The following is a 63,545-nucleotide window of genomic DNA, read 5'->3' as shown; positions in this document are numbered from 1 at the left end:
TGTTGATAACAGACAGTTGACATTTGCCATTGACTTCCATACTATGGACTATCCCTTTATTGTCAACAACTTGAAGGCTTTGAGATAAATTAGTAGGCACATATAACAAAGTTCGTAAGTTCAGGAAGGAGGAGGCGGAACCAGCAAACAATGAACATAACTTTAAAGTCCCTGTAAAGTCAATTCTGAGAATTCTTTCTAAACACTTTATAAATGTTACAAATGTATTGCTGAAACATACTACAAAGACTGTGAATTGTGTAATGCTTAATTGTGAAGTTAGAGCGTTAAACAGTTTTTCACCAAGTCTCTGTTCAGGATTTTTTGGGCGGAGCTAAAACGGGGGTCTGATGACGCACTTGGACCCCCGAGCATAGCCCCTCCCCTAAAACTATATAACTGTCGATGACGCACCGAACGTGGCGCCGCCTCTAACTCTACAGCGGTTCACTCGCTCAATCTCGAGTGTCATTACGGTTATACAGCCCTTTGCACATTTACATGGTTGTTATAATATACAATATGCTCGGTCTCCTTATTTAAATTTCCTAAAACGATGATATGAAGGATTCTAAAGTGATCGTTCTACACCAGATAATTTTACAAACTTTCATCAGACAGCTGGGATTCACAGATAATCCGCTGTTTTTGGTAATTGTGACTGAACAGACCTCGGCCCCCCTCGCGCCTCGGCCTTCCTACCGTCCCACCGATAACCGATGATATATGGGGCTGGACAGAGTCTCTCCCGTCCCGGCCTTCATCCTCCCGTCTCGCGGCACCGTCATTTGTCGACTCGACAACAGTGCCCACCAATGAGTGTAAGTTGCCGAGTTTGCTTATGTTATAATTAGTAGGTAGTCCACAGTAACTCTGCTAAAATTTGCAACCATCTAAATGATTCTTTTCATATGCATCAGTATGTTTGACTCATTAGACTCAAGTTAGTTGAGACTGCAGCTCTCGCGAGTGGGCGTGGCTTCAGCGCCGCCAGAGGACACGCCCCCAGCGTTTGAGAGCAGAGAGCACTGCCTATTTTTTCGAGATTTTGATAACTTATTTAATTTTTTTTTCAGATTTTTTTAATCATTCAAATTTGGCTGGGTGGTTAATAACACATTTTTCTGCAGAGTGAAAAACTCAGAACACATACTTTAAAATGACTTTACAGGGACTTTAATGACAAAATAAACATAAACAACAAAACGAAAGTAAGCAGCCACTCATGGAGCTCCTGAAGTCAACAACCATCTCTTTTCTTTTGTCCACATTGAGAAACAGGTTGTTTGCTTTACATCAGTCCTTTAGCCTCTGCACTTCCTGTCTGTAAGCTGACTCACTGTTCTTCCTGATGACCACGGTCATGTCATCGGCGAACTTAATGATGTGGTTGGTGCTGTGCATTGCTGCACAGTCGTAAGTCAGCAGGGTGAACAGCAGGGGACCGAGCACAGAGCCCTGGGGGGCACAGTGCTCAGTGTGGTGGTGCTGGAGGTGCTTTTCCCGATCTGGACTGACTGAAGTCTCCCAGTCAAAAAGTCCAAGATCCAGTTGCAGAAGAAGGTGTTCAGGCCCAGCAGTCTCAGCTTCCTGATCAGGTGCTGAGGGATGATGGTGCTGAATGCTGAGCTGAACAGCATTCAGACATAGGTGTCCTTATTGTCCAGGTGGGTGAGGGCCAGATGGAGTGATGGTGAGTGTGGTATCATCAGTGGAGCGGTTTGGAAGATACGCAAACTGCAACGGGTCCAGTCAGGGGTGCCAGGAGGGTCTTGATATGCCTCGTGATGAGCCGCTCAAAGCACTTCGCGACGTTGGGTGCGAGTGCCATGGTGTGACATGCTCAGAGAGATGTTGGTAAGAACATCCACCAGCTGGTCTGCAAAACCTTTGAGCACTCTACCAGGAATGTGTCTGGTCCAGCAGCTTTTCGTGTTCGTTGTTCGTTGGGAGAAGGGGTGGACTTCCTCACTGCCAAGTCATTCTGCTCTTCAAACCGAGCATAGAAGCTGTGTAGGGCATCTGGAAGGGAGCCATCACTGTCAGGCAGATGATGTTGTTCTGTAATTGGTGATAACTTGGATGCCCTGCCACATGCACTGTGTGTCACTGCTGTCTTTGAAGTGGTTTTGAATTTTCTGGCCGTGTACGTGCATTGCGATTATCGCTGTTTTGGATCACTCTGACTCTGACACTTCCTTGCAGTACAATAATCTGTGATTAGAATGGATCCTAAAAACATTTGTTTCAAGTCTGTATGCTGGCTTTATTTCTGACAAAGAACTGACCGTGTTGTCTGGCATTCTAGACCTCCTTGGTGTCATGATAGTTTTACAGATAGACATGACATGACAGGCTTTACCATCGAGAAGATGTTGAAGGATGTTGGAGCCTGATAATCTCATCTTTCAAATGATCAGTTTACTGACGATGATACTAGAGCTGTGGAATAGAATAATTTTCTTGACATATTATCATGGGAGTCTCCTTATGTTCCTAGGAACATTCAGAGTGAAATGATACCAAATATATCATGGTTTGCCCTACGGCCTGTCCGCCATGTTGATTTATAAGGTATGATACTTTGGTGAATATCTTAAAGATTGTTCGCCCGATCAGAACCACTGAAATACCTTGGATAGTCTAGTTATATTTTATGGGCACAGTCAACATTTTGTGTCATGCTAAAAAAAAGTGCCTTTAAAAAAGAATGGGGGCGGTTTGGTTTGGTGTCATTTTTACATGCATATTAGCATATGAGATATTTCCACCAAATTTGACATTTTTGTACAGGCTCAGTCTGAGAGAAAGAAAAAGTAGCAGGGCTGGGCCACTTGGTGGTGCTATTATACAGCAAAACATGAAGCCTTTGGACTGACTGATTCCAACTCAACATGCAGTGTGTCAGGTTGTTTGAGACAGAGTAGTAAATTTGCTTTAATCCAGCATTGCATCTTTACACATAATTTTGAGCAGGTACAGACCCGGCTTAACTCGGCTGTGTAATGATGCCTTTTGAGTTGCTAACATAGACCATAGCTCCAGCTGAAAGATGAAAAATGGCAACAAGGCACATCTGAATCCAATGATCGTGTCACACACTGTCTAATGAGATACCTTCAAATGATCGATTTTCAAAGGCAGCATAGATGTGTCCTTCACTGCCTTTGATATCCCACAATCCTTTAGTTCAGTGACAGCTGAACTAAAAAATCTCAGTTGTGATTTGTGGTCACTGTGTAAATCTATGTTTTTGACCAACCTTTTCCATTTTTGATGATATTTCTAGTGAGAAATTACTATAATTAAACTGTTACGCTGGCTCAGATGTCTGTGCAAAATCAGTTTCTTGAGGCACCTTTGTGAGCAAAGGCTGCCTGCAAAGTCATTGCCTGATAGGGCAGTGAGGCAACAAGTCAGCTGCCTAAGCGTTTGGACGGAGCCTATGATGGCATTCAAGTATCCACTCGTGTACTGCTCATGCTCACAGATAAAATGACGTTCGCTCAAATCGCACTCCAACATTACATTTCTCTGCGAAGGTATGTCAAACTTCGTTTTATCCATAAAAAAAAAATGGATTCCTGTTTCGGTTCCCTGAGTTACTGGCCATTGCCGACTTAGAGTGCGAGGTATGGGTGGAGCCATTCAGTATATACAGGTGCTGGTCATATAATTAGAATATCATCAAAAAGTTCATTTATTTCACTAATTCCATTCAAAAAGTGAAACTTGTTTATTATATTCATTCATTACACACAGACTGATATATTTCAAATGTTTATTTCTTTTAATTTTGATGATTATAACTGACAACTAAGGAAAATCCCAAATTCAGTATCTCAGAAAATTAGAATATTACTTAAGACCAATACAAAGAAAGGATTTTTAGAAATCTTGGCCAACTGAAAAGTATGAACATGAAAAGTATGAGCATGTACAGCACTCAATGCTTAGTTGGGGCTCCTTTTGCCTGAATTACTGCAGCAATGCGGCGTGGCATGGAGTCGATCAGTCTGTGGCACTGCTCAGGTGTTATGAGAGCCCAGGTTGCTCTGATAGTGGCCTTCAGCTCTTCTGCATTGTTGGGTCTGGCATATCGCATCTTCCTCTTCACAATATCCCATAGATTTTCTATGGGGTTAAGGTCAGGCGAGTTTGCTGGCCAATTAAGAACAGGGATACCATGGTCCTTAAACCAGGTACTGGTAGCTTTGGCACTGTGTGCAGGTGCCAAGTCCTGTTGGAAAATGAAATCTGCATCTCCATAAAGTTGGTCAGCAGCAGGAAGCATGAAGTGCTCTAAAACTTCCTGGTATACGGCAGCGTTGACCTTGGACTTCAGAAAACACAGTGGACCAACACCAGCAGATGACATGGCACCCCAAACCATCACTGACTGTGGAAACTTTACACTGGACCTCAAGCAACGTGGATTGTGTGCCTCTCCTCTCTTCCTCCAGACTCTGGGACCCTAATTTCCAAAGGAAATGCTAAATTTACTTTCATCAGAGAACATAACTTTGGACCACTCAGCAGCAGTCCAGTCCTTTTTGTCTTTAGCCCAGGCGAGACGCTTCTGATGCTGTCTGTTGTTCAAGAGTGGCTTGACACAAGGAATGCGACAGCTGAAACCCATGTCTTGCATACGTCTGTGCGTAGTGGTTCTTGAAGCACTGACTCCAGCTGCAGTCCACTCTTTGTGAATCTCCCCCACATTTTTGAATGGGTTTTGTTTCACAATCCTCTCCAGGGTGCAGTTATCCCTATTGCTTGTACACTTTTTTTCTACCACATCTTTTCCTTCCCTTCGCCTCTCTATTAATGTGCTTGGACACAGAGCTCTGTGAACAGCCAGCCTCTTTTGCAATGACCTTTTGTGTCTTGCCCTCCTTGTGCAAGGTGTCAGTGGTCGTCTTTTGGACAACTGTCAAGTCAGCAGTCTTCCCCATGATTGTGTAGCCTACAGAACTAGACTGAGAGACCATTTAAAGGCCTTTGCAGGTGTTTTGAGTTAATTAGCTGATTAGAGTGTGGCACCAGGTGTCTTCAATATTGAACATTTTCACAATATTCTAATTTTCTGAGATACTGAATTTGGGATTTTCCTTAGTTGTCAGTTATAATCATCAAAATTAAAAGAAATAAACATTTGAAATACACCAGTCTGTGTGTAATGAATGAATATAATATATAAGTTTATCTTTTTGAATGGAATTAGTGAAATAAATCAACTCTTTGATGATATTCTAATTATATGACCAGCACCTGTAGCTCGGCGCTCACTGATACATGAGTAACCAGAGATGTTCCCTTTTGGGTCGTTCTCTCGATGCTATGGGAATGGATAAATTCCTACTGTGTATAAAACTTAAGCATAGCGAAGAGAGTCGCCATAGATAGCCAGACACAACATAGAGCCAAGCCTGTTGACTGCCTTACATACCAACTAGCTGACCTAGGTGAAACCACTGACAGCCAAGCGAATGACACGCTGTCAACAGAGCAGGGAGAGGATTCAAGGGCATAGGTTATTTTACAACAAGCCCCCAGCGGTCTCTGGGGTACGGCAGCTTGGCAACCCTGCTACAGAAGCCACATGTCCATTCTGTTCCTCGCTGGTTGTTCTGGTGGTGCCCAGTCGAGGCCCAGGTCCTTAATGGGCTCTGAAAGTATCCTCAACTGTTCCTCATCCACCGCAACTGGAGGCTCGGTCACCTCACTGTGGGAAGCCTCAGACTCCTGACAGGACTAAACACCAGAGTCCGAGGCCCCAGTAGACATAACGTCATCATTGTCGTCCTCGCCTGTGGTGCCAAAAGAGATCAGGTCGTGGGCTTCATCAAATGGGTGAAAGCTGGCCTCAGTATAGGACACAGGAGACCCCGATCGATGCACACGCTGGAGCTGCATCGATGTGCAAATGGTTGCCGCAGCCTCTCTTTCCACGGCTCAACAGTGTTGGGTGGTGGAGGCGAGGGGGCAGCTGGCGCACAGTGAGGACTGTGGAAACTCTGGCACGGAGGGTCCTGACTGTCATTTCCTCGCAGAAAGGAAAGTCAGGCCTATCTAGCATAGCCTCTGCATGGGCACTGCCCAAACAGAAAACACCCATTATGGGAGTCGGGGAGCTCATCCAACATCCCTTCATGGACATCTTTTCTTCCTGCCGGAACGCAGATGGGGAGCAGCGAGAGAAAGTGCGAGATGCAGAACAAAAGATCCAGGGGGTGGGGTTGGATCTAACCCACTTTAAATATCCCTTAACCTACCCGACTCCGCCCCCTGGATTTCGAGTGCTCTGCAGTGAGGGGCTACTGGAAAGTGTCGTCCTGTTAAAAGGCAAGATAAACGGTGAGAAGAATTCGATGCTTGATTTGTGAAGGAGAAAGATTCTGATAATATATATAGTGAATGGTTCCACCCATAGCTTGCACTCTGTCTCCATTGGCCAGTAACTTTTACTGGTGCAATGCAATCAGGCTTCAGTATTTGAGGAAGGAGTGGGATACCCCATAGAGTTAGCACGCAATGTCGAGAGACAGACTCAAAAGGAAATGAAAACAACTTTGTCTTCTTCGTTCTGTCCTGCAGTTTATCTCCATCCCTGGAAAAAACCCTCACCTGCCAGTAGACTTAGTAATCCTGAAGACATTGATTAGCTTGTTCAGGTGTTTGATTAGGGTTGGAGCTGAACTCTCCAGGACCAATGTTGCCTAGCCCTGGTCTATTTATTTATAAGGTTTGAAACTTCATTAAAACATTTGAACTCCATAAACTTAGATATATTGCTTATTTATTCTCGAACCAGCATATCAGAGCATTCTGGGTTGAGCGAGCGAGCCCTGAGCCTTCAGAAAGGTGCTCCCCGCTCCGCTCATATGCTCCGATTTCAGCAACGTTTTGGCATATTGACATGAAACTTCATATGTGCAATCATCAACACCAACACCAGACTGACGTGTTCAACTGGCATTTTGCCATTAGTGTTCTTTGCCCCCAATAATTGCTTCTTGCAATTTTTAAATGCTTTGTACACTAGTTACAGAAACCTTTATAAGCTGTATTACTTTTCAGTTTGGGGGAAAACCTAAAAATGTCAATGGTGGAAATGCAATTAGACTGAGGAGTATAGTTATCAGTAATGTATTTACTGTTATTTGGTTATTTCGAATGCAACGTTAAACCGAGGTCCTGACTCTCTGTGGTCATTAAAAATCCCAGGATGTCCTTCGAAAAGAGTAGGGGTGTAACCCCGGCATCCTGGCCAAATTTGCCCATTGGTCTCTGTCCATCATGGCCTCCTTATCATCCTCATATACTGATTGGCTTTATCACTCGGTCTCCTCTCCAACAAAAAGCTGGTGGGTGTTCGGGCGCAATATGGCTGCCATTGTCATCCAGGTTGATGCTGCACATTGGTGGTGGTTGAGGAGATTCCCCCTTCCATATGTAAAGTGCTTATTATTTATTATTATAATTATTTTATGGTATATTGTGGCCAAACTGTGGTCTTCTGACCACGCTATTGAAGAAATGTAAATTAGCATACGACTCTGTGCCCTAAGAATACTATAAAAGTTTTGCTATACCACCACCTATAGACAAAACCTGTGCATAACCTTCAGTCTTTGGCAAGAAAAAATATATTTTACTGCCCTTTGTGCATAATGCAATATTGCATGTCTCATATCCTTTCAGGAATGCTGAAGATGGCAGTAAATCATGAATTCATTAAAAAAGAGAAACAACATAAGATCGTCTCAAACTGCTTTTATTACATCTTAAATAACAGTACATTTTAATATAGTTTCTATCTTGCATCCAGCTTTCTGTTGTACACTGACTTTAAAATTAAATACAAAAGATGGATAAGGGTACAGTGGGGGATGCAGAGCTGTAAGTTATTCGTATGGAGAGAGGGCGAGGAGAGGACAGGGAAGAGAGGGAGAAAGAAAAGCAAATTTAGTTATTTTTTTAGTCTTTTATTTTTCTTGCCAACTCCAGGCCTAACGCACAACGACAGCACTTTTTTGTTTTTGTACAGAATGTTGCAGAGAAATAACAGAATGGAAGAAATGCCACTACAGCTAAGGAAAGAGCGCTTTTCTTGATACATGTCGAGAGGGAATGACAGAAAAGTTCTGCCATTCAAATGCTGCGTTATTTTTTTTTTCCTTTTTTATTAAAGAACAGAAAACCTGTTTGTTACAAAATGTCTCTAGCACTGTCTTTGTATCTGAAATTTTTCTTTTGCTACAGAGAGAGAGAGATATTTCTTTGTTCTAGTTATTTGAGTGTGTGTTTGTGTTTGTACAGGGTCAGTGTGTGTGTGTGCAAGTGTGTGTGTTTGTGTGTGTGTGTGTGTTTGTGGGGATTCACAAACTCTCCAGGGACAGAACAACTCACCATTCATTTTTGTGATCAACATGTTTGCTTCTCTTAAGTGCATAGCTTTGAAAGTTAAACTAAATTGTGTATGCACAGAGTAGCAAAAGAAAAAAAAAAGAAAAAAGTAAAATAAATACTGTGGTGATCTATTTAACAGGTTATTTTTTAAAAAACAAAAAAAAGAAAACATCAAGGACTTAGTTCCATATGCACCTCTTTTAAGCAATTCTACAGCATGCGATTCTACGAGTTTCCCACCCATGGCAGACAACCAAAATAAGATTTTTTTTGTTGATTTTTTAACTTAAAAAGTTTTCAATATCATTATTTTCAAACATTGATTTATACAACATGTCATTCACAGAGTAGTAACTGTTTTCCAAGCACAAAACGGGCACCTCTGTCGAAACCCAAAAAAAATGAAGAACTGCCCACCCCTCCTTCAACATCCTCCACATCAAAGAGAGAAAAAATTGGATAAGAAAAATATAAAATAAAATTATTAAAATGATTGGTTAATCTTCATTGAATTACTCGACATTTTCCAAAAAAGCATGAGAGGAAGTATGGTTAAAATTGACATGGTTTCATCTTCGAAAATCGAGCATTCATCATCATGAACAGCACGTGCTTGGTTAGTTAACATATTTGCAAAACTGTATTACTTGTGCAAACAAAAAAAAATTGCAACTAGACCAAAAAAAAAAAAAAAAGAAGAAGTTAATAATCGAATTTCCCGGGACTAAATATACAGGCCTGATAGCAGCTAGTGGACCCCTGATCAAATCCTTTACGTAAAGAAGCTCTGAGAGATTTTGACAACATTGAGAATGTTTTAATTCTTAACAACAAATTTGATCCCAAAATATTTAAAAACTAGAAGACAAAAAACAAGCCTGCGATCCTGACTGGGGGGAGAGGTCCAAAAAAGGCCCATAAAGCTATCGAGCAAGTTTCTTTTAGAAAAAACGCCTGCTTTCGTGTTAAAGATAATGACGTTAGCATAATGACAATAGCAGTGGAATGAGTGTCTTTATGTTCTCAGAAAATGGTCCCAGAAGGATGCACAATTATCAACTTTCACCCCTTTACCAACTACAATCTAGCTGAGTGTAACAATTGTGCTCTTTTTTTCTTTTCCAAAAGGAGAAATTTTTGCTCTTTTGTCGTTTATAGATGTTGGGGTCAGTTCTGTTGTGTTTGAGAAGGAGAGAGGAGAATAAAATCGAACAATTTCATTTTGGAATGGTCTTCCAGTCAACCTTTAGAGTCCGGATGCGATCTGGGAAGAAAGGGAAAAAAACATTTTCTTAAAATCAAATTTACAAGACATTTTTTAAATTAAGTTCATTAAACAAGCTGGAGCAAAATTTATGACATATTAAATGCTTAAGACTTTTCTTATAATATTTAAGACTTTTTACATCTTTCAATTTGATCCAACTGATCCAAGTCTTTTTAAGGACCTGCAGGGACCTTGTATTTAGGTGACAAGAATGCTGTTCCATGATCAGCCGTGACCCAAAAATCTATTTGTAACAGCAGATGGCAGTAGAGATGCATTTGTGCAGCTGATGGAGACTTGATTCTGAGGCATCAGCTCATTACAACTATTTATTTGCAAATCTGAGTCGTAAAGAATGATACGGCTCCTCATCAGATGAAATCGACAACATTTCTGATGCATCTGGGGTCCAAAAATAAATGTGCTGCTTGTTGTCTGGAAAAGCATCAGGAACAGAACCCTGTAGCCTGTTAAATGACAAGTAGCCAAAACTGCTCCGTTTACCTTGCGGCTTTAATTCCAGATCTTAAGGAAACTATCCCAGGAGCCTGTAGCCACAGCCATCCCATCATCAGTGACGCCCAAGCAGCTGACGCGGTTATCATGACCTGCCAAAACTCCTGCAAACACAAAATATGTCATTTTATACCAAACTGACGTGCATCTAATGTTTTTCTCCCACCTGTTGACATTCATTTGAAATAAAACGATGTAACTCTCATAAGGATGTTTGGATAATAAAACAATATCATACATAAATACACTTCCGGCTAAACATTAAGCATAATTACGATTTTTAAATGTGGGATACCTCAGGGTTCCTTGCTGGGACCTATTTTATTTTGTCTATACTGTACATGCTCCTCTTGGGTTCTATAATGATGAAATATAATATTTCACATCATTGTTACACTGATGATACACAGATTTGCATTCCTCATAGCTCTGATTCATCTTATTCTGCTCCGTTTAAATGCTTTGAAGCATTGACATATGACATTGTCATAAAAACTTAAGTGTGACGTTTGACACAGATCTAAATTTTGAGAAACAGATAAGCACTGTGGTAAAGAGCAGCTTTTTATGAGGCAAATAGCCAAATTAAAATCTTTGCTCGCATTTAAGGATCTGGAGATAGTTACCCATGCCTTCATCTCCTCTAGACTTGATTATTGCAGCGCACTACACATGTGTCTCAATCGTTCGTCTTTATATCGCTTGCAGTTGGTTCAAAATGCAGCCGCAAGGTTGCTGACCGGTACTGGGAGGAGGGAAAGCATTTCGCCGGTCCTTCATTGGTTTAAACACACCTGCCTGATTAGTTTGTTTAGGTGTGTTTGATCACACAAACCATTGGCTTCATCATCATCATCATCATCACTTGTAATTCTGAAGTTTTAGATGTGTGTTTGTGAAATAAGTTATAAGTGCATCAACATCGCTGCAGAATATCTTTCACACTGACCTGCGCGGTCGGCTTTGAGAGCATCCCACACGTTGCAGTTGAAATCGTCGTAGCCGGCGAGCAGCAGGCGTCCGCTTTTGGAAAAGGCCACGGAGGTGATCCCACAGATGATGTTGTCGTGAGAATAAACCATCAGCTCCTGATCGGCACGCAGGTCAAACAGCCTGCAGGTGGCGTCATCTGAGCCCGTGGCAAATGCATTTCCGTTGGGGAAAAACTGAGAGGAGATAACAGGGTTACTAACTTCACGTGAAACATACGTGTGTATTTCTGTGAGTGCACGCGGCTGCTGCTTACACAGATAGCGTTGATGTCGGACTCGTGGCCGGTGAAGGTTTGTCTGCACATGCCTTCTCTGACGTCCCACAGCTTGGCAGAGGCGTCACATGCGCCTGACACAAACAGACGGGTGTCTGGGGCCAGAGACAGTGACATCACATCACCGGTGTGACCTGCGAACGTGGTTGTCTGCTGCCCGGTCTCAATATCCCACAGAGCACTGGAAGAAACAACAAACAAAACACGATGCAGGAAGTTCCAGTTATTAATATTAGTATTGTGAAATAGTAAGCTAATAATAATAATAAAGTACACCCTTCTAAGAAATGTTGATATGATTTCATTGTTATAATGGAAGCTTGTTTCTGACCCGGAATAAAAAAAAATAAATTAAAAAAAGTTATAAACTATTTGCGACTTGCCAGAATTGTGTCAGAATCTTAAGTTATAAACTCAGAATTACGAAGAAAAAAAAAGTCTGGATCGTGGGTTTTAAACTTGGAATTGCGAGGAAAAAAGAATTGCAAGTTATAAACTCGGAATTGCGAGGAAAAAAGTTGAAATCGTGAGTTATAAACTCGGAATTGCGAGGAAAAAAGTCAAAATCGTGAGTTATAAACTTGGAATTGCGAGGAAAAAAAGAATCGTGAGTTATAAACTTGGAATTGAGAGGAAAAAAGTCAAAATCGTGAGTTATAAACTCGGAATTGCGAGGAAAAAAAGAATCGTGAGTTATAAACTTGGAATTGAGAGGAAAAAAGAATCATGAGTTATAAACTTGGAATTGCGAGGGAAAAAAGAATCGTGAGTTATAAACTTGGAATTGCGAGGGAAAAAGTCAGAATCGTGAGTTATAAACTCGGAATTGCGAGGAAAAAAGTCAAAATCGTGAGTTATAAACTTGGAATTGCGAGGAAAAAAAGAATCGTGAGTTATAAACTTGGAATTGAGAGGAAAAAAGTCAAAATCGTGAGTTATAAACTCGGAATTGCGAGGAAAAAAAGAATCGTGAGTTATAAACTTGGAATTGAGAGGAAAAAAGAATCATGAGTTATAAACTCGGAATTGCGAGGAAAAAAGTCAGAATCTTGAGTTATAAACTCGGAATTGCGAGGAAAAAAGTCAGAATCTTGAGTTATAAACTCGGAATTGCGAGGAAAAAAGTCAGAATCGTGAGTTATAAACTCGGAATTGCAAGGAAAAAAGTCAGAATCATGAGTTATAAACTCGGAATTGTGAGGAAAATGCTCAGAATCGTGAGTTATAAACTTGGAATTGCGAGGAAAAAAGAATTGTGAGTTATAAACTCGGAATTGCGAGGAAAAAGGTCAGAATCGTGAGTTATAAACTTGGAATTACGAGGAAAATAGTCAGAATCGTGAGTTATAAACTTGGAATTGCGAGGAAAAAGAATCGTGAGTTATAAACTTGGAAGCAGTGTTGTCAAAAGTACCGGTACTTCGGTACCAAGTCGGTACTGAAATTTTGAAAATGTGACGATACCAGCATTTCTGTAGTACCGGTAGTACCGAGAATCCGGGTATTCGGTACCCACTGATAGGACTGTGGCAGTATTTACGTGAATATGATACGAGTGAAGCACAAAGCTTTGTTTACAGAAGAAATAATAGGTTAGAAATTAAATGTGACATCGCAGCCATGGAAACATTTTGGTTCATGCTGAATGAGAGAGAGAGACGTGAGTCCATTTAAGCTTTGTGTTCTGTTTTGCAAATCGCGATCTGGTCACCTGATTATCAGAGAATTAAACAATATTCCATTAGTTATTCCACTGAACATGGAATCTCTGTTTATTTTCCCAAATCTTCACTCACACAGGGGATTATAAACGTTTCTTTCTTTCGTTCGCATTTAGGCCTATTATAGGCTATTCACATTCTTTACTGTGGTAAAGTAGAAAAAACACCGTAGGACAGAAACCTTTTTGCTTGCACGTCAATTTCTATTTAACACAGTTTGCGCTTGTTATTAGACTTTATAAGGCGCGTCAAGTTTATTTGTATAGCGTGTTTCACGCACGCCGGTGATTTTTACTTTCGTTTTCTCTGACAGCGCAAAATCAAACATAGCCTGAATGTCTGAAGATAAAACTCGCTCTTCAGACCTTTTACAACAAGTGTCAGTTGTTTGTAACATCAGGAGATAACATGAAGATATTATTAAAGAGAAATGGTCTCTTTCCTGCTCGTGTCCCACATCCCTCTCAAAGCGTAGAGCGGTAGGCTATATTAAAGACTATAGAATAACGGGACTTTGGCTATATGACGCATCTTTGTGTGGAAATAAAAAACGAATGCTTTTTGAAATAATATTTAACTTTCTTATTATTTAGGTTACCATTATTTACTTATATTTCATAGTTTTACAGGCTGTAGTGTGTTGTTTCACTGACGATATAGCTAAAATAAACACGCACGTCTGTTACCCCTGTTGAAAAAACGAGCATATGCTGGTAAAGTAGGTTTTGAAGCTGGTATGCTGGTTTGAGCTGGTTTATGCTGGTCCAGGACCAGCTTAGGACTAGCATGGACCAGTTTAGGACCAGCACTTGACCAGCATACAGCTTCAAAACCTACCTTACCAGCATATGCTGGTTTTTTCAACAGTACAAAATGGATGTTTGAGCATTTATTTATTTATTTTATATTTCAAAATTTATTTCATTGAGGTAGCCTAAATATATATATATATATATATATATATATATATATATATATATATATATATATATATATATATATATATATATATATATATATACACACACACACACACACACACAAACACACACACTCCAAATCATATTTAATGTTTTTAAAATAGGCTATATAAAATAGTAAAATAGATTTTGCTGTGGTACCGAAATTGGTACCGAGAACCGTAAAATTTTCATGGTATCGGTACCGACTACTGGAATTTTGGTACCGTGACAACACTACTTGGAATTATGAGGAAAATAGTCAGAATCGTGAGTTATAAACTTGGAATTGCGAGGAAAAAAGAATTATGAGTTATAAACTTGGAATTACGAGGAAAATAGTCAGAATCGTGAGTTATAAACTTGGAATTGCGAGGAAAAAAGAATTATGAGTTATAAACTTGGAATTACGAGGAAAATAGTCAGAATCGTGAGTTATAAACTCGGAATTGCGAGGATCACATTTTTTTTTTTTTTTTTTTTTTTTTTTTAATTCCATGCCGGATACAAGCTTCCACAGTTTTCACATGTGAAAAAAAAGAAAACTCAAAGAACTGTGAAAAGCTTCTTTCTTGAAAAACTTAATAGTAAAGACAGCTAAACTTTATTATCATCATTATTTGAGTCATTTATAACATCTCAATTGGTTGCTGTTTAGTGGTACAAATATAACAACCTGTATAAAATTGATCATAACCACAATTTATTTCCATTTCTTATTATTTATCTCGTAATGTGGTCTGTTAACAGATCTGATCCAGCACTCATGAAAATAAATGAATGCTACTTTAACATTAAAAACAGCTCTTGTGAAATGACTTGTGTTCATTTAGAAACAAAGCAGACAAATTTACAAGATCATCAGTTTCAACCTATAGTCTCTATATATGCACTGGCCGAACATATATTCAAGTATGTTGACAATGTCATGGGTAAACTATAAAGCTGATAAGCACGAGTGTTTTGTTCCAAAGCAGTACCCAAACTCACCAGCTGGTGTCGCCTGAGCTAGTGACAATCTGGTTATCATCCACAAAACGGCAGCAGGACAGATAGCCTGTGTAAAAACAGCAGTTAAATGGCAGGAAGGAGAGCAGAACACGACACAAATTCAGCCCAGTCCTTTAAAAACACTAAGGCTTAAATGTAGATAAGATTTTGGGAAAACGGTTACCTGTGTGTCCAGCCAACTCACGGCTGACACGCACGTTCCCCTCACGGGTCTTTAGGTTGTAGATGGAGCAAATGTTATCCAAGCCTCCACAGGCCACATAGTTTCCAGACGGCGCATATGCACAAGTCATCACCCACGAGGAGCGCAGCGGAATAGCGTGCACCTACACATTAACACGTCAAAGTGGTTTAGTTTTCATATGACACATCCGCTGCCAATGTTGAATCTGTATCAACTAGTTTACAGATGAAAAGATTTATAAGAATATAAAAACAGGTTTGCCGGCTCTACTTGTGTCATTGCACAATCATCACAGGAAAAAAAGGAATTTCGATCGTGGTTTTGATTCCTCTAAACAATTCCGGTTCCTTTAATGTTTCATTTAGAAGCTTTGAGAAATAAATATTTGGAGGCAATGCAAATCATTTCTGCTAAATAGAGATCACCCCCATTTAGAGTTGTCAAAGGTACTGGTGCCAATCGAAACTTCAGAAATGGTTGGTTTCCATTTACAACGTATTTCTCAAAGCAGTGAGCATTGTAGCCAATCACAGACATGTCTGTTGAGCACATGAATTGATCAAAATATGCATGTTCATGTTCATTATAACCAAAGTACAGGGACTGGATAATGAAACTGAAATACCTGGTTTTAGACCACAATCATTTATTAGTATGGTAAACTAATTGTATGGTTCCTATTGCGGCCAATACAGCATCAATTCATCACAGTGGCCAGAGGGGTTTTGAGCCATTCCTCTTCCAGAACAGTGTTCAGGTCATTATTACCCCTTTTCCACCAAGGCAGTTTGAGCGCTGGTTCGGAGCCAGAGCCTAGTTTCAAATCAGTACTTTGTCTTTCGACACCCAAAGCACCAGATCCGAACCAGGAAAAGTGGTTCATAAGTAGCACCAAAACATTGCTGGGCTAGAAGTAAGAACGGCTTGCGTCAGGGACTGTGGACGGGGTTACCGTGACCAACAAGAAACTTGTGACCGCCATTTTTGAAATAGCAGCTAATCGAGCTAATGCAGCTCGATTGTAATCTCCATTAATATACAAATTACGGTGAGCCGTTCTTGGATGACGATGTAGGTTCGCAAAGCCATGAGCATCAACAGTAGTGAAACATCCGCGATTGTTGATGGAAGGCTTGTTCGAGATGCATCGGAGCAGCGCGGACCGATTTGGCAGGTGACTCGGGTCCACGGGAGCGTTTGTAGAGCATACGACTCCTTGTGCTTTTGGATCGTTCTCGCGGTGCTTTGATGTCATGCGCCGATCGCTCTGCGGGAAGCCGATGCATCCCGAAAAAGCTTGGTGTGTTTGTGTTTGGCGCTGCAGCACTAGCTTTGCTGTGAAATATGAGACATATACAGTGACGTAAGACCTGGCTCTGTGCTGCTCTCTAGCCCGTGGAAAGGCAAACCGCTTCTTAGAAGGCTTGTCAGTTGAACCAACTCCGAACTAGCACTAGCACTAGCTCTGAACTAGCACCCGGTTCGTGCTGGTGGAAAGGGGGTAACAGTGATTCTCGTGGAAGAAAACGTTTCCTGACTCGCTCCTCCAAAATACCCCAAAGTGGCTCAGAAATATTCAGATCTGGTGACTGTGCAGGCCATAGGAAATGTTCAACTTCACTTTCATGTTCAACAAACCATTTTGTCACCAGTCTTGCTGTGTGTATTGGTGCATTATCATGCTGATACATGAACACCTTCAGGGCCATGTCTCTACTGTCAGGCCAAAGGCCAAAGGCGTACAAAGGGCCAGTAGTGTTTCCACTTCTGGGGCTTGATCGGGCCTCGACGGGGCCAATGGCAAGGGTTTTTTGGCCCGCCGAATACCTTGGTCCAAAAGCAGACCAACTGAGGCTTGAACAGAGGCGGAGCTAGAGTCAGGAGACGGTCAACACCGCTGCTCATTTCCCATGTTATTATATCAGGCCACCAGCTAACCTCAACATTTAGACATTTTAAACAACTTTCAGCTCAAAATTCACTTTCAGACACCAGTGAGTGTTTAAAAATAACTTCCTTGTGATCCGATGGGGATTCTGATCACCGCATGAGGCCTGCCAAAAAAACAAAAAGACTTTTCAACAATATCTATATGGGCCGATTTCAAAACACTGCTTCAGAGCTTTATGAATCGAATCAGTGAATCGAAGCGCCAAATTCACGTGATTTCAGCAGTTTTGCTGTTTGATTGGAGATCCGAATCACTCATTCGAAACAAAAGATTAATAAAGCTCAGAAGCTTCATGAAGCAGTGTTTTGAAATCGGCCCATCAGGAGATATTGTTGAAATGTCATTATTTTCAGGGTTTTCTGCCACACCAAAAATATTCTTGTAGCTTTATAATATTAATGTAGAACCACTGAACTCACATGAACTGATTTAAATATGTTTTTAGTACCTTTATGGACCTTGAGAGTTTGAATGGCATTGCTGTGAATGAACTGAACCATTGGATTTCATCAACAATATCTTAATTTGTGTTCTGAAGATGAACGAAGGTCTTACGGGTGTGGAACGGCATGAGGGCGAGTAATTAATGACATTTTTATTTTTGGGTGAACTAACCCTTTAATAAGAATGCTCAGAAATGTGACGTAAACATGATATTTTATCAATATGTTTCTAAATGTGTAAGCCTTTGGATTTTAAATTTTAAAAGCATTAATTGAGTTGTTTTGTGCATTCTTGTGATCGTAAATAAATGGAAGCAGGTGCAAATGAATAGGTATGTGTTCTCTTTTTATGTGAAATGGTAAAAACCAGTTTGATTCAGCATGATTGATATGCACACCTGACACAAATTAATACATTACTGTTATTTTAATGTTTTTTTTCTGTAAAACATTGGTCAAACATTGATGTTGGAATCTTAAGTCTTTAAGTAAAGCCCAAACGTTCGCTTCTGTCATGCTCATTTTGTGATCTAGCTAGTTTTCAGTCAGCTGGTGTAATGGTGGGGTTACGTGATGTTGTTCTATGGAGATGTGTTAAGGGCGGGTTTTAGGGCAGCGCTGCGGGGCTACTGGGCCAACAGTGGAAACGCAACTTGATATTGGCCTCAGTGCTCGAGGTCCGAGGCTATTGGCCCAGCACGGCACGTTGTTAGCCCTGGCTCGCACTGGCCTGACAGTGGAAAAGCGGCTAATGTTTGAACTATTAGGTGCACATGGTCCTCCAGAATGGTTCGGTAACAGTGACGCACCCATCAAGCACAGTATAGGATGCCATGATATTGCAGCCCAAACCATCACTGATCCACCGCCTGTGCTTCACTCTGGGCAGCAACAGAAGGGTGTTACACCGTAACTCCCACGGATGTGGAAAAGACAGTGAAGGTGGACTCGGAGAACATGTAACCAAAGGTTTGGCTATAGCAGCCCAACCATGAATACTGACTAACAGTTTTGATGGAAAGAGGAGAGTCGAGATGCACAATTAATTTGGGCATCATTGAGTTGGGCAGCTGTGGTTTTATGTTTTTTGAATACAATTCAGGTTAGTACCTGGACATCCCTTTCAGACAGCTTCCTCTTGCTTCGACATTCCTGTTGGATGTTCCAGGACCTGCTGTCCTGGTCACAGATGAGCCAGCGAGACGCACACCAACAATTTGTCCTCTTTCGAACTCTGATATGTCTTCCATTATGTTGTGTGGATTGCAATATTTTAGCTGTGCTATTGCTCTGCTAATTCAACCTTCACACTCTGTTCTTACTGAAGGAATGTAAAATTAGTCTAGATATATATAGGCGTGAAACCTCCAACAATATATTGGCCAGTGTTTCAGTTTCATTGTCCAACCCCTGTACAAACACAATGTAAATAAGTGATTCATCATGCAGTCTAGACATTTTTTTTAATCAATATGGGAGTTTTCTGTAAGAGTGCAGAACTCGCGCTGAAGTGATTGACAGCTTCAGTGTGATTGACAGCTTGTTTTTTTCCTCCTCCAAATATTAAAATAGGCTATATAGTTTTTAGTATGGTACTGAAATTGGTACCAGGAACTGTGAAATAAATACAGTCCCATCATTAATAAAGTTTTAAAAGCATCACAGGATGCACCTCATGAAGTCAGTTGAGAGAATCCAGGCTCAGAAGTTATTTAACACTAAATGAAACCGTCAGTTCACACATGGCATTGACTTTCACTTTTACCTTGTTTGTAGTATAGCTGTCCCAGATGATAAGTTTTCCATCCTGGGAAGCACTAACAAGAAGCCTGAAAACACAGAGAGAGGGTGGAAATAAAGAAACAATGAGCACAATGATCATTATGTGAAGTCTGATCAATATCAAATGTATATAAAACATGTCGAATGCAAACGCATAGTGAACGCAAAGTGCTCCGGTTTCAATGTAACTAAAGATTTATGTAATTAGAAATGTTCGTGGTAGTTACAGCTTGACACAAAGTTAAATGACAGCAGTGACACAGATGAGGAGATGAGCTGCTGCTTCTATTTCTATGAAGAATACAGGCACTGAAATACACACGGATCCTCTAAGGATTTCCTTAATGCCAAACGAAGACACTTGTGTTTAAATCAGACCGCCTTAAAACAACATGTAATATTCATCATTATTAAGTATAATATCTATTTTCACTATGATTTTATATTGCATATGTTGTTTGTATTCTATTCTAGCCCTAAATGGAGGTTGGTGTGCTTAGATTAGGGATGCATGATATTGGATTTTTGCCGAAATTCAATATTTTTCCAACTAATTTTTTAACTCTATCGCAGGCAAATAATCAACATGTTATCGTAGCAAAGCATATCTGCATAATTTTTCATATTGGGCCGATGCTGATTAAATTCAATTCTGATGGCGTTCCAGTAATATCATGCATTCCTAGTTTAGAGGAAGTATTTGTGATGAACTGTAAGTCACAACAATCCATTGTTATGAGCACTGCCATTGATTCATATCCTATGAAGAGATTTTTTTGTTTTTCACTGCTTCAGCGGGCATCGTGGTCAACATGGGGTGTGTTTTAGGACACATGAAAATCATCTTAGATGTGTTGATCAGCCTGCTGGAGATCATAAAACATGACTCCTCTGCACTATTAACCTCAACACGGATGAACCGTCACAGCTGTACTAGTTCATGGCACAGGGCTCATGGATCACCTTGAGTCAGTGCCCCAATGCATGGCGTAGATCTTCGCCAAGTGGCCCCTCAGTGTCCGTCTAGTGCGCATCTGAATCCGCCCCACAGGCTCAATATTGGCTGTGATCTGCCAGAAACACAAGAGAACAAAATCTAGTTCAAAAGACACCCAAACTCCATCTAAAAACAACATGATTTGAGAAGTCTATATGTGAAATGTGTAAAAAGTCCTACCTGAGAGAGGGTGGCATCCGCACATGCTTTCCGTGCATCCTTCAGAAGAAAAACACAGATAAAGCCACATTAACAAATACAAAACTTTGGACAGATACAGAAGTAACGATGCAAAGAAGTGTCATAACCAGGCACCATCCAGAAAGAGTGAAGTGCACTTCGGTTTTCCATCTCGTGGATTTTGTGCCAATGTGTCACATGACTGAAATTATACTTAGTGAGTGGCAAAATGTCTTGTTGCTTGTGGCAGTTGGTGCACACTGCACGATATACAATAGTCTTTTACGACGGTTGCTTGTCAGACTGTTCGACATTTAAGATGCATTAAAAACGGACGAACGCTAGAAGACTCCTCTGGAGTGTCATCTTCAATCCGTGACTCGTTCTGTGACTGTGAGATCTTCTGACACTTCAGGTAAAATTTGATCGCAATGGTCATTAATCGGCTGTTGGTGAACATCTCAAACTAACGATCAAAGACTTCAGATTTTGGCCTAGGAAGGGTTGTCAATATTTATCTCAGATGGCCAAAACTCTACAGTGTGAACCCAGCTTAAGATAAAAACTCATCACTCACTCATCAGGCCTGCTTATGGCACTGCATGTCAGTGTTTGAGTAAAAACACACAAATCTGTGACAAAATCAGTGAGGGAGTGTAATGAGCGTTGCTAATAATAAATATTACTTATTACATTCCCGCAAAGATGACAGAAAACGTACTCGCAATTGCTGTCCTGCATCAAAACATGAAGGTGAATAAGAATATTGCTTCAGAATAAATTATATTTACACCACAAAAAATCCAATTTTTCAAGGAACTTTTTTACTCGGACAAATGAATGACCGATTTACTTGTTAGAAAACGAGCACATGACAAGGCTTAAAGGATTAGTTGACTTCAGAATTAAAATTTCCTGATAATTTACTCACCCCCTTGTCATCCAAGATGTTCATGTCTTTCTTTCTTCAGTTGAAAAGAAATTAAGGTTTTTGAGGAAAACATTCCAGGATTTTTCTCCATATAGTGGACTTCAATGGCCTTCAAATGGTTGAAGGTCAAAATTACAGTTTTAATGCAGCTTCAAAGAGCTCTACATGATCCCAGATGAGGATTAAGGGTCGCAGAACAGTGCAAGACGAGCATTTGTGGTTAAAAAGTATATACATTTTTATTTTATTTAGAAAATGAGCGATTGTTTCTCTAGATAAGAGAAGATTTCTCTTATTCCTCGTCTGGGATCATGTAGAGCTCTTTGAAGCTGCACTGAAACTGACATTTGGACCTTCAACCCGTTGAACCCCAGTGAAGTCCACTATATGGTGAAAAATCCTGGAATGTTTTCATCAAAAACCTTCATTTTTTTTCCACTGAAGAAAGAAAGACATGAACATCTTGGATGACATGGGGGTGAGTAAATTATCAGGAAATTTTAATTCTGAAATGAACTAATCCTTTAATGTCGAGTCCTGAAAATGTATCCGATTAACGTAGCCTCAGTCCCGTCCCAGTTGTCATAATGTGACGTGTGGCAGCGTACGGTATCATAATATGTGTATTGATTGTCAAGCGTGTGTATGTCATGTAGTGCATGCAGCCACTGACTCTGATCTGGTTTTTCAGCTGTTCAGCCTCCTGACGCAACTGGTCGAGTTCGCTCATTTTCTTCTGCTAGACGATGGGCTTCACTCCGTCCACTCACTGCCGCTCGCACTGATCTGAAAAACACACAAACACCATTACTCTATTGACTGCATGTTACTAAACAATTGATTTACATGTATGTACAATGTGTGGCAGTGTTTAAACAGTTGCTGAACTGCCATCAAAACATGTTACACTGTTGCTGGTCCAGTTGTTTGGGAACAGAACACACCCGATGTGAACGCCCCGCATCAAACCCGTCTGATCAGAGCGGTGGACACCAAGTCTCATTTATACCCGAGCCTCATTATACAGCGTTTCTGACTAGCCGTTCAACCCACAACATGCACAAACACAGCTGACATCAGCGCTATAGTTAGAGCCCCGTTTCCACTGGACACGGTGAGAAAAGACATTTCCAACACTAATGAAGGGATGCGAGCACGTCTCTTTCTCCGCCTGTGTCCTTGCCAACCCGTGAAGCCGTTGCTTAGCAACAGTGTTGTGCAGTGAGCCTGTGCTAAAGATCACCATTACTGCATGTCTCCCGGCAGCGCAGCACAACACAATCACACAGCTACACAAACACTTCACAGCCCGAGCACAGATAATCGCATTACTGTACAGTGAATATGATACGCTGACGTTTAATTAGATCGGATACACTTTGGAAAAAACACACAACAGAAATGATATTTGCGATGACTATTGACAAACATTTGCATGTCATCGATGCGATGGATTTTTAAAGGAAAGCTGATCTAACCTCTTTTCATCGCACTGTTAAGAAAACTGGCCAACCAATAAGATTCGTGCTTTGGGTCACATGCTCAGAGCTGCTGCTGTTTCATACTCTGTCTCTGTTCTCTTACATTTATTGTTGCTTGATAAACACCGTAGCGAATACAAAAATCTGAACGTCCCACAGTCTTAGTGCGATATGTTGACATTGTTTCCATTTAAAAGGAGTAATTTGACTTTTTTCTTCTCCATGACAAGTGGATGTCAGAAAGTGAAAGTTGTGCACCGCTGTATTTCTGCTTTTCAGCCCCTTTGCTGTTTTCTCACATTGGTCTGCGTGCAAAAATCGGACTGAATTTTCTTGCTTTCCACAAAAAAACCCTGAAATAAGCCGTTGTCTTAAGGTCATGTTAACAGGGTAAATGTGAATATCATGACAAAGTTTAAGTAGGGCCCGATGATTTCTGTGATGCAGAAAACGTGGACGGAATCACGGAATGCAGTCATAAAAATGGAATTTACTGCATAATGCGGAATGTCACGGAATATGTCTGAAGTTTTAAGAAATAAAAAGTAGTTTAGTATACTTAAATCAAATCGCGACTGAATCGTTTCTGTAAATACGCAAAAAAACTATTTAAATATGAATATGAAATATGAATGTTCTGAGTCTCTGTGTGGATGAATGGTGCAGACGCGCGGTTTCATTTACCACACACGCACTCGCTCTGTGTTTTCAGCCTCTGTCGCCTCACTGTATGAGGACATGAACGCATGAACTTCATCTCCAGAGCCGCTCTGAGGCACTTCATCACGAGTCACTTCATTCATTTGAGAGAAAAACGATTGTTATATCATAAACACACAGAAACTCAAAGCTCTTCACAGCAGCCCGTCAAAACAAAAGTTCGGTTTAACTTGAAGAAATCGTGACAAATATATTACTACTGTACAGTAGAATATAGCTACGTCTCAACATAATAATACTAACACTAATAGTAAATTATTAAAACAATTTTAATTTTTCTTCCATGTTTTAATTTTAACAGTAAAGCTCTGTTGTGCAGAACTTTGACAAAAAAAAAAATTGTTTAATTTCATAAGATAAATTAATGCTTTATGCCTTAATTTGACTGCCAGAAAAATTAAAATACAATACAGAATTAATTACAATTAAATACAATACTGAAAACAAAAACAACAAAACATTTCATAAAACATTTTCCCTAAAAAAAATAATTTAGTTATTTTTATGAATTCAAGACATGCTTTTTGATTATTAAAATTTAAACAAACGGAATCCAGAAAGCTTAAATCAAAAAACACAGAAATTGTTAAAAATAAAACATATTTTGGACAAAAAAAATTTCATAGTGCTCTAAAAATGTAATTTTTATTAACTTTTAATAAATTGTCATTAAGTTTCATGATTTCATTAATTTGACATGCTTTTTGATTACTAAAATTTAATTTAAGCATTAAAATGGAGTCAAAAAAATAAAAAAATGGAATTTAAAAATAAAAAAATAGAAGATTTCATAGGGCCCAATTTAAGAATAGTTTCATGATCTTTTCTTGTCTCGTGGGTATGAGCGTAAAGACAGATGTTTTACTAGCGTCTCATTTAAACATCAGTAGCTCAATCAACGCTAGTGTTGATAAGGAAACAGTTCAAATTGTCATTTTCAAATGATTAATTTTCATCAGTCAGATATGTCAACTTTTTTCAAATATTTAAATGTCTAGTTAAAAATACATGTAAGTAAATCTTTCTATTCCTATACCTATGCTCATCTTTCCACATGAAAAACTGTGCAGAACATGCCTTGATTAGATTTTTAGTTTTTTTTTTCGCATTAAACATATCGAACCTAATTTGCAAGACACACATATATAAATTCACAGATATACAATTAGCTTTTTTACAATAAGTATTACTCATTCAAACAACTAAAAGCCGTAACAAAAATATACCGTACCCGTAAAACAATATACTCGTACCTGGCGGTTTTACTTCCGTACTTTCTGTATTTCACAGAAAGAAATCAATCCAAAGGTAAAAACTTGTTGAATTTTGTGGGTCAAGAGTTGGTTCGGTGGTCAGAGAGACCAGAGGAAAGTGCGAGTGGACATAAGACACAGACCTCGTCCCGTTCTCAATGTCACTCCTGTAATCCAGGGACACAGTTGATTCAGCGCGTCCGCACAAATCCGGTTAACACCAAATCTGCTGATGAACTCTCCTGCTGACCCAAATCCACTGCAGACAGACACTTTCACTCACATCTCACATCAAAATGAACAAGAACACAAACCTCTGACCAACATTAGTAACTAGTGCGAGTCTTTCGAGGACACACTCCTACAGTAGCCACATCTTGGCTTATTCAACTAGTTATAGTCACTAAACAAAGTCCATCTGAGCACAAAAAGCCATCAGAGGTCCCACACTACCAAAAAAAAAGAAAAAGTGCACGATTTAGCTCACGGTTCCTGTCCGGCCCTCAAATGACTATTCCCTCAGGTGTGGCGTCTTATTTCTAGATTAAAGTAAAGCCTTACCTGGATTCTGTATTCCCCAGACACAGCTCCTGTGTCTCCAACAGCCAAAGACCTTCTGAATAGATCTAAACTGGATGAACACCTCACCTGAGCACCAGCTGCTGATTGGCCGGCTCCACGTTTAGACGCAGAGCTGCGGTTTAAGCCTCACATAATCCAGCTGATAAAGTGTCACGATAATATTGCTAATACAGGGTCAGCTGCCGCATCAACCTGGATACGGCTTTACCTTCACCTCAACAACACTGCAACTCTAAAACCACACAAATGCACCTTTCAAATAAACAGTGGCAAGACCAGTCTAATTTTCAATATTACATACACCATGATTATGACATAACCAGTGGACTCATGAGCACACTGGCCATTGAATTTGAAGGAACACTGGAGACAAAAAAAGCAGAGCTGATATCTAATGAGCTTCTGTAATCTAACAATATGCAGGGCTCGACAATAAGTGGTGGCCCGGGGTCGGATCTGTCACTTGCCCGATCGGGCCAGTGCTGTATTGTCACGTAAGTTGATCATTTGTGCGTTTTTAAGCCTTGCCAACTTAAATATTCAAGCGCAAGTATATGCTAAAGTACTCGCGCCTCTCAATTCTATACTCGTGCAACACAGATCCAAAACTCTTTAATGTCTTCTTGCACTTTAACGGACATATTCACACAAAAATGCCAAAATGCCCGTCTTGTCGAGTCTCCTCGTAAACAGTCGGTTATGTCTTAAAGGGTTAGTTCACCCAAAAATGACCTTCGTTCATCTTCAGAACACAAATTAAGATATTTTTGATGAAATCTGATGGCTCAGTGAGGCCTGCATAAACAGCAATGACATTTCCTCTCTCAAGATCCATTAATGTACTAAAAACATATTTAAATCAATATTAATATTATAAAGCCACGAGAATTTTTTGGTGCGGCAAAAAAACAAAATAACGACTTATATAGTGATGTATAGTTATATAGTCATGAAGCTTCGGAGCACAAATGAATCAGCGTGTCGAATCATGATTCGGATCGTGTGTCAAACCGCCAAACTGATGAAATCACGTGACTTTGGTGCTCCGAACAGCTGATTCGACACAAAAGATTCATAACGCTCCGAAGCTTCCTGAAGCAGTGTTTTGAAATCGGCCATCAGTAAATAAGTCGTTATTTTGTTTTTTGGTGCACCAAAAATATTCTCGTGGCTTTATAATATTAATATTGAACCACTGTACTCACATGAACTGATTTAAATATGTTTTTAGTACATTAATGGATCTTGAGAGAGGAAATGTCATTGCTGGCTAGGCAGGCCTCACTGAGCCATCGGATTTCAACTAAAATATCTTAATTTGTATTCTGAAGATGAATGAAGGTCTTACGGGTGTGGAACGACATGTAATTAATGACATTATTTTCATTTTTGGGTGAACTAACCCTTTAATGTGAATGTAAAGCTGTGAAAAAGCGCAAGTGTTACAGTATATTGGATCCGTGCATTTGTTCTTAAAGTGACAGCAGCCTAAAAATCCTGCTGCGCTGCTGTCTGTGTTTTAATGTTAATCAAACAAAAGACAAACCAAAAAGTCACTGACTACTCTTGACTGGATCATTTTAAGGGTTAGTTCACCCAAAAAATTAATTACTCACCATATCGTTCCACACCCGTAAGACCTTCGTTCATCTTCAGAACACAAATTAAGATATTTTTGATTAAATCCGATGGCTCAGTGAGGCCTTTATAGACAGCAAGATAATGAACACTTTTAAGGTCCAGAAAGGTACTAAAGACATATTTAAAACAGTTCATGTGACTACAGTGGTTCAACCTTAATGTTATGAAGCGACGAGAAAACTTTCAAAAAAAGACAAAATAAGTTTATTCAACAATATCTAGTGATGGGTGATTTCAAAACACTGCTTTATGAAGCTTCGAAGCTTTACGAATCTTTTGTTTCGAAACAATTTCAATGGTTCACGTGACTTTATCAGTTTGATACACGCTCTGAACCACTGATTCAAAAACAACAGATTTGTAAAGCTTCGAAGCTGTATTAAATGACGCCAAAATAAAAGTTACTTCGTTTTTAACGTACACGCAGTCTCAAACAGGTGTTTGACAAACTAGAACGATTCATCCTTGTACAGTCTCTGTGCTTTTTCGCTCTAAAAGTTACGATAATAATATCTTTGTACTCGTTTTAAAATAGAGTTGCTGGTCTCTTTTAATTTTCTCACACATGCGCTCATCAACATGATCGGCTGTTGTGTTTGTTACTCTTGCTCAGTCTTCTCGGTTTCTTTTCAGACTGTGAAACAAAAGCCGTTTCAGTGCTGACACCTTGTGGACAAACTAAATGAGTGCAAAAACTATTCAAAGCGCGCGTGCAAAGCGTACATTGTTCATTGACGTTAGAAAAACCATGCTGCAAAATTTATTTTCAGCAACAAAAACTAATTCCAAACAACTAAACAATTGCATGTCTTTGAGCAACACAGTGGCGTTTCATTTCTGAATGAATCTGCATCTCTGAACAAAACTTTTGAGTAAGCAATAAGCCATGTCCATCTGATGGCCTCAATTATGCAATTGCAGCGTATTAAACAGTCTGTGTAAATACACCTAAATGACTTGAGGCAACTTCTATTTTTCTGCAAAAATATGTAATCTGTCACTTAAACAGCTGTAACCACAACACCTTTGACATTTGGATATTTTGCTGACCTACACATGTCTGGACACTGATGAATGCTTTTTGCAGCTATATTCTAGGTAATGTCTTTTTATTCTAGCTAAATGTGTTTATTAATTAAAGTCATTTCACATCAGAAAGAGATGTACGTGTCAGATAAAGGTGCAGTACCCTGTGAAATCACAAAATACAGCCAGAAACACAAAATGTAAAATGTTTTCTCTGAAGAGTGAAGAATGGACTTCTGTAGTGGGCAGGAAAGAAATGTGATTGCAAGAGCTTGCTGTAGAGAGGTGTGTGTGATGAACTGAAATGTTTAAGGCCTCAATTTTACAGTATATTAGCCTAAAGACCACATGAAATGCCTTAACAAGCACAGTCTGAGGTATTTTTGATGTATTTCCTGTTCATACAGGAAGCTTGCATGGGTTTTATGAAAGGACCAGTCTTTTTTTAAATAATCAATAGGCTTTAGGTTACATCACCACAATTTACAGCTTCAGCCCCACAGACTACTACTACATTTTGTTAGAGGTCGCACTAACAAACTCTCTTCGATTATGTGCCGCCCTTTCTGTTATGTAGGGTGAATTCAGGTTTAGTGGGTCACTTTTTCCCAATCAAACTCAATGGCAAAAAGTGTCCCAATTAACATGATTTCACCCCTATGAGAAACATCCACTGGCAAACACTTCAAAAGCGGAACAAAACAACTCATTTGGGCCATTTATTGGCTTGCAGTAAAGTAAATATAACCATGTTTTTACACTTTTTAATTATATAGGTAAATTCACATCTTTGCTTAGACATATTTGGTTGGTGCACAACATACAAACTGCGTAAATATCAAGGATGTAATTGCGAACCAAAGCACATGTTCCAGAGAAAAGAGCAGCAAATATTTGCTCAGCCAGGCACTTTACTTAAATGTGCAATTGTGAACATACTTGGTCTAATGTTTTTTTTTTATCAGACATGGTTCAATTTTTGATTGAAAAAACATTTCTTTCAGGAAAGTCAAGTCAAATTTATTTCAAAGCAGCTTCAGAGAAATCCATACTGTCAATATTCATAAACACATATAAATAGTGACTTATCCACATTTAGCAGTTTAGGCTCCTTTAAACTTGACAAAGCAGAGTCATCCTGGAAATGATGAGCAGCTAAATCGGTGCGGTACAGGAGGTGAGCAGGGCGCTGCTCTGCGTCTATTACGTGCTGCCCTGTTTCTGCTGGGGTTTAATAATTTAAGACCCCCTCCCTCCAGACCAGCTGCCCCAGAGACACCAGCACGAGCTGCAGGCACTTAACTCCTTCCTGTCTGAACACGAAGCAATGCAAGGGACTCGACGCGGCAGATAAAATCATTTTGATCTCTGACACAGTTTCTGCAAAAGCAAAGCAAGCAGTTTCAGACTGAGGTTACAGACCACGTCATAACTGAACCTGATGGCGGTATCTGTGGACGTCTCGAGCGTTCAGCTCTGATCAGCACAAGAGTCTGTGATGAGAATGATGGGGTGATCAAGGGAAGCTGTTTTCCAGAAGGAAGTCAAACACAGCATGGTCACTCCTACTGTGGCACTTCTGAATGGAAATGTTGATCTCCTCCCCGCTTGAGGTCACTGTAAACTTCTAATCTGAACATGAACTACAACGATTAGTTCTGAGGCTTCACAAATCACCACACATATTCACATTTATCATACACCATAAATAAACCATTGCAAATGAAGATTATTGTATGCGAATGTGAAAAAAAATAAAAATAAATTTTGAACGACAGACTATTTTTCAGACACTGAACATTGTGCTTTTTTTTATGTTTTTGTACTGAAACTGGTTCACATGAGCCTGTCAACTGAAAATATTACATTTGAATTATCTAGGGCTGCCCTCGACTAAAGAATTTTCTAGTCGACTAGTAGTAGTTAATTTAAGTGATTAGACGACTAATCGCGCATTTATATAAAGAAAAATAAACAATGAATAATAATTCATAATAATGAGCCTATAAATATAATACATATTCTAATCAGAGCTCAAACGCACACATAAAGATTGCCCCAGCGCACCAGCAAATGTAATGATTATGAATGTGGCGTGAAAAAAAAGGAGGAGACTGTCTGAACAATTTAATAATTTATTGATAAACTAGTGTTTTCAACTGCAGAGATGAAGTTGATGATGCTGACTCGCCATCACCGCAGTAGTGGATGTACCTATAAGCAGTGTTGGGGAAAGTTACTTTTAAAAGTAATGCATTACAATATTGCGTTACTCCCTAAAAAAGTAACTAAACGCGTTACTTCGTTACTTTTTATGAAAAGTAATGCGTTACGTTACTTTTGCGTTACTTTTTCTCACCGGGGCTGGGCTTGCTTGTTTGTTTTTTAATAACAACAAAAAGTTCTATTTTTGGCAAAAAGGCCCTTTCACACCAAAAGTGAAATCAATAAGCCTCAGGCTGAAGGAAATGCATATTTACACCTGTACAGTAGAGGGCGCAGCTCAAACAAACTTTCAGCTGTGCTGCTATTCTGGATTAAAGAAGAATATGATACAGAAGGAAGTTCTAGTTCTTATTTCTAAATCTAATCTAAAGTATTTTTTGCTTATTAGTATGGTTGAATTAGGTATATTGAAGGTCAGCAGCAAAGACATTGGTTAATAATTGAGATTAAATACATAAAGTATATTTGTTTAATTTAATATAGTTTATTATTACAGGTTTGCAAAAATTGTTTTTATTCATTTTGAGGAATACTGAATGTTTTCGTGCAAGTGAGATGAGTAAATGCATGTTCACATTTAGTCTAAAACTACAATAATCATCATGTTCACACAGCGCACACAACACCCTCTGCACTTTATTTCTCTCAATATGGGGACAGGAGATCTGTCAGTCGATAAATGTGAAAAGTAACTTGCGTTACTTATTTGAAAAAGTAACTCAGATATTTTGTTGTAAATTGAAAAAGTAATGCGTTACTTTACTAGTTACTTGAAAAAGTAATCTGATTACGTAACTCAAGTTACTTGTAATGCGTTACCCCCAACACTGCCTATAAGCACACTTCACACGGATTATGCCTACATAATCTGAAAATATTTGATTCATTTAAAAGTAGACATTTCAAGCTTTCCATAGATTTATTTTTCATGTCTGTGAGGCAAGTATATGCTGCCAATTTTTGTGGCGCGGTCAAGTTCACTTGAGACCGAGATGGCTGAAAGCACATCCGGTTTGTTTTCATCATTTTACAGAAGCACAGTGTTTTGTTGATATTGTAAGTTTACAGAAATAAAAGCAAACCATTTACAGTTTCTAATGTTGGATTATTCTTATCTGTATGACCAAAAATGACGGAGTATTACAAGTGATCGCGCCGGCGCCTCCATGTCATGCAGTAAGCGCGCTCTCCACACGAACACTTGGATATGTGGCAAATAATAGCACACATTTATATAGGTTAACGTTAGAGCGAGCAGACTTGTAAAGTTGCTACTAACATGTTTCAAGTGATAAGCAATATTTAAGGTCGATGAATGATAGGCGAATGTTTGGATTTCCTGCCGTTAACAAACTGTCACAGACTGCATGATTACTAATACTAATACTAATTTTGGTCGACTAAGCTTCTTGTTGATTAACAGTAAGTCAACTATAAGGGGGCAGCCCTAGAATTATCAGAAGCAGGGGCGGAAATTAACGAGAGCTTGGGGCAAAAATGAATAAAAATGTAGTCAAAATTTGAGGTATAAGGGCAAAAATGCCACTGAATGAGTTCATTTTTAATATTATAACATATAGTTAAGCAATCGGTGCGTCCCAATTCGCGTACTTATGCAGTATTCTATAAGTTTTTAAGTACAAATAGTGTGAGTAGTGCGTTCACAAGGAAAATTCCAAAAAGAAAAAGTGCACTTTAAATACCCGGATGATGCACTAAATTAACGGAAAAAACGAAGTGTGGAATGTTGGACACTTCATGCACTCAACTGTCGCAGCTTTAATGATGTAGGGGAGGGGAAGGGAGGATCGGACTCCGTTGTTAAATGACAAAATAACCTTATACAATTCACGCACTACACGGATGAGTGCATAGTGCACAAGTACATAGTGTATAAGTGCATAGTGTATAGTGCGTCATTTGAGACGCAACTAATATCACACAGGAAAGACTGCCATCCCAAATATCAGCACTATTGCAAAATGTGATATAGATTTTATACAACAGTTCAATAAACAAGAAGTCAATTTCAAGTTTTAAAGACAACATTGTCTGTTTGACAATCCAGTGTTGCTCTGGCAAGACGTTTTGTTAGTGAATAAATCAGCATTTTGATTGAACAAATTGGTCGAGTGAGTGATTCAATGAATCATTCATAAAGAGCTGTCTTGAACAAAACAAATGATTCAATGACTCGACTCATGAAAACTGACTTGCTGCCACCAACAGGTGGTTTTAGTTTCATATTTAAAATAATAATTTAATTTTTTCATATTTTCTTATTCAAAACTGTACAATACCTTAAATTCATAACAATTTTATGCAATTGTAATTGCAGTGTAAATGCATTGATGCCACCTCTGAGCTGTGTTAAACTGAGTAAAAATACATATAAATGCCACTTCAGATGCAGCTTCTTTGTCACCTCTGCAGTGCAAAGATGGATTTTGCTGATCCCATTTTATTTAATTGGTAACACCGCGATTGATTTTATTGCTTTAGTTAAAAAAAAAAAAAATCAATTTATACATTTAAATATGAGAATTTCACATAAAAGGTGGATGCATACATTTAATAAGGTTAGAAAAAAACTGCCATTATAAAGGTAAAAGATGCCCCTGGAAATCAATTTAAGGGAGCAAGTTTCGCCTTGCAATGGGAAAGTTAATGTCTTTCATTGATCAGAAGGTGCTTCTGGATTGTTTCACTGTGCTCCAATTTTTTTTAAAGTGCTCCTAAAAAAAGAAAGAAAAAAAGAAAAAAAAAGAAAAATGTAATCATAGGGCCCTGCCAGAGATACTCAAATGTGTCGCACCTCAATCAGAACGGAGGATTCAGCCACTGCCACACATCAGATGACTGCCATTGTAGTGAAGAGAGCTGTGTGCACGGCGGGAGGGAGCGCGTCGACTGTAGCGCGCGGCGTGACGCAACGCGACAAAAATAGATATGTGCTCCAATTATCAACAGAGCTGCCTACTCTCAAGCGTTTATAATGTGAGCGCGTCGCTTGCAGTGCAGACTGGGTGTACAACTTCCACTGGAGGAGAAATCAGATTCATTCACAAAACATTTTTTTCCCCCCAAGGTCTTGGGATGGTTATTTCAGATCCGGGACAAGCCTCTATAAATGTTATGACCCCGAGATGGACTAGGGGTGCAGGGGTATAACTTTTAAATTGATATTGGAAAAAAATAAATATATATTGTGCTGTACAAAGAGACCACAAACCCAGATGAATTTAATGCAACAAAAGGAATAATTTATTACTTACAAAGTGAGGTGTACAGGTGCAGCAGTGAAACAAACAGTGACGACGGATGGCTATAAATACATAAAGTACACAGCGACAGACCACTCGCAGCGAATTCACTTCAAAGATCTGGGTCTGTTTTCATATTGAATGACCATGATAACCGGCAAATATGCGTCACCGGTTCCTAAACCACTGCATCCAACTAGTAAGAGAACCCGTTCTTGACAGTAAAGATTAATGTTGGTGCACTGGACACATTTATCAGTTTTATCAATGTATTTGAAGTCTGCAAGTATGGCCCTGTTCCCACTTGGTATTAAAGGATTAGTTCACTTCAGTATGAAAATTTCCTGATAATTTACTCACCCCCATGTCATCAAAGATGTTCATATCTTTCTTTCTTCATTCGAAAAGAAATGAAGGTTTTTGATGAAAACATTCCAGGATTTTTCTCCATATAGTGGACTTCACTGGGCACCAAACGGTTAAAGGTCCAAATGTCAGTTTCAGTGCAGCTTCAAAGAGCTCTACATGATCCCAGACGAGGAATAAGACTCTTATCTAGAGAAACCATCAGACATTTTCTAAAAATTATAACAAATATATACTTTTTAACCACAAATGCTCATCTTGCACTGCTCTGCGATGCACCACGCATGACAATCATGTTGGAAAGGTCACGTGTGAAGAAGGCGGAAATACTGCAGAAGGGCGAAAAACTCATTTTATTTAAATTGTCCGACATCGTTGTTTTCCGCCTTCCGCCTACATCATGTGTGACCTTTCCAACGTGATTACATAATGTGTGGCGCAGTGCAAGACGAGCATTTGTGGTTAAAAAGTAAATAATTTTTTTAGAAAATGGCCGATTGTTTCTCTAGATAAGACTCTTATTCCTCGTCTGGGATCATGTAGAGCTCTTTGAAGCTGCACTGAAACTGACATTTGGACCTTCAACCCGTTGAACCCCAGTGAAGTCCACTATATGGTGAAAAATCCTGGAATGTTTTCCTCAAAAACCTTCATTTCTTTTCCACTGAAGAAAGAAAGACAAACATCTTGGATGACATGGGGGTGAGTAAATTATCAGGAAATTTTAATTCGAAAGTGAACTAATCCTTTAAAGCTCGTTCTGATAGCAAACGACTCTGTTAAACTTGACAGATATCATTGAATGTATGCATATGGATGGAGCGCAATGGAGAAAATATGCACAATTCTGACTAAAATATACATTTTGATCAAATATTTCTTGTTGGACATTAAATGTGGGTTTAAAATACTACATGTAACAATTAATTATCTTTTTTTTAACTTTTAAAATATTTAAAATCTGCTTTAAACTGTGGGCAAGGAGTTGTTTATGTTTTAACCAGTTGTTTGCACATTATGTATATCATAGCCAACACACAGTCATATTTTTTTCCCTCATAGCTTTGAATTTACACATTGTTTGGTGGACAACATTGGGCAGGATGTTGAATAACTTTTTTAAATGAGATGTTTTTTGTTTTTTTTAAATGATTGAATCAAAGAAATAAGATTAGCCTAATCTATTATCAAAATCATCAGATGCAGCCCTATAACTGAATTGTCTAAAGCCTAAAAAACTAAAGATATTTTTAGCTATATCACACAGCTGTAATAACGCGTTCACCACAGATGGCTGAAATCTGGAGGCAGATGCATCGATTGTTATATGGCACACCAGTGGCATCACATGACCTCGCAAGTCAGCTGAGAGCATGTGTTACAAACAGGAAATGGAGGGTGGGGTGAGCCACAAAACTAGAACAAAGACACACACGCACAAACACTCACTACTGCTCACACATATTCAGATACTCAAAGACACGATCGATTAATGTCATATGTTCACTTCTAAAAGTGTTGCATTACTCTGAGTAAAACTGCCTAGTAGAGATGTCTAAAACAGACAAGACCTTCCCACAATAAGACGTGAACTCAGAGCTGAACACAGGGTTCAAAATGAACAAAGTGCCATACAGGCTTTGGCCAGTGACATTATTAGCACCTGCAACACAATACTGGCCTACACTGAATTAAAAACAACAGTCTGACTTCCTGAAGTGATGTGTGTGATTTAAATAAGTCCAAAAAAATATATAAATAAAATAAACAACTGGGTCCTCAAATATCTTTTCATTTCAGCATGAAGTTCACCATCAATAGTCTTTTCTTTCTCTACAAGTCCATGTTGTGACACATGAGGAATAATGATCATCACATTAAGCCATGAAATGAAAATATAAGCAACAACAGACTGTTGTGTCAGGTTTCACTGAGCAAAATACAGGATTTGTGGGCAGTGACTTTTAATTCAGTGATGTTGGTGGTCGTTGTCCACCTAATGACAATTCAGAAAGTATTCATTCATAATTTTTTCACATTTCACTATGTTGCAGTTTGTTTTCCTCACATCAGTCTACCTGTCCCTAACCATATCTGTATCCCACCTGTGTTTTGCAATACAACTTGAACATAAGCACATTTTACCAAACATTTACATAATTAAACATGCCTGATATAAAATTGCACTGAAGCTTATTTCTAATGTATATTTTTCCATGTCAATCTGAAGTTCAAATTATTATTTTTTAAACAAACAAATATTATGTTAAAACATTTCATTGCAGCGATGTTGTACACTAGGGGTGGGAATCGGAGGGTACCTCACGATACGATAAATGTATGATCACGATAACGATAATATCGCGAGTCAGCGATTCTGCGATAATTGATATATCGCTAGACAATCCTATAATGATACATCACGATTTAGGTCTTAATATGAAAACAAAATGCAAGTGAAAAGGTTAAGTTAAGTAACGGATAAATCCGATCTTCAGTTCCTGCGATATATGTAGATTTAATAGAGTTCACATCACCAAAAGCAACAAATATGAGGTGCATTTTATTGACCATCAGTTAATTTCAAAATCAAAGACTGCAATAGGAGAGAGCGGCAACCGCACTGGTAAGGTCTAATTACTTTTAATGAAGATAATTGTGCGTTACGCGTCACTTTCATATGCGGCAGTTTGCGCGTCAGCTTGCTGAAGAGATCTGCGGCGATGCGTAATGCAGTAGCATTGTCATATCTGACTCTCACATGTTTCAGTTTTAGTATTTTTGGGAGAAGTAAAATTTACATACGTAGTTTCGACAACCAGATGAATTTAGACTGATGCATAGACAGTTTTGACTGGAATGCGTCCCAGACCATTTCCTGAAGTGGTTTGAGTGATCGGATTTAAATCCGTCTCAAATGCGTTTCGGAGAGCATTTAGACCTGGTCTTTTCATGATCGAATAGCTATCCGATCAGAGAAAACGCATAAAGTGACCAGGTGCAAACAGACCCTTTGACGTTCTTCACCGAGCACTTACAGATATACAAGGGGGTTCCTACATGGATCCCTAATATATGCTTTCAAACGCTCCCGTGTATATCTAAGCGCTTGATGAAGAACGTCAAAGATGTCTAGTTTGTCACAAAAGTATAAAAGTGCGTCAAGACTTTGAACTTAAACGTGGTTGGGGCATCTATTTTACTCACACTGCTGTCCGCCATCCTGTTAATAACCTCTTTCTCTTAGGCTAGTTATTAACTTATGTTCACGTTTCCCTCATTCATGTGTCGAGCGCCACCTTGAAGTAGTGACGCTTTAAGCAGAGAAATTTATAGTGCTTTATTTTATTTTTTTTTAAACATCGATATTTGGCACAGCGATACGATTCTCGTATCACACGGAGAAGTACGACGATATATCGCCATATTTTGTCCCACTCCTACTGTACACGTGTTATTTTTGTTATTTATTGTTTTTAAATTAAATTGTGTGATGATAACATTTATTGATCATCTGCAAATCAAAAATCCCATCTTGATCAACCACTAATTGGTGTATCAGACAAAAACCTGATCCAGTGTTGATGGGGATGACTGAACGGCACAACACAAAAAAGAAGAAGAAAAGAAAAAAGAAAATAAATCAGTGCTTTGGGATTTTTCTCAATTATTCGAATTTCTAATTTAATGTTTTGCCATGATTCTATTATTTTTAAATCATGAAATCGTGGTTTTGAATAAAAATGTTGGCAAACGTTACAATTAGACGTTGACAATTCAGCAATGATAACCATTAAGACAAGAAAATTATTTGACCACAAGATGGCGCACCGTTAACCGTTCTCGTTTGGCGCAGAACACGTGGCTAGGTCTTAAGCGCTATTCACAGGCATTGGAATGGGTAAAAAAAAAGCAAAGTTATTAGACGCGAGTTTAACTTCAGAATGCCGTTTCATGGGTGAGACGCTGCAAAAGACGTGAGACACAAGTGCAACAGCCAAACAGGTCCACCAAACATAAAAACAATAGGACAAATAGTGCAATGGAAAGCATAAACCTGTAAAGAACTACTACTGTATGTTTGATATTTCATGATGGTGACAGGCTGAAAGGTGCTGTTATTTTCTGATAACAGCCCATTACTGGTGTTATTTATTGCTATTACTTTTTGGCTAAGAAATTGTTTTATTTTATATTATTTCTGAGTATATAGGATATGTTTAAGATAAGTTTGTACAACATTTGCCTTCATATTTCATGCATATTTTCTGCAAAGATATTCAAGTCATTTGTTTTACACCGTGTTGATCACTTCAGGTTTGTACTCTTGGAAGAGAACTTTTTAACCAGATGGTTAATAAAGTGAATGTTACTTGAATCATATTGTACTTATGTTTTTAATTTGACTAGTTAAGCATTAAAAAAAAAAAAAAAAAAAAAAAAAAAAGACGAAATCGTGACTCGGTCAATTGTTATGAAAAAAAAAAGTTTTTTTTTTTTTTTTTTTTTTTCCCATATCGTCCAGACCTAGTATCACACTTTATGGAGCTGTGCCAATTTCTGTGCAAAATTCAAAAGTAAATATGCCATCTGATGGCACAGAGTCAAATAAAACCATTTCCCCTCAGAGAAAAAAGCCCGCTCTTTGAAAGCATGTCCACTCTCTCTGAGTGCTGCCACTGGACTCTACACAAGCCAAACACACACAGGTCATCTCTCCCTCTCTCACAGCGCTTTGTGTCTGTCTGTAGCCTGAAGTGATGGAGTGTATGAAGCACTGAGTGTGTCCGGCGCATTAATGCACACACTGAATAGGCCTGACCACTTGTGTGTGTGTGTTTGAGAGACAGCATGCGCCTGCAGCCATGCACTAAGGATGGAGCATGCAATATTTAACAGCACTCTACCAGTCCTGCAGCTCACGCGTAGAGCAGACGAACAATGCAGGAGGAGGAGGACGGAGATGATTCTGATGTTGCTAGAGGGCACGTCTTAAAAGCCCCGATTCTTTGACTCCATCCTGCCCTTTCAAACAAACATGAACGTCATCACTCGGCCTTCATCCTCAGACCGCTGATGCTCCACAATCCATCCTCACATTAACACTGCAGACAAGTTACTAAATATACAATGACAAAAATAATCAAGAAATAATGCCACAACTTGACATGGGGAAGTTAATAATGCGTTCATGGACAAAATCAAGTAAGGCACTATGAAATCAGCTTTATTTTTAATTTTTGTTTTTTTTTGTTTTACCAAATTCCATTTTTTACCAAATTCCAAGTCGTGAAATTCTCTTTTACATCATTAAAATGTGATCGGTTTAGTGAGCGTCAAGTTGAGAGACTTATCGAATCAAGTGATTATCAGCTGGTTCTGATCAGTTTAAAGTTAGAAAAATAATACACGGTTGATTCTCAATATTTAGTGGTTTAGCCTCAGATACAGGATATTCATTGGCTTACACAAACAAGATCGCCAGAAAAGCTTGACGTGCCAGTAACTATACATTATTTAAAGGGTCATGAAACCCCCCATTTCAGCAGCAGTCACTTCTCACCATAGTTTTGAAAAATGCTACAGAAGTGGGCGTGGTTAAGCTGCGGAGTGGAGGGGATGAGGGGAGACCGATGACAGAGCAACGGCTTCTGATTCAAACAGTTTTATTTTGCTATCATTAAAAGCATTACAAAAAAAAAAGCTTCCAACAAATGCACGCTGCAAATTACTATTACATAAACACAATATACACATGGTATTTGCTATAATTTAATGCACAAATAAATGTGCAGCCATTCGTATTTTGTTCTCTGCATCGAATACGAACATGCTGTTGCATCTTTGAGACGTATTTTGCGGCGGTTTTATAAGCCGTTTGATTGGTTAAAGAGCCGTAAAGAGCGGTTACACTCACAGTGTGGATGAATCGTGTTTGGGTCGAAGACAGATAGATATCGAAGAGAACTTGCGCGACGCAGAAACTCTTACAAAGCAAAAACAAACAATTGTTTTTGACCCATTAATTCATCTCTAGCTTATTGTATGAGGATGAATAAAGCCGAAGTCCACCTTTCTCCCGTTATCGTAGCTCTCTCAAGAAAAATGCTTGCTAAACACAAACAGTTTCGATGTGTCGGTAGTTGATGGCCTACCAACCGCCCGCAGCCAGTCTAGCCCTGGCAGTATCGCGGGGAAAGCCATGCAACACACCCGAACATTTACACCACAAAAACAGACACTCGCGACCCATGAACGCCTCTCTCATCTACTGCGCGATCCAACAGTTTGACATGTCTGTCATTTGTCCTGAATAATTAAGAGACAGTGTCTTCTCATAGGATAAGAAAACTCTGTCTCATTAATAATTAGGCGTCATCAAAGTATTATAGTGCACCGCCGGTGGAGATTTTAAACCCGGAAGACGAAAATAGCAGGGGAAAAAATTCTCAAAACTTTCCCCCTACAATTAAATCTAACAGATGCCAACATTGTATTCAATGATGTTCAACACACATACCTCTGTTAAAATCTCAGAAAATGTAGTTTTAGGGTTTCATGACCCTTTAAGGTTATTTTCTATTGGTTAAGATATTGATATAGGAACTGTTGTTGTCAAGTAAGCTTCTGTTAACTTTCGCTTTCTTTGTTCCGCCAAGATCACGTTATTAACATGCATTTAAAAAAAAAAACATTTTTAAATCTATGAATAGATTCGAATCAGTGGAAAATAGAATTGCGATTTATATGCGAATCGATTTTCCCCCCACCCCCAGACATTAGAGTCGACACGCGTCCAGCAGAGGAGAGTTTTCCTGTGCTTTCAATAGCACATCTATTTATAACCTGCCATTGTAGAGGACATGCAGCGCTGCAATCCGCACTGAGCAGAGCGATACTGAGGGTAAAAATGAAGAGTTTGTACAAGCTGGTACATACAACAGCACAATAACAGGCCCCAATGTTTTACTGGGGTTACTAGGATTAAGTGACGAGTATATCAAATATTTGTAGTATTATTCAATAATAATTTTGTATAAATTTCCTATAGACCATGTAGACCTGCTTTGTCAGGATATGCGAGTTCAGACAGAGATATTTTTAATAGCATCTCTAATTTATAACTCAGAAGAAAAACAAACGTTAAAACGAATGGATTGAAAACACTGACTCAGCAATCTGTCAGTCAGTCAAACATGTTCAAAGAAGTCTCCAGAAGGGATTTTTCATTTATATAGATAAATATCGTTCCTTATTGTGTGACATTATATTGGTGCATATAAATGGGGGGGGAAACCCTGAATGTTCTTCCTTGTGTGTCTAACATGCTGATTTAATTACATTTTTACTAGAGCACAACAAATATACTGACCTTATATTTGGCAGTGTTTTTGTTATTGGCATCAGCCACAGAAGTTTTCTGTTTGGTCGATAAGAGTTTGAAATGGGACTTTAATTTCGACAGCACCTGAGACGCCGTCTTCATTAGTTGACTGTCTTAAAGGGGTCATATGATGCCATTTTATACGTTCATTACTTTGAATATTGCGTATAATAAAATTGGTTAACATTCTTTAATTTCAAAAAGCACATTTTCCACATACTGTACATACAGTGTGACATTGGCCAAAAAAAAAACAACAAAACAAAAACAAAACAAACAAAACAAACCACGATATTGGTCGTCCAATAATTTTTACTATATTTTAATTCAGAGCAAAAGCATGAATATCAAGACATGACAAACAGCTAAAAAATATATAATTCAAGCATATTACCCAGCACTGGTTACTACACACTTGACTGTTTCTTGTTTTCTGGCATAGAGAAGCATGTAGAGGGTCAACAGTGAACTCAAGATGGCCTGATCACACAGCATCCACTTCCTCTTTTAGTTAAAAGGTACACTCTAGGGCTGACACTAATGATTATTTTGGTAATCGGTCAATCATTTTAACATTCAATCGAGTATTTGGATATTTTTTGTGGTACTAAAAATAGATCTAAGCAAACAACAGCCCTTAAAATTACTTAAAATACTTATATAAATAGTAACAAGGCAATCATTTTTGGTTCAAGTAAAGCATCAAAAACAAGTAATCATATGGTTTTATAGAACAACAATGTTAAAATACATAATATAATATAATAATATAAACAATCAACTTATGTACATTATGTATTATAACTAATGCCTGCAGAGGCAACGGCCTGCGATTGTTGTTGTTACACTTTACAGCAGATCAAATCCTTGTTCAATATTGACCAAATGACATTTATTTCAAATGTTCACTTAATCTTTAATATTTTGCCAGACACCATAATTTCTTGAACAAGAACATGTGGACATCAAAACATGCAAACTCAGAGTGAGGGTTTTAGATTTTCAAATCAAGATGAACAACCGTTTGTATATTTAGAAAGATATTGATGTATTCTCCTGTGTTGGTGTAGGTTTATAAATAAAACCTTCTGATGAAATCTGATAAAATGCTTATTAAACCCACAGGGCATATATTTATTAATTTGAATCACTGCCTTTGTGATTTCACAACAGAACCATGCTATAATATTGTTTTTAAATGGTTTTAATATATCGTGCAGCCTTAGAAAATGTTCTAATAATGCAGTTCATGGATTTTTGCATTGTTTTGCGTCTGAGCAACACTTCCTGAATGAATCAGACGCTTGAATGAATCGGTTGAATCTCAATGATTCGCTCATTAACAGTGATTCGCTGGCACCTACTGGCGGGTTTAATTTCACATTTAAAGCGTCTTCATTTTTTATTTTTTTTTATAATTTCAAATAACAGTATTTAACATTTTATATTTTCAACATTAAAAACTTTTATGCATCTGTAAATGCTCTTGACTGATTAACTTTAATAAAGTTTAAGTTTTCTATTCTATAGTTATATAGTTATACATTAGATTACGATTTCTGTACCTGAAAATCTCCTGTTTAAACCTACTTGAAAAACTTGAAAAGCACCATTTATTTCATTTATATGTTTGTTCTGTTGTATTTATTTGTGCTATTACTCATAATTTGATTATTTGTTACTATTTTATTACTGTTTATTTGTCTAACAATATTTAATAAGTTAATATTTATAAGTTAATAGCTTTTGGTGTCAAAAACCTATTTATTTAGGTTAAATGTAACAAAGACAATGAAAACAATAACTATGCTTATTTTATAAGCCCATTTTCTTGCCTTTTACTTTTATATATTTTTTGTTGTGGGGCCAGCGAAAATTTTGGCGGTGCAAGTAAAAAATTTGAACCACTGGCCCGACCAGGCCAGCAGAAAAAAATCCTTAGCGTTGAGCCCTGTAGGGTACTTGAATTTAATCGAGGAATCGTGACAACCCTAGTAAATTCTACTGTCCACTGAACATGCCAGTATTGTGGGTTTAATACATTCACAAGCACAGCTTGTTGACATGACACGTATTCATTAATTTACTGATGAAGACTTTAACTGTCAGAGCTTTCTGTCAACCTAGTTATTAATGTGGTTGTGTGGACAGTGACATTCACAATCCAAATCTAAACTGCAGGAGGCATTAAAAAATGCTTGAACACGAAGACAACGGCGACATATTTGTGGTGGATCTGAGGGAAGTGCGCATGTAAAAGTATGTAGGTCACATGACATACTGAAAGAGATTTCTGGTGAATTCACTTGTGATTGAACATAATGACATGAGGTGAATCGTTCTGCCAGCGCTTCCATTAATGGGCCATTAAAGACCACTAACACGAGTCTTGTCTATTTTAAGCCATCATAGTGACCACAATAACAAAAGACAACACACATAATGCCATGATGAAAACCAAACTGAAAAGCAGTCACAGATTTGCCTTTACATAACTCAACTTCTTGCTGCTGGTCCGGTCGGGTTCAGATTTGTATATTGACCTGCAAATATTTTCACTATATATTTTTAATAGACTTATTTTAGAACATACACATGCATTATATTTTTCAATGAAAGTTGTGTTTTCTGTGAGACAAATCATGCATTCAAAATGTTTTATTTTTTCAACAAAGGCTAAAAGCTAAAAGCTATGACAATTCATAAACACTTGAGCTGGAAAATTATGGGAAAGGGTTTAAAACATTGTTTTACAATGTTCATAACTGATGAACTTCATCTCCAGAGCTGCTCTGAGAGTCACTTCACCAGCATTTCACCATAAAAACTACTGACAAATAGATAGAAAATCAAAGGTCTTCACAGCAAACCGCCAAAATAAACGTTTGATTTAACTTGAAGAAATGAAGACCGAAATACACTATACTGCCAAAAGTATTAGGACACCCCTCCAAATCATTGAATTCAGAAGTTCCAATCACTTCCATGGCCACAGGTGTATAAATCAAGCACCTAGGCATGCAGACTGCTTCTACAAACATTTGTGAAAGAATGGGTCACTCTCAGAAGCTCAGTGAATTCAAGCGTGGTACTGTGATAGGTTGCCACCTGTGCAATAAGTCCATTCGTGAAATTTCTTTACTACTAAATATTCCACGGTCAACTGTTAGTGCCATCAAAAAGTGGAAGCAATTGGGAACAAAAGCAACTCAGCCACGAAGTGGTAGGCCACGTAAAATCACAGAGCGGGGTCAGCGCATGCTGAGGCACACATACCCCTTTTCCACCAAGGTAGTTTGAGTGCTGGTTCGGAGCCAGAGCCTAGTTTCAAATCAGTTCTTTGTCTTTCGACACCCAAAGCACCAGATCCGAACCAGGAAAAGTGGTTCATAAGTAGCACCAAAACATTGCTGGGCTAGAAGTAAGAACGGCTTGCGTCAGGGACTGCGGGCGGGGTTACCGTGACCAACAAGAAACTTATGACCGCCATTTTTGAAATAGCAGCTAATCGAGCTAATACCAGCTCGATTGTAATCTCCGTTAATATATAAATTACGGCGAGCCGTTCTTGGATGCCGATGTAGGTTCGCAAAGCCATGAGCATCAACAGTAGTGAAACATCCGCGATTGTTGATGGAAGGCTTGTTCGAGATGCATCGGAGCAGCGCGGACCGATTTGGCAGGTGACATCGGAGTGCCGCGGGTCCACAGGAGCATTTGTAGAGCATACGATGTGCTTTGATGTCATGCGCCGATCGCTCTGCGGGAAGCCAATGCATCATGAACAAGCTAGGTGTGTTTGGCGCTGCAGCACTAGCTTTGCTGTAAAATATGAGACATATACAGTGACGTAAGACCTGGCTCTGTGCTGCTCTGTAGCCCGTGGAAAGGCAAACCGCTTCTTAGAAGGCTCGTCAGTTGAACAAACTCCGAACTGGCACTAGCACTAGCTCTGAACTAGCACCCGGTTCATGCTGGTGGAAAGGGGGTAACAGTGTGCAGAAGTGACCAACTTTCTGCAGAGTCAATAGCTACAGACCTCCAAACTTCATGTGGCCTTCAGATTAGCTCAAGAACAGTGTGTAGAGAGCTTCAAGGAATGAGTTTCCATGGCCGAGCAGCTGCATCCAAGCATTACCTCACCAAGTGCAATGCAAAGCGTCGGATGCGGTGGTGTAAAGCACGCCACCACTGGACTCTAGAGCAGTGGAGACGTGTTCTCTGGAGTGACCAATCACGCTTGGCAATCCGATGGACGAGTCTGGGTTTGGTGGTTGTCAGGAGAACAGTCCTTGCCTGACTGAATTTTGCACTGCTTGCCCTCCACATTAATTTTGTACGTCACCAGAACCACATGATTGCAAACAACCTATTGAAAGAGTGATCTGACAAACAGCTCACTTTCAGCAGTTATTTTATCTGTGGTTCGTAACATTTCTTACAGATTTCTGCTCGTTGTAAAATACAGACAAAATAGCACAGTACCAGTACGTAATGAGAGCGACTGCGTGTGTGAATTAGTCATACCGTCTCTCTATTAATGATGAAGCTGTGGGTTGTAAATAGTTCCTTCAAAAGTAGAAAAAAAAATATGCTATAGTAAGTTTTGAGTTTCTAAGCTACTTCAGTGATAAATCACAGGACAGCGCTGACAACTAGTTAATTCTGCGTTCCTCAGTACGCGCGATCTTCACGTTTTGTGCAGCTACTGTATGAGTGTTTGTGCCACAATGCAGCTGCGCGAGCACGGTAGCTCGATATAATACACATCCAATGGATGGGGGAAGTATTAACAGGATTAAAAAAACGAAATAACGACATGGGAAAATTACGTCAGTTAGAGGTTCTGAATTTCAGTTTCGATTACTTTTCGACTAATCGTCCAGCCCTGGTTCATAGCCAATCCTTACCTGCCTGACGCCTCTGTACGTAAGAATCCAGCGGATCCGTGACCATACACACTTACCAAAGCTGGAAGAAAGCCTTTTTGTACAATTAACTCTTTCCCCACCATTGACAAGATATTCCACCATTTAAGACACAACACTTGTTTCCATACACTTTCAGTTTTTTTAAATGAAACTTACCAACATTCATGATAAAGAACAAGTGAAGCTAAAATAAAAAGGTTGTTTGTTAAAAAGCAGAGGCTCTGTTCTTTCTTTTCATATACTCTATGTTCACAAATCCATACAACAAAATATTCTGGGGGGCATGAAAGTTTTGCGAAAATGATAAAAAATGCTGGTGCTGGCAGGCAACTTTTTTTTTAGAAAGCTTTTTCATACAAAGCAAGAAAGGTCATGTGATTGTGGCTCTGTTCCAAAGCCTTGTGAGGAGTCTACCTATAGGCAGCATGGGTGAGCAAACACCATTTTAAAAGGTTAGCAGCATGATTATATGATCGTGCTTCTGTTGGTCTTATTCTAAGGCAGCATCACAAGCATTGTTCAGGAAGAATGCAATCCCAGAAAGCACCGAGCTCAGGGAAAACATCCATCCAAGATGAAATGTCCATTATAAATGTAATTTATTTATAAAAAGGACCATTTCATGCAATATCAGTGCATCCCTGTGCATGGATTCTGATGTTTGCTAGAGCATTGCATCATTAGCTTATCAACAAACTATTGTGACACTCGGTGGGACTTTGCATGTTACTGCCTACGTAGAGTTCCAAACTAGACAAGCATTAGGATGCCGTCTTAACAGGTAGCTGCCTATGGAGACAAACAGCAGGACGGCTCACTAGGTTTTGGAACAAAGCTCGTTTCTCATGTTGTTTCTGTTGTCTGTTGCAGCAGTTTAACACTGGATACTGCAGGCCAGAATGCAATATTTAACACATCAACTGTCTGGACCAAGTCAGACTGATCTAATTAAGCTCAGATCCTTCCTGCAAATCAACGCCGCCATCTGCCTCCAACCAAACCGGTTCCTCTGAATGCTCAACTCTGTCACACATGAAACACACGGCCGTTCGACTGCACATACATACAACATCTTTATACAGCTGATCTGAAGTATTTCCTCCATACAGTACAACACCTGAAGATAGATGTACTGTGAGCTCAGATGCTGTAACGGATATAAAACAGGTATACTTGCCGAATTCCTAGTGAAGAACTAAGAACTACCCACAATCCTATACAGAAAGATACACCAATCAAAACAGTCGTCGTCATCATTATGGAAATGCCAACCACGGCTAAAGATCTGAGCACTCCTATGAAGCATCATCATAATCAAGTCCCTCAACACTATAATACTACTTCTGCTCATTTGTATATCTGGATATTTGGTAATATAAATCAAAAATGTGTTCATACATTTAAAAAAATTGGGGTTATTTTTTCCATCCAAAATCCTGGGTAGAGCCTTTTGGGTCATATTTGGGGGAGGCTATTATTTCAGTGTTTGGGTAGTTTTTATTCTGCCCAGATCCTGGGTCAGACGTAACAATTCAATGTTTGGGAAGTTTTTGTGTTACCCAGATCCTGGGTCAGACGTAACAATCCAGTGTTTGGGTAGTTTTTGTGTTACCCAGATCCTGGGTCAGACGTAACAGCCCAGTGTTTGGGTGGTTTTTGTGTTACTCAGATCCTGGGTCAGATGTAACAGCCCAGTGTTTGGGTGGTTTTTGTGTTACCCAGATCCTGGGTAAGATGTAACAATCCAATGTTTGGGTAGTTTTTGTGTTACCCAGATCCTGGGTAAGATGTAACAATCCAATGTTTGGGTAGTTTTTGTGTTACCCAGATCCTGGGTCAGATGTAACAACCCAGTGTTTGGGTAGTTTTTGTGTTACCCAGATCCTGGATCAGACGTAACAGCCCAGTGTTTGGGTGGTTTTTGTGTTACCCAGATCCTGGATCAGACGTAACAGCCCAGTGTTTGGGTGTTTTTTGTGTTACCCAGATCCTGGGTCAGACGTAACAGCCCAGTGTTTGGGTAGTTTTTGTGTTACCCAGATCCTGGGTCAGATGTAACAACCCAGTGTTTGGGTGGTTTTTGTGTTACCCAGATCCTGGGTCAGATGTAACAACCCAGTGTTTGGGTAGTTTTTGTGTTACCCAGATCCTGGGTCAGACGTAACAATTCAATGTTTGGGAAGTTTTTGTGTTACCCAGATCCTGGGTCAGACGTAACAATTCAATGTTTGGGAAGTTTTTGTGTTACCCAGATCCTGGGTCAGACGTAACAAGCCAATGTTTGGGTAGTTTTTGTGTTACCCAGATCCTGGGTCAGATGTAACAAGCCAATGTTTGGGTAGTTTTTGTTTTAGCCAGATCCTGGGTCAGAAGCAACAACCCAATGTTTAGGTAGTTTTGTTTTACCCAGATCCTGGGTCAGACGTAACAATCCAATGTTTGGGAAGTTTTTGTTTTACCCAGATCCTGGGTCAGATGTAACAACCCAGAGTTTGGGTAGTTTTTGTGTTACCCAGATCCTGGGTCAGATGCAACAACCCAGGGGTTGAATTATTTATTCCAGGCTTCAAATTGGTGCATGTCTTCACTAAAATACAGGTTTGTGTATGTTTTATTTGATCTATAAATTTGTTATTGTGCTGTATATCTTTTAATTTCATGCAAAGTAACATGCAGGGGTGCAATGTGAGTCACATTAACAAGTGCCACGTCAGTCTTTTCGCGTGATGGAAATGCCTGATGCTTTGCATAAAATTTTAGTCAAAAAGATACAGAATTTAAATATTTAGCATGTTAAATATGTTCCTTAGAACTGTACACTGTTTGTTTATGGACAGGTTATAGAGTCAGTCACAGAATATTTGGGCTAGGAGTGAAACACAGGGCGGCGGTCATTAACATTAATTAATGTATGAAGTAAAAAAAAAAAAAAAAGCTAGTATTAGTAAAAATGAAATCAACCCATTAAGCTTAAGGTTAAACAAACAACAAAATTTGCTGGGTAAAATTAACTCAACATGTGTTCTGTCCTATATTTACCCAGCCCTTGGGTTGTTTTTAACTCAGTGTCTTTTAGAGAGTGTAGTGTAATATTGTATTGTAGAGTTTTGATTAATTAGCAGGACAAATAGTTAATGTGCTCATTGAACCGAAGTTCACTGTTCAATGTGTGTTTGTCCATCTATTGCTTCAATAGAAAGTTTGTAATGTTGTCATTCATCTGGAGCTGGCTTAAGACCTGGTTGAAGACTTCTGAAACCAAAATGGAAACAACAAAAGGGGAAAAAAATAAGTCAAGAAACAAAGTGGCTGAAGAAGTGGGCGTTCGTTCACTGATGCTCTCTATACTGAACAAACAGTCACATGAGACAAAGCAAATCATGACAGCTGCTCTTCCTCCCATCAGGTTCGGCCACATTTCTGCTGCTGTTCAGTTCAACACCAGCAATGTCAACAGAAAGCAAAGCCTTTATTCAAAATGCAAATGATGAGTGTTCACATGCAAAAGCGTATTAGCGTAACACCAGCAACTTGCAGTATTGTCCTTCTGTGGTCCACTTTGCTTATTCAAAGCAACACATGATGGTCTGATAACAGACCTGTATTCAAATGGCCTGCGAGGAAATGAGTGACAGCACGGGCCAAACACTGGACTGCACAAGCATCGCTCCTCACATTAAATATGAGTCACGAGAGGTTGTGCCATCATACCCACACATGCCCCGTACTGACAGTAAAGATAATTTGGTTCATTAAGTGAGTTGGATGTTGGTTCAGTAGCTGCTCTGAATCAGCCAGTTCATTCAGAGAAAGACTCAGACTGATTCAAACTCTTTTAGAACAATTCCTGAAAAGAGTCATTTGTTTGTGAATCAGACAACAGTGCTCACACTGTATGTTTGCCCGCAAGGACAAGTCAATAGAAAGATGTGCTCTCATGCCAGTGTTTTACACTACACTTTCACACCACATTCAATTCAAACAGCGAGGGGGGGATTGTCCAAATATGCCTCATAGAATTAATAAAACTTATGACATTCCAGGAAATCCCTAATATGGACAAAGGCATACAGCTATCACTATAGCAGAATAAAACAATATATGGTTTATCTGTGTTCTTCAAGCCATCTTGGGTATTTTCATGAGAATAAAGTGCATTTATAATGCAATGCTAATTGACATAGCATTAATTGTTTATAGAATACTTCAAAATAATATACTATCTGCCTCATTCTGTGATAAGAAGCCAATTCAGATCCTAAATGAATGTTTTTTCAAACACTCGACTGACATTATGAAGTGATTTTGGAGTAAAAACAGTGACAGTGACAACATGGCGGATGTAGTACACCGCTATGTAGTGTATACTAAATTAGGACTTTCAAAAGTGCAAGTACTTTGGTACCAAGTCGGTAGTGAAATTTTAAAAATGTGACGATACCAGCAATACCAGTATAATCGGTACCTGCTGATAGGCGGCTGTTTGAAACGCTCTAGTGTGCATCTGTGTAAGCACTCTGTGAGGAGCATCAAAGGTTTCTCTTTACAATGCGTTTTTGAAGTGTTGAGCATTGTAGCCAATCACAGACATATCTGTTGAGCACAATGGCCAATCAGAGGTGTTAAAGTTGGTCACAGTTTTTGCTACGGTACCGAAATTAGTACAGAGAACTGTGAAATTTCACTGGTATTGGTACCGACTACTGGACTACACACATTCACACTATACAGAACTTACTTTTTTAATGAACGCAAAGTAAGTTTCAAACTGCGATTTCGGATGAGAGTTCAGTTCCAGTTCCAACCCTGCTTCAACACACCCCTGTTGCAAACCTGCAGTTTAAAGTTTTGTTTTTTTTTAAATTATGATAAAGGGTCACAACATGATGTACTGATGTTTACCGACTGTTGGTCACGTGTCTCATGTAATACGAATTTGCAGGTCCAAGTGCGCCAAACTTTGCAAAAACTTCTTTGCATGAGCTTGTGTTTCTGGTGTCCCTTATTCACATGACCCTTAATCCTGAAACTTGAACCACCTAATTTAGGTTGTGTTTGATTGGGTATGGAGCTAAACTCTGCAGGACGGCATCTCTCCAGAAGTAAGGTTGTCTACTCATGTTTAGATGAATGTGAACTAGCCGGTTTGATTTTGCTCCCATCAGAGGGCAAACATGAGCTGATGCACTACAACCTCGTCATTCATACAGATTACATAACGCAACTACAAATACTGACACAAAAATATGCCATGAGAGCCAGCAGTTGCATGAACTTTGCTTAAGGATTAAAAAAGATCAAATATGCTGAAAGGGCATATCAACTGTGGAGACAGCTGGATAAAACAGACACGAGTCAAATCAGCACTATCACTGACCAAACCCATAATCCTAAAAGCCGCCATCTACAGACGGGAACAATTTAATCCTATTCAGAGCTGCGGATGAAAACATGAAGTGGGATAAAAAGAGATTGGGGGGGGGGTTTGGGGGATTTACAACAAAAGTAACAAATATCCATGAGATTTACGTACTTTTAGCATCCTCACGCATATTGTAATGACGCCAATTTGAACGCCAAGTTCCTGCAAGAACCCCCTTGCGGTGATGCAGAGAAGGCAGCACTGGGTTATGAGGTTCAGAATGTAACAATACGTGTAAATGAGCTTGCATAGCCGGCGTTCACGTACTTGCATCGAGTATATTTTGGCCTTTAACCAGCTCAGGCACATTTCTTTTTGAGCATTTTCTGTGTGTTTCTGGGTGTAAAGCCAGGGACACACTTAGAGATTCTAAGGCCGATTATGAATGTAAATTGATACTTATGACTGATCGCGCTCAAACGCGTCCAGTCAGAGCCAGTTGCGTTCAGTTGGGGTTCAAATTCTGTGTGTAAGTAACCTGCTTCAGTCGCAGGAAACAATCGCTGTGTGTTGAGCTCAGTCTTAAAATGTTTTAGCTAGTCGTTAAATGTGTGCCCGGCTTAAGGGAGCGGGATTTTTCTCTGCAATGCCTTGCAGTGTCACCGGCTGAATTTTTTCAAAAAACAATTTTCACTCCGAAATCGCTAGTAAATTTAAGACTGCAAAGGAGTAAAATGTACCTCAATAATCTTTTCATTTTGAAAAATAATTTTTTACAGTGCAGTAACTTCATGCCATATCTGACATTCTTCCTGTGGACTGGTGACGTGAATCAAGCGCACAAGGGGAATTTAAGACGGTTTGAGAATTATAAAGGAAAATGTTTTCTTCTGAGAGTTTATTGCTCTCTTTCATGAGTGTCCTGTGAATGTGTGCAGGGCTTTTATTTCATTCTCATGCTGACGTTTTGTTACATAAGACTACATGAAACAAAGCGCAGCCCACCTTACAGCAGGCTCATGTGCTCAAATCCCTCTAAATATGACGGTTGTGCAGGCCCAAATGAAAGCTGCAGAAAATCTGACTTTTTTTGGCAAAATTACTATTTAAAATGTATTAAACACAGCTGACAGCACTGAAACTCTTATTGACAGCTGAAAACATCATCTAATTAGACAAAATATTTCACAAGCACTAAGGGGACTGTCATATGTCAAATTTTGTGAATGACGGGCCATTGAATTGAGCGGCTGTGAGAGTTTACTGAATCTATACAGCTTCAGAAGGCCTTTATTCACCCCCTGGAGTCGTATGGATTACTTTTATGATGAATGGATGCACTTTTTTGGACTTCAAAATCACGCCCCCCATTCACAGCCATTATAATGCTTGGAATATTTTTTAATATATCTCCGATTGTGTTCATCTGAAAGAAGATGGTCATATACATATAGTCATATAAAACACATATATCTTCTATGAGATATTGTTCCACAGGGGTACCTCAGGGGTCTATATTAGGGCCCCTACTTTTTAGTTTGTATTTAAATGATCTCCCAGATGCTTGTCCTGATGGATATATTCAAATGTACGCAGACGACACTGTGATTTATGTACATGATAAAACAATCACAAAAATGATCTGTTGTCATGACTAAAATCTCGGACTGGTTTAATCAGTGTTGTCCAACATTAAATGTTCAGAAAACTGCCTGCATGTATTTTAAGATTAGAAAGGAGGAGGAGATCCTACCAGATACAAATTGTGTCCGATTTTAAATATTTTAGAGTTATCTTAGACACTCATTTAACATTTGAAAAGCATGTAAAAAAAAAAAAAATAGTCAGTGCAGTGACAACTCAACTTAGAAATGTTAAATTTATACGGAGTCAACTTTCAACAGAAGCTGCAAGAGTGTTTTTGCATTCCTTGAATTTTTCTCACTTTTCTTATTGTATAACTTCATGGTTCAACTCTTAGACCTTTACATATCTTATATAAACGTGCTATAAAAGTGATTGATAAGAAATCTGACATATATCATAATCTTAAAATTGAAAAGTAATTTTTTTTTTTATTTAACAATTTTATGTTTTACAATTGTTGTTTGATGTACAAAATATGATCTTGCACCTTCACCCCTAAAGGCATTTGTCTCTTTACGTACTGATATTATAAGACAAACAAGAGCTTCTTCAAGAAGCGCATTTTAGAGTAATGTGATCAGCTTTTTTCGTAAGAGCTGTTAATAACTGTAATAATTTACTGATTAATGTTAGACACTGTACTAGTTTTGCACAGTTTACATTACATTTGAAAAAAATGGTTAAAGATGAGTTTGTGGTCATTGAATATATAATGTAAAGTTGATTTTTTTTTTTCAATTGTAGTTTATACTGTTAAATGATAGGTTGTATGTCATATATTTTGTATTTGTGGGGGTATTTTATTGTTTATGTCTTGTACTTATGGGGGGGATCTTAATGTAGGTGTATATATTATTATATTGATATTTTAGTCATTTAAATTTAGCTTGTAGCTCATTCTGGGGCAGTTTTTTATTGTCCATTGTCTCTGTCAAATAAAGAATAAAATAAAAATAAAATAAATACAACTAGGAAGGCTTGAGGGTAAGTAAATCGTGGGATAATTTTCATTATTGGGCAAACTATCCCTTTAAATGGACTGAATGAACATGCAAATTCACTCTCAGACAGTAGTGCTTACAGAAAAGCAGAAATACAGTGGCTACCCTGGTTACTACAGCACACAATGCAGCGCTGCACAATTTTCTGTTTCTAATCTGCTCGTCACAGAATAGAAAGCCAGTCGAACAGTATTTACACGTTTCAGATTTCAGATTTCTGTATTCACCGTGTTGTAAAAAACAACACTAAATACAAGAGTACAGATACAAGAGCTCCAGTTCCGGATTTATTGTTGCTTTAGCCATCAAGTCGTAGTTTTATGTAACAGCAGCAGATTTGGACATGAAATTTGGAAATCATGAATTTGGAAATCATGAATCTTACTGAATGCCCAGTTCTGAAAAGAGATAAAATAAAAAAAATAAAAATCCATCTTATTAACGACATGTGAATGTTTGTGTTGTCTGAAAAGCCACATTAACTGCTGTTCACTCAAATTAAAATGTATACTGCACAAAATTTCCACACCAAATATTTGCCTTAGCGTGAACAAAAATCATAAGTTTCATCAAAAAGAAAGACATTAGTTTGTGAAACAACTACACTGGCCACATTGTATATTTGTTTTTTGTGCGCAGCCAGCAAAGAAAATGCACCAGAAATGTGTTGTCTATTTATTGTCTTTGTAATACAGGACAGATTTAGCGGTGTCAATTATATTGACGTCAGATAAATATTAAACATTATTAAAAAAAAAACTTCCAGTTTGAATGCAGGATTTGGCGATTGTATTCATTTCCATAATCATGGGAATCTTTTAATATTGATTGAGTGTTTAAGTCGGCATGCAACGGAAGCTGCGCTAGTCTTTACTTCCCCTATTGTGACATATATCAGATTGAACAGCTTCAGGAACAAGAACAAATGTAGGGCGGGGCTTGATTTTGTGCGTGAGAAATTGATTGGATGGTTGTGGTTTGCTTTTGGCGGATCTCATGTGAGTGACAGGTTGCCCCGCCCTTGTCATCCGAGAAGAGATGTTGCTGAAAGAGGGAAGGGAAGATATTCTGATTCAAGGCATATGAATTAAAAAAAAAAAAAAAAAAAAAAACTAAATTAGGATGTGCATTTTATAATTCCATTAAAAAAAATGTCCATTTTGATTTCATAGATATCCTGTAGAGTTCATCTCCAAACTGAATGAAACTTAAACCAGCCAATTAGACTGTCAAGACTCCTGAAACTACAGGCAGGTTGGAGGACAGTGACCCTGTGCCTGATTTATAGAAATGATATTTGAGAGCATACATGTTTCAGATGTAATGTGTAACGTGTGTTAAGACACACAAGTGAGCTTTGAGTATCAGCTGCATAATAACAGAGGCTATTTGAGCGCATGTGTCATGTTTTCAGCAGTATATGAGAGCATGCGTGATGGTGTAAGTGTGTGTGAGGCAGGGCTGTGTCTTCATCAGTCGCCATCTTGTTGGCTGCAGCAGCTGTAGGCCGTGAACACACACACACACACACACACACTCACACACATGAACACACTGCTGACACACACGCACGCGCCCGTCCGCGTACATGTTTCAGCAGGACAGTAGATGCGCTTTAAATGGACACCGGTATGACATACATGAAGAAACACACTGATGCTGCTCTTCCTCATTCACATTTCCTCCACGAACACAACCGTAAATCACACACACACACACACGCGTTAAACAGATCGAGAAAATCCCATTAACTCCCGTTTAAGGTCGTTAAAAGCAGGCTCAGAGTTAAAAACCAATCAAAGAAGCACTTCGATCACACATACAGTGCTTTATTAGTGAGACAGATGATATTTAAACGCACAAACAGCGCGACTCCATGATGAAGTGAAGTGGGGGAGGTAACGTTAGTTTGGCTTTATCCTCCATCTTCACTGTCCATTTCATCATCATCATCATCTGCACCAATGCAGGCTCAAAAAACACGGCTTTACATTCGTCCCCGAGCCCAGACATGACCCTTCATAACACAAATGCGACTTTCTATTACAGCAGAAATCACCTGACAGTATTTAACATCAATATGGAGCCCGATTATGAGTGCTGCTAGTCAGCTAACAGCACATCTCTGCCACATGACCGTGATTTGAGGAAGTTAACACATACTAAACCACTTATGTGGCCTAGTAAGGATTCAAATGTGATATTTGCTGCACATACTGACAAAAGAAAGCCGCTGAATGTGTTTGTGTGAGTCCAGCAGCGGCCCCCACCCCACAACAGCCGAGTGAAGCCAATCAGGCGACCGTTAAAGAGAAGATAAACACTGACCTGTGTTTTGTGGGGACAGTTCGTTGTGTTTCTATCTATCATTGACTGTAAACAGCGAACAGAGATCCACAGCTGCCCGACCTGCAGACAGTCCGTCAGTCAGTCAGCGGAGAGCGGCACTCCCCGAACCCGCAGCCGCGACAGCTGCAACCGCGCCGATTCTAGCCCAAATAACGCAAGCTTCACGCAAATGCCTGGTGGTAAATGTGGCCAACACAACGCTCGGTCCAAATTCAGGCTTTCTGTACGTCCCACACGCGTCGTTCTCCGGTGCTGGAGTGGTTCTTCTGCGTTCAGTATGTCAGGCTCTCGCTCCGGCCATCAGACAGCAGAGATGGGCGCGGTGACCCTGCTCTCAGGGCTGGGAAACCCCACGCTGCGCCTGCGTCACTACGCAACAGATTCGACTGTTTCGGCGCGAAAGCGCGTTTTAAGAATCGCCATTTGTTGTTGAAAGTGTTAGACGATTTGAAATATAAATAATCGTCTCAAGCTTTTAAGGATATGCAGGGTTGCCAACTTTTGAGTTCAGCTTGGAGTGAGAAATATTTTTTTTTGAGCTGGGTGTTTCGATTCTACTTAAATGTGCAATATGTAATATTTTTGCAGTAAACTATCCAAAAACCACTAGGCCAGTGTTATATATTTTGTTCACGTGAGTACTTACAATATCCCAAATGTTTCCAACTATTTGTAAATCGTGAAAAAATTGCAATTTTTGATGTGTGAGGAGTCCCCTGTCAATTGCGTCATACCCGCGTTACCCTCGGTTTCCGGTTTTATTTTGTAGAAACCATGGAAACACCAAAGACGCTTTAATATTTACATGTTTTAATAGACAAGGGAACAACTGTTTTGATATATTTATAGACAGAAAACTAATTATTGTTATATAGTTCAACACGCTTAGTCTTATTGTTTAAATCTAATTTTCTTGCTTTTTTTGCGAGTACCATGCTTTAGAAAAACACTATTTTGTGAAGTAGCTAACATAGCATAATCAGATGCAGCTTTATTTTTAGTAACAGTAATACATAATTTCCTCCATTATACAATACGTTTTAAAATTAATTGCATACCATTTATCAACACAAGCCATCCAGCAACTTTATAACATAATTTCCAACACATTCAAATGTATCTAATATGATAAACAGAGTTACCTCATACTCATGACCGGAAAAGGGGAAGCGGCGCCGGTGACTGTGACATAATAAAAGTCCCGCTGCTCGTGAGGCGTGTGTTGATCAATCGCTCCAGCTCCTCGTTCAGCTCCACAACACTCGCTCCTGCTCTGCTTCATACTACAGTAACGTTAATAATCACATCCATGAACATGATTTCTTCCTGAGTCCAATCCCTATTCTTTTGCACTGGCTGTGAGGTGAAGACCACATGTCCCAAGATTCAGCACTCAAACTTGCCATCATCAAGCTACGCCTTTGTTTCGAATAGACCTCTAGCAGACAGAAAATAGTACATATTGTACCTTCAATCGAATAGTGAAGCGAATTTAATGGATTAGTTCACTTTCAAAAAAAAAATCCCTGATAATTTACTCACCCCAATGTCATCCAAGATGTTCATGTCTTTCTTTCTTCATTCCAGGATTATTTAGTCAGGATTGTTTAGTCTGTTTTTGGGAAGGTTACAACTTTGATGTTCAACATACTGTTTCAGAAATATCAAACAATTAAAGATATTTCAACTTCATTTGGTTGGTTTTATGTTGTTTAAGTTAGCTTTAAAAAAAGAAATATGAATATTTGTTAAAGGAAATGTGAAGTTTTCGCATGGGTTTGATTCAGATTCAGCTAGATGGTCAGTTTACACCCACCTACTGACTCGGCTCAACTTACCCCTAACCTGGGGTAAATTGAGCCAGAGCAACACTTTTTTATAAGAAGCCATATTTTTCGAACCCTTTGTCATAGATGTATTCTGATCGTTTTAAATGATAGGAAACATCCTGAAATTATTTTAAGTATTTTCATTGTACTTTTGCCTCATTTTCTCTTATCTTGAGGACAACACAAGTTTAAAAAAATGTCTCATCTTTCCCCACTCTCCCCTACAATTGCATATTTATATAACCTTATAATATTTTTTAACGATGAAAGAGTAAAAATATAATGAATATGTAATATAATGCATACATTTAACAAAATGCTCCTTTCTAGAGTTAATTTTTAGCTAACATGCTGTTCATTGAAAGGCTTTCCTGAGGTAAATGTGACCTTATGTGACAGCTATTGTTTACAAGCTATTTTAATGACATCTTTTTGCAGTTGAAACACTGATTGAGCGATTACATGAGACATACAATAAGTTGTACTGTATCTTTTGGCAGTCCACACAACTACCACTTTGACGATTCTAAAAGTTCGTAAAGAGATCGTGAAACTAATCCATATGAATCGAGCGGTTTAGTCCAAATTTTCTGAAGACACAATCATTTTGTATGATAAACAGATTTAATTTATGCTTTTATTCACATGTAAGCATTGATCAAACCTCATTGGCTCTTGCGGGAGCTCGAATATGCTGCGTAACATGAGAATGAACCTCATTGGTTCTCGCACATCAAGTGAACATGCTTGAGCTTCCATTGAACTGATGTGCAAGTTGATGAATGTTTGTGTGAATAAAAGCCTAAATTTAATCTGTTCATCATATAAAGTGAACGAGTCTTTTCTGAAAATTTGGACTAAACCGCTCAATTCATATGGATTAGTTTTACAATCTCTTTATGAACTTTTTGAAGAGTCAGAGTGGTAGTTGTGTAGCTGTCAATGGAGGGACAGAAAGCTCTCAGATTTCATCAAAAATAGGTTTGGGTTAGTTCATTTTTGGGTGAAATAACCCTTTAATATGCAAAAAGATGGACATTTGGTCCCAGCTGTTGCTGCAGAACCAGGAGAATGGAGGATCATCAAAGAAGTGGTGATGGATGATTCTGGCACAACATCAACAACCAACATGAGATGCTCAAACAACTTGAGTCTTCATTGGGCAAGTAACTGAAGCACACAGGCCAGATGATGAGGATGAGAGTGACACAACAGTTCAAGAGCCTCTTTCTTGTGATGGTTCCACAATGCGATTTTGGCTTTTGATTTTAGACACTAATGAGGTCGAAATCCAGCGGTTACCCTATCTAAAGAAGATGAGGTTATGGATCGTAAGGCCCAGTGACTTGACTGACAGACGCCCTTGACACCAGTTACCAAGGAAAAGCCCAGTAATGGCTACTCGCAAGTACTATATTCAGGTTGCATGGAGAAAACTTCCAGAGGATAAGCATCATTTTGAGACCTCACCTGAACAAGGGATGCGGCTATTGGGTGAAGGTGAGCATTATCCTCAAAACATAACAGAGAATGATTATTAAAGGATTAGTTCACTTTCAAATGAAAATTACCCCAAGCTTTACTCACCCTCAAGCCATCCTACATGACTTTCTTCTTTCTGATGAACACAATCAGAGATATATTAATAAATATCCTGACTCATCCGAGCTTTATAATGGCAGTGAACAAGGGTCAAGAGTATGAGCAGAAGAAAGTGTCTCCATCCATCATAAACGTACTCCACACGGCTCCGGAGGGTTAATAAAGGCCTTCTGAAGAGAAGCGATGCGTTTGTGGGAGAAAAATATCCATATTTAACAAGTTATGAAGTAAAATTTCTAGCTTCCACAAAACAAGGCGGTCTGGGGGAAGCTACAAGTTTACTTCATAACTTGTTAAATATGAATATATATGTCCTAGCATTTTTAAAAGTGATAAACATCACTATTTAACCACATATTGTTTCATAATTGAATGTTCAACTATGAGCACTTTTGACCCGTGGTCTCTTAAAACACGTTACTTAACATTTAACTATTAATTACTACTACTAATTTGTCCACTAACACTATATAAATAAATCACAGGAGAAATCTGTCAGTTTGATCGTTTTCTTTGAAGTAATGAAAAATCTTTTCAAATGATATCTGTTGTTTTTAATAGCAGTTTGTGATTGTAGAAATAACATTTCCGGCTGTTTTCACAGCGAGAATATTAAGTAATAGTTTCACACTTTTTGCAAAATGTGACCAATTTTCAGCTTGATTAGATTCTGTTCATGAGTGATATTTAACTCAATTTTTGTAGATGTCACACATTTCATCTCAAGTACAGTAACTTTACAAAAACGTTTATTGGAGTAGAATTGATCGGTGTAGTGGAAATGCTGTAATTTTTGCTAAAAAATTATTTTTGCTTTATAATTTATTAATTTATAAATATAGTTTATTTATTTAATTGTTAATTCAGATTAAATACATTTAAACATTTAATAAATACTAATTTTATGGTGAGTTGTATTATTTAAGCTCAAAAGTTTGGGGTGAAACATACAAATCTATAGTTAAAGTAGCAAAAATAAATGATAAAGCATGGTAAAAGTTTCCAAGACAAATATAAAATGGCTGGGATGAAATCATTAATGTAAAACTACAATATTTGTTTTCTTGGCATAATGTTTAGTATACCAGTGAAATTACTTTTGAAAATCTTTGGTTGTCATTAAGAATATTTAAGACTGCTGAAAGAAATGACATTAAATCAGACAATGACTCAGATCTCAGCATGTTAGTTGCATCATACACTTTGTCTCATAAGCAGCTGAAACAACACTTGTTTTCGTTTACTACATGTACTCTCAACACTCGCTGAGAGCAAATCCCTCTGGATTGAGTCTAGCAAAGCATGTGAGGCCTGTCACAAAGAAAAAAAAGGGGGAACAAATGAAAGGCAAGTAGACAAGGGACCAGCAAAACATCTGAGGGAGGGGTGGAGGGAGGCAGTCTCAAACCCACAGCTAATTATCACCGGCAGCTTGACTGAGATGTTACTCCATGGAGATTCAGAGGCACACTGGGTAGCGCTGTTACTTAGAGACTAGGAACACAATATACCCTGATCAATTACCCACAGCCTCTATTGGGCTCTTGCATCCCTAACTCAGGCTTTACCAAGGAGACTGTGGCCTCAACAGATCCATCTCTCTAGGAGGTACAAGAACTACCAACCCATACCAGTCAGGGTGGGGCAACTGACCCAGGAGATCCAGAGAGGAAAATAAAACATAAAGGTTCCTTATGGTTCAATAAAGAACTTCATGGAACCTTTCCATTGCTCAAAAGGTTCTTTAGAATTTTAAATGTTCTTCATTTTATTTAAACAATGGTTCTTGGCATAACTGTGAAAATCCCCTTTGGGAACCTTTATTTTAAAGTGTGCATTTGAAGAGTTCGGTTTCAGCTTTAGCCAAGTATTGTTTTTGACAAGAACAGATGCAGCATTCACTCTAAAAAATGTTGGGTTAAAAACAACCCAAGTTGGGTTGAAAATGGACAAACCCAGCAGTTGGGTTAAATGTTTGCTCAACCGTTTTATTTAACTCAACTATTGTTTAAAAATTACTGTATGGCTGGATTAAAATGAACCAATTTTGGATAAATTTTTTTAGCCAGCAAAATAGTATAGTAAAAGGCATGTTTTTGCTCACCCCCAAATAGGGGCAAATTTGTGGAGTATTTTAAGCTGAAACTTGACTAGACCAGAGACTTATATTACATCTTGTGAAAGAGTGCATAATAGGTGCCCTTTAACCCAACCTGCTGGGTTTGTCCATATTTAACCCAACTTGGGTTGTTTTTAACCCAGCATTTTTTAGAGTGTAACTTAAAAATGACTATATGTGTGGATTAAAATGAACCCAAAATAGGTTGGAAATTAAAATCAGACACATAATCACTAGAGGCAACAATAATAATCAGAAGGTGAACATTTATCATGCTGGGTTAAAAATAACCCAAGTTGGGTTAAATATGCACAAACCCAGCGATTGGGTTGTTTTGACCCGGCAGCTGTTTTTAACCCAGCATGTTTTAGAGTGTATTCTGTTTGCTCTTTTGTGTGCGTGAAGCTTAGGATCAAGATTTACTACAACAGAAGCTGAATGTGGAGTCAGCTCAGTGTTGTTGAATTAATAATCTGCATCAAATTAGAATAACCACACTGTAAAACAAACTGTAATTTTAACTGTAAAATGCTCAGTAGAAACCTCGGTTAACAGTAAGTACTCTTACTTTATACAGTCAACATTTTTCATGTAATTTTACTGTAAAATACTGTTAAATGTCCTGTTTTGGCAGTAAAAATGAACACGCTACAATGAAAACCTGTAATCTGATATTCAATTCCCTGTGTGTTTTGAAGTTTACTAATCATGTTTGTTCTTACACTGTAAAAAATGTATCACAACATTTTTTTGTTTGTCAAATCAACTTAAATAATGTAGTTCAGATTTTTTGAGTTTCAGTTGATTAAACCAATCGCCTTCATTGTATTAACTCAAATTTTTCATTTCAATGAACTCAAAATTTGAAGGCAACCAGGTAACTTACTTTTTTAAGTTAAACAAATTTTTTTTGTTATTAGGTATGTGCATTGTTACATCTTATGTTGTTGAATGAATGTTTATTGCGTCGTTTTAATGTCACGCATGTGACGATGTTTTGTGTTTGTGTGTGCATCTTCTATATATCAGTATTTCCCTCGGCTTGTGGAAAAGCTGCTTGTGCTGAACATCGATTCATCATGTGGTTTTCTCTTTATCTTCAGCGTTATTATGGTGAATAGCCGATCAATCGTTGTTAATTGTAC

At 38.7% G+C, this 63,545-nt stretch overlaps 1 protein-coding gene across 1 annotated transcript; it reads right to left on the bottom strand.

Moving 5' to 3' along the window:
- Window positions 1-7,758: 7,758 nt before the first annotated feature.
- Window positions 7,759-57,207, bottom strand: gnb1a (guanine nucleotide binding protein (G protein), beta polypeptide 1a). The gene is made up of 11 exons (XM_048211087.1): window positions 56,830-57,207; window positions 22,292-22,404; window positions 20,688-20,726; window positions 20,474-20,580; window positions 19,494-19,557; window positions 15,314-15,476; window positions 15,130-15,196; window positions 11,439-11,640; window positions 11,142-11,358; window positions 10,181-10,296; window positions 7,759-9,673 (listed from the first exon to the last, which is right to left on the bottom strand). The coding sequence occupies exons 2-10, from the start codon at window positions 22,346-22,348 to the stop codon at window positions 10,190-10,192; spliced, it is 1,023 nt and encodes a 340-aa protein (XP_048067044.1). The 5' UTR covers window positions 22,349-22,404; window positions 56,830-57,207; the 3' UTR covers window positions 7,759-9,673; window positions 10,181-10,189.
- Between the last annotated feature and the right edge of the window lie 6,338 nt (window positions 57,208-63,545).

Source organism: Megalobrama amblycephala, linkage group LG12 (assembly GCF_018812025.1).
Source record: "Megalobrama amblycephala isolate DHTTF-2021 linkage group LG12, ASM1881202v1, whole genome shotgun sequence".
Classification (NCBI taxonomy): Eukaryota; Metazoa; Chordata; class Actinopteri; order Cypriniformes; family Xenocyprididae; genus Megalobrama; species Megalobrama amblycephala.
Note: the sequence above shows the minus strand (reverse complement) of the source record. Positions and strands in the feature narration are given on the sequence as shown.

Coding starts and splice junctions, on each gene's coding strand:
- gnb1a (XM_048211087.1), bottom strand. CDS start 22,348: ATGAGCGAACTCGACCAGTTGCGTCAGGAGGCTGAACAGCTGAAAAAC. Junction 20,581..20,687: donor CGGATGCCACCCTCTCTCAG/GTAGGACTTTTT, acceptor TGTTTCTGGCAG/ATCACAGCCAATATTGAGCC. Junction 11,641..15,129: donor AGCTCAGGCGACACCAGCTG/GTGAGTTTGGGT, acceptor TGTTTCTTCCAG/TGCTCTGTGGGATATTGAGA.